The sequence below is a fragment of the Etheostoma cragini genome, chromosome 2, assembly GCF_013103735.1.
Source record: "Etheostoma cragini isolate CJK2018 chromosome 2, CSU_Ecrag_1.0, whole genome shotgun sequence".
Classification (NCBI taxonomy): Eukaryota; Metazoa; Chordata; class Actinopteri; order Perciformes; family Percidae; genus Etheostoma; species Etheostoma cragini.
In genome coordinates, this window is record NC_048408.1 from 13,141,140 (window position 1) to 13,208,589 (window position 67,450).

A 67,450-nucleotide genomic window follows, 5' to 3' on the forward strand; every position below is an offset into this window, starting at 1 on the left:
GTTTTTTCAATTGATGAACAACAGTGGGCACAACTGGAGTCCTGTGCAAAACTCTAACTACAGCTGACCAAACTCAAGTTTTGTTTTCATTCCTTGAACACAGTTTTCAAAACTCTACACATTTATGCCATGGCTTTAAAAACGAACTGCACAACACTGTGGTATTACAGCACTGGGTTCAAATGCTAACACACTACTGTAACAACTGGGAACCACACATTCAAAACAGAGTAGATTTCAGTTTGTTCCCTATTAAACACTGCTGATTGCAATTTTAGCTGAAAGTCTAATCAAGTGTCTTGTTTTTGACCAGTTAGTGAACATACCGGTTTACAGTATTTCTAAACAGAAAGCTCAGAAAGCCTTTTTTTGTATACAAACACCAAATAAAAATGAAACAATATGTTTGAGAGAAACAAGTAACAAGTGTACCTTTAGTTTTTTTCTAGTAATTCCATAAACAACTAGAGACAAAATATCATATTGAAACAAACTGCTGATTTTCATTCCTTCTTGTTACCTAACTTACAAATTGTTATATTGTAAAATCTATACATTTTCTTTAAAGAAAGTAGTGTGAAGTCACTAAAATTGTTCAAACTGAAAAGTTAGTGAATTCTGTACTGGTGTTTGATGCTGGTGTTTTACTCTTCTGAGTGACAGTGTGTGTTAGCTCAGTGAGGATTGTTCATAGTGTTTCGCTGCACTGAGCCTGTTTTGAGACGTGCGTTAAGAGTTGTGTTGCTTGGAATGAGTTTTGCAGGAGATGTAAACTGTTTAGCTCCGTCGACTATTGGTAATGCAGACTGTAGTTAGAGTTTTGCACGTGGCTTCAGTTGTGCCCACTGTTGTTTAGCAATAAAAAAAACTGTAACGTAAGTTGCTTTGTATTGTAATGTCAAGTAATGTATAAACGTTTTCAAACCATTTCTTTTATTACTCCAGGTGTCTAGTTTTACCGTGTCCTGCCCTGTCTCCATTGGAAAGCTGGTCCTGATAGAGCTGGACAAACAGTGTCTCCCACTGTTCCCTGAAGACTCCTGGTACCCCACCCAGGTGGAAGTGAAATCTCCTGAGGGAGATACCTACAACTTTCCCATCTACCGCTGGGTCACAGGCAGCAAGGTGCACTACTTCCGAGAGGGAACAGGTTTGTGGAAATTAGCTTAACATCCTCTACGCTGTTCACTGAAAGAAAGACATTCTGCAAGCCGGTCTATAAAGAGGCTGGAGTAAATTCATGCCAACATAATATACTTTATATACAGTATAAACAAATTTAAACTGTGTTGTGATTCTTTTTCCAAGCTCTGAGAGTCTTTGAAGACAACCATCATCTTGGCAGGTACAGTCGGCAGAGGGAACTGAAGCAACGAGAGAAGGACTATCGGTGAGAGCTCAGAACAACACAATTTTGTTTTATGCACTCCAAAACTAACATGCCTCCAAACCTCCTCAACCTTTGGTTTATCTACATACATTCATTGCACGCAATGATAAATGAACCACGATAGGATGTTGTTACACCTGCCAGTTTTTAAAAAAATGCATTATGCTATAACACATGCTGCACAATTGCAGTATTACATAAATAAATACATGACAAGGACAGTACATTATTCTTAGATAAATGGCAGTTACACTGGAATGTCGTCCAAAGTTCCTTAACTCTCTGTTCTTCTATATTTATTCCAGCTGGCATGTGTATGTAGAGGGAATACCCCACTGCATGAAGGCAGAGAGCCCTCTTTCTTTGCCTTGTGAGATCCAATTCTCCTTTACTAAGAGTACGGAGTTTCTCTACACTGCCTCCACTGGGTGAGGTCCTCAAATTGTGTCAGAAATCTATCTGTGTTACTATGTACCTGGCTATTAAAGAGATTTAAGGCAGTATAATAAAGTTACTCTACTTTTATTTTCTAGGCTGACTGAACTGCAACTTAAGGGTCTGGCTGATCGCAAGGAGAAGTGGACAAATATTGATGATGTCAATCGGGTGTTCTGCTGCAAACGGACTGACATATCAGGTACTATCATGGACGTTTCATGACATACTTGATACTGTATTCACAGTAGTACAGCACACTGTATTTATTTAGATATTCGACTGCATTCTTACCGGAAAAAAGAGACAGGAGTAAGTGTGTCTAAACATGTCAGGGTTTTATGCTTTGTCCATGTGAAACACATTTTTTTCCCTTGTTTTACATGCAATGTACACCTAAACTGATAACAGTGGTAGAGTAAGATTTTATAGCCAACATTTTGAAACTCAGTCAAGTTTAACTCTGATCATTTTCCAGATTATGTCCAGAAACATTGGAAGGAAGATGCTTTTTTTGGCTACCAGTATCTAAATGGTACCAACCCCATGTTGATCCGACGTCTTTCAGCTCTGCCTGATAACTTTCCTGTCACTGACGACATGATCTTTGTCCGTGGATTTAGCTTGAGAAATGAAATGAAGGTTAACATCCTTATCTTGATTGACCTTATTATTCTAAACAATCTTGTTCTGCCCCATGACATGTTCAATTAGAGATTGTCTGTTATATCCACAGTGTATGCATGTGAGTCAAATAATGTCTTATCCTCACTAAACTTTCAAACAGAAAGGCAACCTATTCCTTTGTGACTACAAGCGTTTGGATGGAGTGAAAGCAAACACCATCAATGGGAAGAAGCAGTACCTGATGGCTCCACTCGTTCTGCTCCACAGAACACCTGATGATAAACTGATGCCAATTGCTATTCAGGTGGGATTACCACTCAAATGTAGTTTATAGTGAAGCTTTAGGTTAGGGAGTAATCCCTCCTCCAGGACTGACAGACATGCACTGCTATACTGTATATGTCATATACGGTATATATACAGGGTAGACGGAAATACCTTTAGTAAAATTACGCTAAGGGAGTGCAAATATACTGCATATGAAGAATGTGGTTTAGAGAAAGAAAAAATATATATATTTAAAGTATTTTCATTGCAATTGCCAGACAGCCTACCTCCTCTTTCCTTTTGTGAAAGACATAGGAAGTTAAACATTAAATCATTGATGCATTAGGATCAACTGATCCTGTGCTCTGAACTGGGATTCAATGAAGACATGATTTTTCCCTTAAGGGATCAGCAAACTTAAATACTATCTAACTGAATAAGAGATGATACCTATATTACTAAGGCAACAACGTAGAGCAATTACAGAACATTCTTTTAACATCCAATGAATTGAATAAACCACATCCCCCTTCCTTCTCCTGCAGCTGAAGCAGACTCCGGCAGAGGACAACCCTATCTTCCTTCCTACTGATTTTGAGTACGACTGGTTGATGGCCAAGATTTTTGTGAGAAGTGCAGATTTCAGTGAGCATCAACTCAATGTTCACCTGCTGCGCACTCACCTGCTGGCTGAAGTGTTTGCGGTGTCGCTGCTGCGTAATGTGCCAATGGTGCATCCACTGTACAAGGTAACTGAAGGGTGAACACTGAACTTACTGTAGTTGCAGTTTTATTAACTTGATTTGTTTATCTTCCAAAGTTGATGAATCATGTTTGTGCGTATTTATTTGCAAGCCTTTCTCAGTACTAAATGGTATAGAAGCATTAAGATTTCTGACTTTTTCAACATGTAATAGTGTTACTAACAGAGATCCCTCTTTCCCTTAGCTCCTTATTCCTCACACTCGCTACACTCTGCACATCAACCACTTAGCTCGGCTTGCTTTAATATCTAAGACTGGAGTTTTTACACAGGTATGTAAATACTAAGAAGCTAACTAAACAAAGTTTTTTTTTTCAATGTAATTTACAATATTTGTCTCTGACTACATTCCTTGCATATCTGACTGTTATCTAGTTTGCAGCTTCTGGTGGAGAGGGTATGATAACAATCCTGAAGAGATCACTGTCCTCAATGACCTACAGCTCCCTCTGCATACCAGACGACATTGCTGAGCGTGGCGTGGAGGCTGTGCCAAACTTCTACTACAGGGATGATGGACTCAAGCTTTGGGATATCATCCACAGGTAGTACAGGTGCCACCATATTAGAAAAAAAGAGGCCAAATCCTGCCCTCCTTAGTAGCTAGCTTTTGTTCTCTTAAGTAACACAGATAAATAAATAATGTTGAGTCAGCTATCATTTGTGTATGGCTTCTTGTCCAAAATGTAAAGTCTAAACTACTAATCTGCATCATTTGAGCTCCACTACCCCTATTTAATTCATTTTTCCAAATAACTTTAACATCAGGCTGAACACCTACAGTACTTGAGGATGTATTTATTTCATTAGGATAATGCACATTTATCAACATTTCTGTTAATGCGCCAGTGTTAGCCAGTCAGCTAATTTTCAACTGTAGTCCTAGTTACCTAACATGCATGTCTTTATGGTGGGAAGAAACCGGAGTACCCGGAGGAAACCCCCGCAAACACATGGAGAACATGCAAATTCCACACAGAAAGGCCCAGATTGACCTGGTGCAAACAACTAAGCCACTGTGCTGCTTTGATGAAGTTACCTGAAGTTACCTGACGTTACCACGCTGTGGGCACGCACTCTACCACGTGAGCTATCCAGGCGCACTATCTACTGCCTCTTGATTTGAGTAGAGTGGCAGTTGGTTGTAAAATGTTGTGTGGGGGCGTGACAACAACTAGGAATGTGTTTCATATTTTACCAATCTACATTTCTCAAAGGTTTGTGCATGGAGTGCTCAGCTTCTACTACAAGAATGACGCTGAGGTCGAGGAAGACTCCGAACTGCAGAAGTGGATTTCAGACATTTTTGAACATGGATTTCTTTCCCAAGAACACACAGGTTAGCTTTGATTAAGAGGTCATTATTGTGATTAATTGTGCTTTATGTGCGCATTTATGTGTTATATTATCATAATGAAAATCAAACTTAACCAGCTACCGGGATCACTTAGAGTCAGTTTATTCTTTCTAATTCTTAGGAATTCCACAGGGCTTTACCACCGTGGCTGAGTTGATCAAGTTTGTCACCATGGGGATCTTCACTTGCTCAGGACAGCACTCAGCTGTTAATTCTGGACAGGTGAAGCCTTTTACTTTTTCCGGATGATCAATTATAATGTTGCTATTTTTATGGAATGGATTTATGAGGTGTTGCAGTTTTATTCTGAACTGAAGAAAAATCAAAGACATTACCCAGACTCTACAGCCATGCTTACAGGTCTGTGAGGCTGCAATTAGTCACAGTGATCCTTTAAACTAAATGCAACACATGCTAAAATACTCACAAGGAAAATGCTAACATGCTGACTTTTAGTATTTATATTTACCAAGATCGCAAACTTAGTTCCCCATGTTAACATGCAAACATTTAGTAATAAGCACAAAACACAGAGAACAGCTGAGACGGATGGAAATGACAGTTTTGCAGGTATTTAGTCATAAAGATTGGACAAATATAATTTTGATGTGATGATTGAACTGGCTGCAAAGTCAGAGGATCACCAAAGTGAACTAGATTTAATGTCAATCTTGCAAATAAAGTGGTTAAGTTGAAAACCACAAATGTTAACCTCATGGTGGCGATATGTAAAAAGTAAGATCAGTAGATCACCAAAGTCATTAGGATCTATCCTCTGGCGACCATGAATCAGTGTGGAGCAAAGTTGTGAACCGACGGACCTATTGGCTGACGTGGCGTGACTTCAGTATTACGCACTAATTTTTCAATCAATAATTCATTGCAGTATGACTATGGTGGCTGGATGCCCAACAATCCCATCTCTCTGCAACTTCCTCCACCAACCACAAAGGGGAAAACAAGCGAGGCCACGATGCTACAGACATTCCCTGACGTCAACACAACAGTTCAGGGAATGGCCACCTTGTGGCTACTCAGCAAGCGGTCGTCTGACTTCGTAAGTGCCCGAGATTTTATGAAATATTATTATATAAATCACCTTTATGTTCAGGTTATAGAAAGTAGGTCAGTATGTCATTAGGGCAAGACACCGTCTTTGAGTCACAGAAAGAAAGCACGACAACTACAACTGTTCATTATATTGCCAATAGTTGAAGTTCAAACATTTCTAAACAGTTTTTTAAAATGTTTCATTTATCACATCAGGTCCCTCTTGGCCAATACCCAGAGGACCATTTCAGTGAGAAGATTCCCTGCGAGCTGATAAAGGATTTTCAAAGAGAGCTTGAAGTGTTGAGTGCGGTCATAAACACCAGAAACAAGAGGCTGGAGGTCCCATACACATACATGGATCCAACAGCGCTAGAAAACAGCGTGGCCATTTAAATATCAGAAGGTGTGACCTCCTCAGCTTTTTGCCAAATTCAGGTTCACATTAACAAAAGTGAGAAAGGAAAGAACTGCATGTTTCTGTTTTAAACCGATACTATAGTAAAAAAAAATGACTGCATGGGATTGTTCTGTGTTTATGTATACAGTCTGATTGTTGAAACTGTGGTGAAAAAAGGTGCTGTTTTTAATCAAACACATCCTAAATCTTCTTAGTTCATTAATGACTACACAGGGCATCTTATTAAATAAATTATAAATGTGAAATAAAAAATGTGAAGCTGCTGCATTGAGAAGCGTTCTTATGTCTCAGTGTATTGTTTGTTAAAGTATAATAAAAAATATTTGATCCCACATTTTACTGATGACAAAACTTCGAATCAAGCTTTTTTTAGTAAACTCTATGTTCTAGAGAAATAAAAACAAAAGTGTTGAATATAAAATGACGTGGCTGGTTTATCATGTAATAATCACAGCAAAGCCCTAATGGCAAAGTGCTATACAAATTAAATTTCTAGTTCATAATGATTTTAAATGTAACTTCTTAATAATTTGTCTATATTTTATACATTCTTTATGTTTTAGAAATTGCTCATGTTATATTGTCGTGGTAATTTGTGTGGGTGAATCTTTGCATTTGTTCTGTATTTTGCAACTGTATGGTTTTTCCTTACCAAAATAAAGTATTTCTAAACCTACATTATGATGAGTGGGAAATTCATTTTTATTCTCATCATTACCTAACTACATAATCTTTCATCTTTCATTGAAACCATCTTTCAAACTATTGTAATATAGATGTGAGACAGATAGGGAAATAAAATGGGAATGGTAACTGGGAAGATGTGAAAATAACAAACCAATACTATCTTCCACTGTCGTTATTGACTGTGCTCATACTGTATTACTGCACAATCTCTTTTTTTGTAGAAGTGTTTATTGCAGTTGCCAACCACTACAAAGACTTTTGTGGTTGATTTTTAATTTAATTGGTGGTGGTGGTGGAGGGAATAAGGGAGGAAGAGGGGTTAATCATTAGCTGTAATCGTATAACAGAACAAAAGATTTAAGAAAGGCAGACACATCAGAACATACTGAGATGAACTTTAACATATTTACTAATTGCACATCCTTCTGTATGAAACATGGACCATCCTTTGGTGGGAAATAGAGCCATTAGAATATTGCAGTAAATAAAGGTATGACCTCCTTTCCGACTCTGACTATGGATGACTATCATGCATATTAAGCATTTCTTTTACCCAGAGGGTTGGTATACTCATGAGGGAATCCTAATTGCAACAATGTCAAAAATGGCAGCTTGTGATATCCAGAACCTTTAGCATTTCCACTCCAACTTCATTCAACTAAGCACAATGCCAATGAGTTGCTTTCAGACGTCTTCAGCAATCTGCCTAAGAGAACCCTAAATCTTCCAGCACTGACTCCAGTCCACCTTCAAACTTGTTCCACAAAAAAACATTCACAATCTTTGAGAACATCCAACAATGGTCTGACCTGCCAAGGCTTCTCTGTTGAGTCAGCCATGCCAACCTAATCTGGACAACCTATTGTTCAGCATGAAAGACAACTGACCTTTATAATTTGACAATGCCTGACAAGGATCTTCATTAGATTGCAACACTCTGTTACATTAAATCTACCTGTAGCTATACATAAATACAGTGTGCAGATCTTTTTCTGACTTCAGCATTGTTGGGTGCAAAAATTGTTTTTTAAGACAATAGTGATGGATCAATCTATGAGATAATAGACAGATTGATCAGTTGTTTATTCGTTCACAGTCATCAGTGTATTTACTCATAGAAATCTAAACATTAATATAATAAAGGAAGCAGGGTAGGTAGCTGATCAGACTGCCCTTCAATAACTGAAGTAAAACACAGACAGAACGTCATCAAATGGGCACTGAGATAATATATAATAATAAAGTAATTTGTTGGATAGCGCCACTGGCTATCCAACAAATTAAGGTGTAAAGGTAAGTCCTTGTTTGTCCTGTTCTTATGCATGATGGAGGACATGACTACTGTTTAGGTCTTCTGATATCCCCCATATTTAACTTTATCATTTGTCTCCTTTTATCACATCCATTGATGTCCCATTAGCGCTGATAGATGTCTTGTTTCCATGCAACTTTTGCCTTCCTAAAGAAAGAGGCTTCACACTTTATTCAACATTAACTGAAAAAAGGTGTTTGATATTTCCATGTCTTCATGTGTGATCTGCCACTTTCTGTGTTTGTGAAAGAAAATAGAGAGGAAATGCCTTCAAGAGACAATTGAAAACTGCACACACAGGAAAACATACACAAACACAGATGCAGGCAAATACACATATTTGGATGAATGAATATATTGTCTCTTCCCTCTGGTTTTGGATATGGTGGTTCATCTTAAATGAAGGTATTGTTTGGTTGCCCTTTTGTCCTAAATAAGCTGACCCAAGGGAAAATGAAAAGTGTTTCATTACAGGTCAGTGACATAGACAGTGAACGAAATGGACACAACAACGCCACAGGCTTTGACGGAGCCAGTGAAGTCAATACTGCACAGCCTCACACTGAGCTTGACGACATAGATGTGACGTAGGCAAACTGTCCGAAATATTTATGTCATCTGGTAGCTGCGCCCAGAGAAATCTGTTCATGGACAAATGTTACTGCATATGAATTCACTTGCCACATATGAAATTATTTCCGATCTATCAAAACGTTGCTTCCACGTCCCCCCGATTGCCTGCGTGCTTCTCCTATTCGGAAATGTCTCTACTGTCCGACAGAGAGTTGTGTGGTTTTGAAACAATCATTAGCCTATTTTTACAAAAACGGCTGCTACGTGGCCATAACGTGAGATACAAGGTAATGGAGGCTTTTTGTTTCTTTAGAAGTTAACAATGGAAAAATAGTCTTCAAACGGATAAAGATGTACTGTATAGTTACTCAGTTTTCTCACGTCATAATACTACACGAGGAACCCTGGAAAAAGAAAATGGACAGATGAAGGAGAAGAACTTCAATGATTTTTGTATCAATTTTTCCATCATACTATACTATGACTTTTTTCACTTTTCCATCATGTTATACTGTGACTTTTATCACTTTTTTCTTCATGCAAACTGTTAATTTTTTCAAATAAGACCTTTTTCAGCAAACTATGCTTTGACTGTCACTTTTTTCAAGATTGCATGGGATGACTTTTTTGTCACTTTTTTAACATACTACACTAAGATTATTTCTGACTTTTTTCTGTGTGCTGTACTATGACTTTTTTCAACATACTATAACATTCATTTCTAACATTTTTTCCATTGACGTTTTTATAACTTTTTCATCTTTTTTTTCGACATGCCATTCTTAGACCTTTTTCAAAAAACTATGCCATGTTGTATCACTTTTTTAAAAACATTTTGTAGTATGATTTTCAATTAAAAAAAATCTACATGCTGTACTATGATTTTTTTCTACATGCTATACTTTGGCCTTTTTTTAACAAACTATGACTTTTTAATCACTTTTTTTCTACATCGTATATTACGTTTTTAACACTGTACGTCATACTATACTATGACTTTTTTTAGACATGCAATACTGTGACTTTTTTAACACTTTTCTACATGCTATAATGGGACTTTTCTTGACATACTATACTATGAACTTGGTTAACAAACTACACTCAAATTTTTCAACATTGTATACTACAACTTTTATCACTTTTTTGACATACTATACTATTTCTTTATAATCACTTTTTTCGTCACACTGTACTATTACTTTTTATCACTTTTTTCCTACATGCTATGACGATTTTCAACATACTATACTATTAGTGTTTTACAACTTTTTCGTCATACTATCCTATTACTTTGTACCACTTTTTTACATGCTATACTATGACTATTTTCAACATACTATACCATGACTTTACCATTTTTTTCTGACATACTATTCTATGTCTTTTTTCAATTTTCTATTCAGTGACTTTTTCACTTTTTTCTACAGGCTATACTATGTTTTTTCTTTGACGTACCTATGACCTTTTTTTTTAAAAACTACACCATGAATATCAATGACAAGCTATACTATGACTGGAAGTGGTTTGCACTGTCTTCTGTGTCTTCTGCAAACTGAACAATTTCATTCTCTGTTTAAGTTAGAAAACTTTGTGTGCCGCCATTTTTTTTTTATAATTAATTTCCCACAAAGTAATCTAATCAATTCAGATGACCTGATTTTTGCATCCCGTTTTTCATCATACTATACTAATGTAACACTACTATCATATTATACTGTGACTTTTATCACTTTTTTCTACATGCCAACTGTGAATTTTTTCAACTAAGACCTTTTTCAGCAAACTATGCTATGACTGTTATGTCACTTTTTTCAAGATTGTGTAGTATGACTTTTTATCACTTTTTTCAACATACTATACTATAACTATTTCTGACTTTTTTTCTATATGTTATCCTATGACTATTTCTGACTTTTTTTCTAAATGCTATACTATGACTAGTTTTGACTTTTTTCAACATACTATAACATGCATTTTGTTACACTTTTTCATTGTGCTATACATTGATGTTTTTGTAACTTTTTCATCTTTTTTTCGACATACTATTCTCAGAACTTTTTTAACAAACTATGCTATGTTGTGCCACTTTTTTCTACATTTTGTAGTAATTCTACATGCTATACTATGACTTTTTTCGACATCCAATACTTTGACTTTTTTAGACACCCTATGCAATTATTTTTTTTATCACTTTTCTACATTGTGTAGTATAACCTTTAACACTTTGTACGTCATACTATTACTTTTTTTAGACATGCTATACTGTAACTATCACTTTTTTTGTCACACTATGACTTTTTTGTCACTTTTTTGGACAAAAACTGTACTATAACAAACTATAATATATACATATATATACATATACATGTATATATGTACATACTATAAAAACTATAACAAACTATAATTGTTGTATAACGTTTTAACTTTATATAGTCTGACTTTTTATCACTTTTTTCAACATACTGTAAAATTACCATTTATTACTTTTTTTCAACACACTATGCTATGACTTTTTATCACTTTTTTTCAACATACTATATAATTACTTTTCTACCATTGTTTGTCATACTATAATTTGACTTTAGTCACTTTTTTTCTACATGGTATACAGTGACTTTTCTTGACATACCATGACCTTGGTCATGGTATACTCAAGTTTTTCAACATTGCATGGTATGACTTTTTTTATCATTTTTTTTCAACATACTATATAATTACTTTCTTTAATTTTTTTGTCATACTATACTTTGACTTTAGTCAAGTTTTTCCACATAGTACACTGTTACTGCTAAAAAATTCAAAGTATGTTGAAAAAAATACTTTGAATTTTTAGCACTTTTTCTACATACTACAATATGACTTTTTTGACATACTATACTATGACCTTTTTCAACAAACTATACTTTGACTGTCATGTCACTTTTTTCAATATGCTATACTATGACTTTTTTGACATACTATTCTCTGACCTTTTTCAACAAACTAAACTAAGTCCGTTCTAACACTTTTTTCAACATTGTATAGTAGGACATTTTGACTCTTTTCTACATGCTACACTTTGCCCTTTTTCAACAAACTATGACTTTTTAATCACTTTTTTTACCATTGTATTTTACGTTTTTTACACTATTGTTTGTTTGTGTATGTTCTTATCCCTCTGGTTCTGATATAAATTTTATATACTATGACTTTGTTAGACACACTATACTACGACCTTGGTTAACAAACTACACTCAAGTTTTTCAACATTGTATGGTACAACTTTTTATCACTATTTTCAACATACTATATTATTACTTTTTCATCCTTTTTTTTGTCACACAATAATATTACTTTTTATGACTTTTTTGACATGCTATGACCATTTTTCAACAAACTATACTTTGACTGTCATGTCACTTTTTTCAACATGCTATACAATGACTTTTTTATTACTTTTTTGACATACTACATGCTATACAATGTTTTTTCTTGATATACTATACTATGACCTTGGTTAACAAACTATACTCAAGTTTTTCAACATTATATAGTACGACTTTTTATCACTATTTTCAACAAACTGCACTATTTCTTTTTCATCCCTTTTTCTGTCACACAATACCATTACTTTTTATGAATTTTTTCTACACGCTATGACCATTTTCAACACACTATGACGTTTTTATCGCTTTTTCCTGTCATACTACACAAAAAAAGTTTTGACAGGTTATTCATTGACTTTTTATCACTTTTTTGTCATTGTACGGTACGACTTTTCATTCACTTTTATCTACATGCTATACTATGATTTGTTTTAGAGTGTGTGACTTTTTTTTTTTTACATTTTTCAACAAACTATACCATGACTTTTGAATAAATCTTTCAGCCTTTTAGTGTATGACTTTTTCATCACTTTTCACATGCTAAAGTATTAATGTTTAGGACTTTTTTTAACATACTATACTATGTATTTTTATCATTGTTTTCAACATACTATAACACAACATTTTAGACACGCTACACAATGACTTTTTTATCACTTTTTTCTACATTGTATAGTACACATTTTTAACCCTTTTTTCGTATACTTTGACTTTTATCACTTTTTCTGTCATACTATAACTTTTTTATCACTGTTTTCTTCATGCTGTACTATTACTTTTTTGACATGGTATACTATGACTTTTTTCAACAAACTATACTATGACTATCATGTCACTTTTTTCAACATTGTATAGTGTGACTTTGTATCACTTTTTTCGACATACTATACTATTACTATTTATGACTTTTTCTATATGCTACACTGACTTTTCATCACATTTTTACATGCTATACTATGACAATTTTCAATATACCATACTATGACTTTTTTAGACACGCTAAACAATGACTTCTTCATCACTTTTTTTGTAATACCATACAATTACATTTTTTCATCACACTATACTGTGACTTTTTTATCACTTTTTCCGTCATACTGTACAATGACTTTTTTTTATCACTTTTTCCGTCATACATTACAATGACTTTTTCATCACTGTTTTCTTCATGCTGTACTCAGACTTTTTTTTGACAGAGTAAACTGCGACCTATTTTCAACAAACTACACTATGACTGTTTCATCCCTTTTGTCAACTTACTATACAATTACTTTTTATCGCATTTTTCAACATACTATACTATTGGTTTTTTTAAACTTTTTCTTCATGCTATACCATTACTTTTTACCACTTTTTGAGTACACAGTATGTTGACTATTTTTAACATACTATACTATACTATGTTTATCACTCTTTTCTGACATACTATTCTATGTCTTTTTTCAATATGCTATACACATATATATATAATTTCACTTTTTTCTACAGGCTATACTATGATTTTGTTTCAACATACCTATGACCTTTTTTTAAAAAACTACACTATGAATATCAATGACAGTTTGTTACACTTTTTTTATTATGACTTTTTTTAACCTGGTTCACTGGTTTTTTTATGACTTTTTTCCAACATACTACATTTTGACATTTTGATGTGCTATAAGATACCTGTTGCCGTCAAACACATACACTCCATGACAATGGTTCAGAGAAAGAGAACTTGTCTACTAAATGTCTGTGAGGAATATGAAATATGAAATCAATGCATGTGTCCTTCTGCTTTGTACGTGTCTGCAGACTAGAAGAGGTTTGCACTGTCTTCTGTGTCTTCTGCACACTGAATAGTTTAATTCTCTATTTAAGTTAGAAAACTTCACGTGTTCGCCTTTTTTTTTTTAAATCAATTTCCCACAAAGTTTTCTAATTAATATAGATGACCTGATTGTTTAATTGTTTATTTTACATAAAATTTAGCTAGGCCTTCTGTTATGCATGCACTGACTTGATTAAAGATTTCGTTTAAAGGATTTTTCAATCTCTAATGAAGAAAGAAAATCATTCTTCTTTCATGAAAGAAATTCTACATCCCAAAGTTGATGAATATTATAATGTAAAATTGTCTCGCCTTGAAAGAGTATAGAAACTTATCAGAGTTGGAAGTTGTTGAAACTCCCTTGATTGGATACAGCAGTAATTGTTTTTTTTTTTTGGTACTGGTATCACACATATAAAGTCATTCCACTCAGATAAACAAGAGAAATATTGCAATTTGGTACTTTGATGAAATAACCAAGGCCGGGCATACAAAAAGTAGTTTGAGGTTCTGGGCCATCATTGTACCAAAGATATTATTTTTGTGTTAAATCTGCAGAAACACCGTTTTGTTTGAGCTTCACCAAATACATTCAGTGCATCTCAAGGGTTTAATGATGTGTTTAAGATGATGAATGTATTTACTAAGGTTCTGTTTAACATGTTACTGTAACATCAAATGCCTGCCTTCTTCTTCTCCTCCTCTTTAATAAGAGGAATGTCTCTTACAATATCCCTATGTCTTTTCTCGTACAGTACAACACAAACAATTTGAGGACATACTTATTAAAACATAGATCGACAGTGCCCCTAGTCAAAAGCTCAAAAATATATAAAAATACATTTTACTTCTCATTTAAATAAGAAAGAAAGTCACGCTTTCTTTCAGAATATATCAGTCAAATGTATTTTATTTACACACTGGTCTGGATTAATCTGAATTTGGTGAATGCACCCATGCATACAGAAAACCTTAAAATTCCAGCCGATGCCCTTCATTATCACGGCAGACGATATGCAACTGTGTGCTTTGCAAGTTACAGACAGAGCATTATACCATAACACATGGAAATACATATTGTGTGCATGTTAAACACAGCATTGTACTACACAAAGTTTCCATCTGTACATGTACATGTTCTGTATACTGCATACTATATATATCTGTATATATGTAGATGTTTAATTAAAAGTTGAAATACCAACTATTTTGAAATCCAATTATTATCCATACATGAATTTACACAACGTAAAAACCACACAACAAATGGGATTGTAGATCTTTAGAGTATGTACACACAGCTACATTTACAATACAATTTGTGAAAGCCTAAAAAATTGTTGGTATCATCTTTGTAACAAACTGCACTTAATATAACAAAGCACATACTGTTTAATAGAAAGTAAGTGTTGATTTAAGTGTCAAAAATCATTCACTGATTCTGTGTGACACATCTCAAGTATCAGAAAAACAATAAAAATGAAGTGTTCAAACCACTACCTTTTTTTAAGATCAGGGTAGAAAAGGTGTAGAATCTTTAAACACTCTTCTACCTACCAAACAGATCTTTGAAATACCGTAACAACAAAACAAAGGTGCATTGTTTCATTCCAAACTGTGCTATAGAACGCCAGAAGGCAATGCCAGAAACTCAGATTAGACCAACAAAAGCAGGGCAAAACTGACTTACTAGAGAGTTTTATAGTTTGGGTCTGTGTCAGATTTGGAGTCATCTGAATTGGAAAGAATATTATGACAAATACAATTTGGCTTTTCTACAATCTTTTTTAAACTAACCCTTTAAAGAAATGTATTCCATTTCTGATATTTTGCTGATCAAAACAGTCACAAAATGCAACCCTGGCCACATCTGTTAACATCAAACAAACAAAAAGCAATGGCTTGTGGTTAAAGGATCAAAGCAAAGCAATAGCAGTGAGGGAACAGTCCTCTCTCCAGGAAGAAATGAAGTAAACGTGGGCCTCTCAGCAGTGTGGCTGGAAGGCTGCCAGGGCTGTGTTAGGTGTAGGACATTTCTATGGAAAGTAGGTACATGCGGGTATAATAGTAACAAGATGACAGAGTGAGAGGGAGGCTGAAAAGACGAAGGGTGTGCTGCTGGGATCCGGTTCTGACATTTCGATTCAGTCTTTTTATTTATGGTCAGTCAAGAAAGAGAACTGCACTGTTCTTCAGATAGTTTTTCCGATATCGTTCACAGAATAGCTGGGAAGGGCAGTGGGGAGGGCCAGGGGGTGGGGAGGGCAGGGGGGGGCAGGCAGATTGAGGGGATGTCCCAACAGAGTCAGTTCTCTTTGAGATGATTTCCCCTCTTGTTTTCTTTCTGCCTATTTCTGTTCTGTCAGTTAGAGTCTCCTCAGATTGTGCTCCTCTGTGCAGGAGCCTTTCCTCAGGGTGATGTCGTCCACAGCCATCTCGCCGCTCCTGCCTCTCCCACGCTCCCCCTTCAGGATCACCTGTTGAAGAGCAGCAATGTGCACAATGAGGTACTACCACTGAGGAACAATCATGACATGCATTTCTACCGAAAGCGGAAGTCAATTTTACATTTTACAAATACATTTTGAAATTCAGAATGCTGCCCTGAGTTATTTTCTATAAAAGGGAATGCAAACATTTAAAATACTGTCAATAATGTCAGTAGAAATAATCATTTGAATGCTCACTGAGTGAATTTTGAAATATGGACTGCATACTTACACTTTCTAGGCCTGTACCCCATAATGTGATTTGGGTGTGCCTCCAGCCATTTCCACCTGTCCGGCCCCAGACTGCTGGACTGTACTGCTTTCCCTTCTTTACAAACACTTGCAGCATGCCCACATGGTGGCCTGCCAGCTTGTGCCGGAACGACAGGCACAGATTGCCGTCGTTCCAGGGGGGCGTGAGTGGTAGGACCAGCCGTGCCCCTCGCCCAGTCCTCTTGTTGCCTACCTCGGGAATGGTGAGGTACCGTCCACCTGGGGAGACAAATGACGGATATTACAGTCAATTAATGAAAATACACACAACATACATTTTTTGTCAAATGGAGATGCAATCAATCTGGTGAATCAATAACACTGGACTGTCACTTTGAAAACATCCTCTGCCATTAGAATGCTGCACCTTTGCCAGTTGCACCTGACATGTTTTATTTATACTTACCAGTCTATACACAATGCACATGCTTTTTTTATATTATATGCTTCATGGACTGTGTAACTTCACAAACTGGTTTAAATTGACTTACTCTGAATTAAAAATTGACCTTGACTGATTTAAAACCAAATGCGTTGAAGTAGACCAGATTAAACAGAACTTGTACTATTTCTAATTAATTGTAGCACTAAAAAATAGCATGGCTTTCCAGAAACATTATCCTGGTTTACTGACTGTCCCCACGCAAACTGTTGACAGATGATCGTTGTCTGTGGATTGTCCTGAGTCAGTGGAACATTGTTTCTGGTAAAACAAGTTGCTGGTGAGTTTTTCCAAACCCTTTGCAAACTTTTAGTTGTTACTAATACTTTAAACAATGGAAATTCAATCATCCATTCACTTCATTTTATTTGGGTGCCAGCACAATCAAAAGCCAAACTAAAACCAGCAGAATAGACTTTTATGACTATAGTTATAATCAGTGGTGAAAGACGTTTTCATTCAGATTAATGTAGCATTTCCTAAGACACAAGTAAAATGCAAGTACTTTACATTTTTTCTTCAAGTACAGTGCTTTAGTAAATGTACTTAGTTACATTGCACCACTGGGTATAATTATGAAAATGTGTTTTTTTATACTTTAGGGGAATTTACCCTGTCTGTCTGTATGTCTGTCTGTCCCAGCAGATATAATTATCAACTTCTTGTGTAGATGTAGAAACTTTGAAGAATTTGACAATTGAAAAACACTTGAACCACTTATCGTCTCCGTAAAGTATAGCCAGTGGCAAATTGATTGTGTTTCTTAATGAATGCATTAGTTAGTAATTATAGAGCTCTATAGTTTTATATCTGTAAAAGTGAAGGTGCTTCTGGGTAATAGTTAATTAATGCTAATAGATTTAGCTTATCTAGCAGATCTGTGTAGGGCTGGTGTTAACCACAGGAGGTGCAATGCGTATCTGTGGGCCACAGAGGATTTCTGCATATGTTATAAGCCCCCCTCCAAATCTGTGCCTGTCTTTAACAGCCATGAGTGTTTGCCAGTGGCGGTCTATCAAAATTTACTCAGAGTGATAATCAGTAAATAGTTACATGCTTCACAACACACTGCAGATGTAGTTAAAGCCATTTACAGGTGTACACACATAAGAAAATAAGAATCTATTCAAATGTTCTGATTGAATATATTCACTATATGCTACTGAATACTGATATGTTGCCTTTTAAATGGAATTACTCTAAGTAGGGGCTTAGATCATGATTTACTGTAAATTATTTTCGAGGGAACTCAAAGGGCAAAAGAAATCTTTATTTTCTCTAATGAGTGAGCACAAACTTGGCTGATGAGGCCTCAGTTTGAGCGTCTGGAAACACACTAGTAACTGCAAGCCTTAGCCAGCTGGCGGAGGAAGCCAGATCTAGTTAGTGTTGCTTAAACAGTGCCAGTACGCTGCACTGTTTAGTCTTAACACTCCTTCTACGAGTACTCTCAACATAAATGATCACGTTTTCGCCTTGTCTGAACCCCAAGAAAAACAGTGTTGTGTTCCCATTTAATGTGAGCCACAGGTATCGCTGACAGGTCGCGTAATCCACCCCTCATTTGCATTGCTTTGTAGAGAAAAGCACTAATCCCCAGAAAAGACAAATTACTTCCCTCAAGTAATTTTCATCTTGACCTGTAATTGAGTAGAACAAAATTGAGCTGCTTAGATTGTCTGACTCTGTGTGTGTGTGCTTGCATATGTACTGTATGCGTGTCTGTAAAGGAATGCAGCTATTCTCATTTCCATTTACTGACTATAAAATAAACAATTTTCTTTATTAGAGGGTTGGAGAGCGAATAGCCCTTCAATTACCTGATGGATCAGGTGTCGTCTCCCAGTGAAGGTCTCCGTCTTTGTCCCTGATCCAACCACAAAGACCATCATCAAAGGAGCAGCTCAGATACCCCGACTCTGAAGAAAATGAAGCACACCTCTTTAGAGAAGTGGAGGAGGCACACATGCAAAGAGGCTTCATCAAATTCTCTGTAATGCTTAACGAGAGCCCTGCTGTGAGACTCAAACATTACCAGGAGCAAGAGGACTGTTGAAGGTCCTTCTGAAGAGCATAATAAAGTGTAAACATTTGATGTTATGTTGTAATAATTGAAGACAGATAAAGTGGCAGAGGAACTGCATAAATCACAAGTAGAAATGCATTCATCTAAAGAAATCGTGTGTGTGTGTGTGTGTGTGTGTGTGTGTGTGTGTGTGTGTGTGTGCACGCACGTGTGTGCCTACTACCACATGCTGAGTGCTGTACACCGAAGGGAGGGAAATAACGTTGTGATGGAGCGATAGTAGTAGTGGGATAGTACAACGGGGTCACTGTGTGTGTGTGCGTGTGTGTGTGTGTGTGTGTGTGTGTGTAAGAGAGTGTGTGTGTGTGTGAGAGAGAGTGATACACATAAAGCTTATTTTATGTACACCCTACACCATAATAGAATACACTAAAACAGAGAGTTGTAATATTCAAAGACTGATGATTTATCTCTCAGCAATGAGGCCTAGTAAATAACACTAAGGGAATGCAGGCAAACAGTTACAGTATCATCCATGCATTGCTGTACAAATTGGATTGAAGATAAGAATAACATCCATCATTTTGTCCCTGAAATAGGGTTACCGCGAAATACTTCTCAGTTTATTTTCTGCACCAATGAAAATGCCTTCCTACTTGACTATGCATAGCAAATGATGCACCGTGAACCAAAATAAACCATTAGGAAATTTAATCTGCATACCATTGACATGAACAATCACATCGAGCAAATATGACAGATAAACGGCTGTCTCTTCACAAAAGCTATAGTCTTTATTGTTGCTGTAGGAACTCTACACTGAGTACTATTGAGATTAGGAGCAGAGCACTGATATACTTAAAATGATCAATTAATCATTTAATTAGTCAAGCAAGCATAATGTGAAAAGTGGAAAAGTCTGGCAGTACATTCTGGGATGGGAGCCATTATTTAAACAGAAACGGCCAGATGTCATGTGTCACCTCCTGGCGAAAGGCCCATCAAAACACATCTGGTCACTATAATATCTTCGCCTCGGCAGCAACCACTGCAGGAGTTGATTGTCAGTTTAGTTTTGCCCGTTGCAAATGTGGCTCGTCCGTCATTATTTGAGGTCTGCAGTCTGCTATGAGCAGGGCTGATGCTGATTGTCTCTGTCAATTGTGTTTACCTGGGTCATCCTTGGCTTCATCTGCCGTGTTGCCGAGCTCAATGTCAAAGTCGACGCCAAGGACAGTGTTTTGGCCGTGGTTCCGTGGGACTGAGAAGAGAGGTGAGAATGGTTTAGATAAAGGATTAACAAAGGTAGTATATTTACTCAATGGACTCTGCATGGACGAATCAATGTCATGGTTTAGTGTCTGCATATCAAGAGCTAACCACATTTAATCACACAGCACCAGAAAAGAATGCCTGAGCAAACCTGCAGGAACGCCTGAAGTCAAATGTGAATCATAACGAGGAAAAGGTTGATGGTATATCTGATGCAACGTCTGGGCAAATGTTGGTGCCAGAGCAACGGGACGCGCGCACGCACAGACACACACACACACACACACACACACACACACACACACACACACACACACACACACGTCCTGAAAGTCCTGAAATAGCCACGTTCCTTCTCCAATGGGGTCACACTGACCAAAATACTATAAGCCGAACTGTCATATTAAAGGTCAACTGACAAGTGAAGCATAGAAAGTTGTTTCATTACTTCTACAGTTGCGGCAAAAGATGCTTTGGCACTTTTACTCTATTATAATAAAAATCTATTGTTTTTGAAAGCCTTCATGATGAGAAAAATTGTCAAAAAAGTAAAATCTTATCATCGTAGTATGCATTGCATTCGCAGATGAGATAAGTCACTGGAATTTAATAAGACAGTCTATCAATATAACTATCTCCAGCATCCCAGGCCGACTCTTGCTTCTATGCCGTCAATGTGGTGTAACCTGCACTTGAACTGTCATTCCCCCAGACTCCCCGACATGTGCCCTTTCCAGTGAGCCTGAGTAAAGGGTCCGTCTACCCTCATGATGGGTCACAACCAACTGGCAGACTGCAATGTAGTCTGACAGTCGGAGGAATCTGACTGCGGGGAGGTCACACTCACACCAGGTTCTCCAGCAATCCCAGGCATCCAGGTCTGTGTGTGTGTGTGTGTGTGTGTGTGTGTGTGTGTGTGTGTGTGTGTGTGTGTGTGTGTGTGATTATGTGCGTCTTTGCTTCTAACCCCCCCCCATCTCAGATACAGTACATAAAGATTAAATACGACAATAAACCAATTAAGGACGCAGTAATTTGAACGGTGACTCTGTGACTACAAGTATAAAATAGCTGTGCTTTACCCCTCCTAGTATATTGGCAGGATAGACTGTAATAACTGGGTAGATACCACCAGAGGTAGGTTTGTAATTTAGGAGAAGTGACCCGGTAAAAAAAGGTATTGGTTGAACAACTATGTGAAACACCTCATACTAAATGCTGCTCCTTGTGCCACCCTTGTTTTTTTACCTCATGGCCTTTTGTGGTTCATGTCATCCAAATGTTTTGGAGGTAAATAAAAGCTGCTCACTGGGATTTGCCTTGTTCTGCCAAAATGTTCAGCAATAACCAATCCTTTACTTTTTAGTTTTGGAGACAAGCACAGCCTACTTTATCATTTTCATATTTTTCAGATGCAGTGTGACTTACCTTTCTTTTGTTGACATGATGTTGAATCATTATATTCTTATTGCTGCTTGTGAGTGAAAAACTTGAATCTTTACTATTTGTCTAATTTAATTTATAAAATTTTTTATGGAGCTTAGGAAAAAAAAAAAGCAGTGTTGTATTAAACTTAATGTAAATGTATTTTTAACGCAATAAAGATTTTTATTACCCTCAGATGTTTGAGGCTTTTCTTATTCTACAGATTAGCATGTTCTTCTTTAAAGATAAATATATTAACATTTTGGAAAATTGTCCTTATTTGCTGAGAGTTAGATGAAAGATGGATACCACTCCCATGTATTAGATTGGTATCAATCTATTTTTCTAGCAGAAAATTGAATTTGTATATTTTCTAAAATATAGAACTATTCCTTTAACTACTTCCAAACTTAAAATAAGAAAATGTTGGAGGTTTAAGGTCTGGATACAGACTGCTCGGTTACATTGTAACCTTGGTTCGCTGAGTGAAGAGGCCATCTCTCCAGCTGTTATTCCACACCTGCACAAGTGCTTTATAGGAAATAGTTTAGGGCGTGGCTGGGCAAGCCGATGTGTCTTGAAGAAGTATCCACGTACCTGACCTCAGGGGGATAATCCCCTAACATATGGGATATTTAACGATGGAGAGATAGTCTCAATACAGTACAATAGAGAAACTAATGTTGAGTGTACAGCCTAAAGCAAACGTGCTTGTACTTTAGCACACACCTTGCGGCACAGCTGAGGTGTTCTTCATGCAATGAGGTTCTTATTCAGATGATTCTTATTTCCGTCTAATTATATAAGTAATCGCTCATCTTATTCAAACCATCTTCAAGAAGCTGTGACTTTTAGAACTGCTCTGCCGTGATGCAAACCATTAGATTGATGTCTGCCTCGAGCAGTGCAGACAGGTGTTAATGTAATCTTCTCTTCTCTTTTCTTTTTCTAATTATGTGATGCCATCTGGCAAGGTGAGTCAGAAACACAGTATCTCATCTTGTGTACTTTGCTGTTGCATCTCACCAAATATTTCTATGTTAAAGAATCTTAAAAGTTTCGATTTTGGTAAACATCAACTTTTGCTGTGCCTACAAAGATGACAGCAAAAATGAGGTGACACTACTATTTATGTTCAATTACAATTTGAAGTGCAGTTTATAATGTTTGTGCATCTGGAGTAAACATTCCAATAAGTCTCACCTTCTGTTGCTTTTTGTGCAAATGTACTTTGATTAGTTCATGGTTAAATAAAAATAGATAAATTGTAGGTAATGTAAGCAACTGATAGGCTAAATCTGTTATTATTCTGTAGTTTTGTTATTGCTAACAAATCCCAAAATCAACAATGTGCGTTGGTCCATCTCTTAATACCAATTTCCCTATCCTGTCTGTGGCACTCAGTGGCATGATCCTGGGTTTTATTTAGTTTCTTGTTTTATTTTGTAGGTTCTTCTATTTTCCTGACTAGTGTGCTTTCCCACCTTTGTGATTGTCAGGGTGGGGCCCTGATGTGTTTTAGTTGTCCCATGTCAGCCTTCTTGTCCCCAGTCCCTTGTTACCACCCTCCTGTGTCTCTTGTTTCAATGTCTAATTGTCTGCTGTTGTTCCATTCCTAGTGTTTACTTCTCCCGTGATTGTTTGTTAAAGCTTGTGTTTTGTTTCATCAACCTGCATCTCCTCTATTTGGGTCCTCCTTTAAAATAATCAATAATTTCCCAAAGCAGCTGGGGAGTCTCGTTCAATTTACTGTTGCGAAAAGGTGTTCGCATTTACCACTGTGAGAAGAAAGCAGATGATTGCAGTGATTTAATACTTTGTTCAAGCTAAAAGAAGCAATCTCAACCACCTTTCATTGTCTTTTCAATAATTTCAAATCTATAATTTGGTTTTGATCGAGAATGTCAAACACAAACAAAGACTAATGATGCATTTTGAATGTAATTGGTGTCACAGATACATGCTTGGCGGGAAGCGTGGTGTGACATGTGGATTCACAGTCTGGCTAGAACCAGTTTGGTTTGGTAACTAAAGCCAAAAAACTAATTACCTTGATGGCAACATAATTTTTCCTTTAACAATGACTTCTGCAATTATTGGAAGTAACATATAATCTTGTAAAAAATTGCATTATATTTTCATTAACCTGTGTATCGTACTGTGATATTTTGGTTTTGGTCCTACAGCTCACAACGTTCTTGTTTTGGTTAACTCTCACTGCTCTCAGTGTCATTCCCGGACATTGCAGCTGTTTTCATTGAAAAAACTCTAAACACTAAACCACTGTATACTACCTGCCCAGTACGAAACAGCAGTAGAAGCTTGTGAACATCGTGGGAAATTTAACAGAAACCACTATGTCCCCTAGGAGTTGGTAGTCCCCAAATACAGAGCTAAAAGGAGAGTGAATATGCAACTTATTTTTGTCAGGTGGCCAGAGACTCCAAAAGAAATTATAATAATGCTCCATATCTACTGCATGTGGAAATAGGCAACTGTTTGCTAACAGGTTCAACATAACAACAACTATGTGGTGATAATATGTCAATATTGCATTTATAGATGTGTGTACTCCCCCAAATCGCAAAGAATGAAATGAACACAGATTTAAGGGTTTGCTTCCATTATTCACATTCAAGAACCCTATACTTTCACCTGTGATCGTTAAAAAAAAAGACGCAAAATGCTGATTTCCCATCTATGACTCCATGGTAAACCTTTCAATTGTGTGAATCACCAAGATCAAGATCTTGCATGCGTATTTTAAAAGGGGTAATGAATGTCATCCCTGTAAAACTAAAACAGAATACAATAAAAAGCTTGTTCTTACTGTGAACATCCCCTCTCTGTTTGGTGACCTCCTTCTCAATGGTGTTGTCTACAGGTGTGACTGGTGGGGGTGTGGGGGAGGGCTGTTTGGTGGGAGCCACTGGCCTTGGTGTGATGTATGGCTTTCGTGTAGGTGCTGGTGGCTTCCTGGTTGGGATAAAGGGCTTCCTGGTGGGAACTGCTGGCTTGCGTGGAGGTGGGGTGACCCTGGTTGGAGGCAGAGGTGCTTTGATCGTTGTTGTGGTTCTCATAGTCGTGGTGGGGGCAGTTGTTGATTTGGTAATAATGGGGAAGATTCTCTTTTGAGTCACTGGTGGGCGCATGGTGGTGGTGGTCCTCCTGTGATCGATGTCGGGGATGTGGTTGTGATGATTTGGAGGCAGTTTGCCTGGTCTCGGGGGGTCAATAACCACCTTCGGAATGGCTGAAATGATACAAGAATGCACTGAAATATGAGCACTTAAGAGTTAATGAGGCATAGAATTGCAGACTAACTGCAATGATTAGTCTGACTTTTGCAGAGGAGGGCTTTTCTTTCATCTACTGAGATATTTATTAACTAAATGTTAGCATTTTGTGTCTCAAATCTCACTGAAGAAAAAGCTCACAAGAGAGCCCAGACAATTCTGGACATATTTTCCTTAAAGAGATAAAGAGGAATTAACTGGGTCCCTTCACAAAGAAGACACCCCAGATTCAGTGAATGTCTGCTTTTGTAAAATCAATCAGACTGCCCATGTGCTCGTCCTGATTATCAATTCTTTAGGTGTTCATAGCCAGAGGCCTCGCAGCAGCAGACCTATGCTGCTCTGTGTGTGGAATGATCTCTGCGCTCAAACAGGCTGTTGTACCCCTGAGATCACCCTCGCTCTGCTGATGTCATCAAAGTTACACCTCCTTTTCCTTTGTTCCTCCACACATTCTTCACGTCAGGAGCCAAGACATGTGGGGGCTTCTTTAGGGTATCATGAGTGAGGAATGAGAGTGGACAAAGGCAAGAGGTTTGACCTCAGTTATTGCCGTCTCAGGTTGCAGGCAACTTTGATATGTGATACACAAAAAGGATATTGCAACTCAACTTCCAAAGCACTTGTGGCTCACACCCCCTTGGGGCACTACGCCAGGAGGCATTCTCTCTGTTCTACAGACTGTTACACCAGTTGTGTATTTTAGATGATTAAATAACTCTGGAGAATGAAATTACTTCTTGTCCACTGAGCTGCTGTAAAAAAAACTCCAGACGCACAGACTAATGAAGCAAGCAAACTGATACAGAGAAAATAAATATTTCACATTTGATGATGATTCCTCTTTTTGTTTGATTAAAGTGGCCAGATGTAATATACTGTATTACATCTGGCCATGATTTCTCTCTCTCATGGGTGTACCAAATACTCTGGGCGGGCAAAGCAGAGAATCTGAGCTTTCATTTTCTTAAAAGGTAGTGCAGGATACCCAGGGCTCGGTTTACACATATCACCATTTCTAGCAACTTGGGGACCATAGGCAGACTGGGGAAACTTATATGAATGTTAAAATATCTCATAAAGTGGCATTTTCATGCCACGGGACCTTTAAGTAATTTTTGACAGCAATTACAAAGAAAGGAATATCTGTCCTTCCTCTGTGCTTGCCTGTTCTGTGTTCTTTCTTGCTTTCCTGGCGTTTTAAAAAACATGGGCAAAAAATGTGAGGCCCCATTCCTCTTTGCAAAAGGGAGCATTGTAGCCAGGGGTATTGTTCTCAAATCTTACGTTTGCAGTCGTGGCCCATCCCCCTGTAGCCGTCTTTGCATTTGCACTTGTATGAGCCTGGCGTGTTGTAGCAGGTGGAAAAGCTGCTGCAATGGCTCTGACCTAAAGAGCATTCATCCACATCTGAAAGATAGTGGAAACATGACAAGATTCAGCTACTGGGTGCAAATGTAAAAAACAAAACGTCAGACATAACAGCAGAATATCAAATAATAATTGCTTCACATCCACTCAGAGTTTATGTAATACATACTGTTAGTGAAAGCATGTAAGTGAATGGCACTGATCCCTCTAAAAGTCAGAGCAAAAATCCTCAGAGTTGTTTTCTTTTCTAAGACCAAGCTGCAAGGTCTTTGTCGCATTTTAGGAGGAACTGCTTTTTTCCAGATGCCGCTAAGATTCAAGGTGACTATGTGGTTTTGTACAGAAGATTAAAAGACTCAAGTCTGTCAAAATTGTAAGTACAGTAATTGAGTGAATATACTTTGTTACTGGTTGGTAGTGGGTAGCTTCTGAAGTTACAGGAGGAATAATTATAGCAAGCAAAAACTGTTTCAGTGTACTGTACATAATGTTTCAGCACTGGACTAATTGCTTAATGGGCATATTTTGCATGTATTGCAAATCTCAGCACATCTATGACCTTTGTAAGTTTTATCTGTAAAAGCCTAACTGCAGAGACCTTGTGACAGTACCTATGCATTGGTATTTCCCGTTGATGTATTGCAGGTCAAAGCCTTCATGGCACTTGCAGATGTAGCTACCAAAAGTGTTTATGCATTTCCTGAACCTGGGACACACTGCTATCCCTGTGGCACACTCATCCACATCTGCAAGAGGAGCAACAAATACACAGGTTACTAAACAGAAGGACATTTTCAAATTAAAACATGATGTATTTATAATTTTTCAATAAAAATAATTTGAGTTGCATAAAGTGTATAATGTTTTCAAAATAACACATTGAAGTGAAAAACTTTTAAAAAGGATATGTAATCCCAAACTAAATAAATATCTCTAGTCATAGTACCAGAAGACTTTTTCAGCGTCCTAGTATTTATTAATGAACAACCCCATTATATATTCTGTTCAGTGAGCAGAATACAATGCAAAATACCTTGTTTCATTATTTAAAGACCTATTCTAAGTGTCTCTGTTGATCACCTTTGCAGGCATGTGGACATTAATATTTAGACACAGAGAGCCTCAGCACATTTGCCTTAAAGTCATTGATTTATTTTCTGCATAATGCAGCTGAGGCACTGCTGTGCCACAGGGACTGTTGTTTAAAAGAATCCTAAAAACACAGAGAGACCTGGACCAGCTGGGGAAACAAGCAAGTTAAGTAAGTGGGCCGAGCACTCTTATCCCTTAACAGCTAATGCTGCAATTCTCATCAGCAAGGTGCTTAATCCCAAACGGCTCCAGTAGAGCTGCTTAATGGCCAACAGTTGAATAATTTAGCTACTGACAGAACAGCGGTGAATTATCATGTTTTACATAAAACATATATATACACATAAATACAGTCACTGTGTCAAATATGTATAATTTATATAATATATAATTATGATTGTTACATATGGCTTTGAAGACATTTCCAATTTTTTTTTCAAAGCAGCAAACCTTTAAGCATCAGATTTAAAGTTGTATTCATCGTAACTGTCGATCAGCACATATTAAGCTCTGCAAATATGTTTCACTTGACAACTCCGCTCTGATACATTAAGCAATTTCTATGAAATATGAAACCGTCATTAATCAGACGCTTTTCTGTCACAGCTCAAAACAAGTTAATACTTATTTGTTATGAATTGTCCGACATCCTTCTTAAGCAATTTCTGACCTAATCTATTTTTAGTACACAAAATCATTTTAAAACATTCACCTATTATAAAAATACAAGATCAATGTTAATTTCCCATGTCATTGGCACTGGAGCTATTTCACGAAAATAAAACAATATTTGTTGAAAACAAATAAATTCATGTGTGTTTCGCTGAAAAATATGTATCTGAATAACTTGTAAGGGTTAAAAAAAGAAGGAAAAAAAAGAATGAACAACGGGGCAGATATAAGGTTAATCCTTGCCTCTGGCTGTTCCTGAAGACTGCAGCAAAAAAAGCAAAAGCACACTTGTATTATGCGTGGGATGGAAATGCAAACTTTCTCATCTAAAGCGGTGGTAACGAGAAGGAATCACCTCCATCAATATGATTAGAAACTCTAAATAAAAAAATTGAAACTCTCTATAAATCATTGGCTTCTAGAGGGATCCGGAAACATTTCACTAAACTGTCCTAACATCTGTGGCAGGCAACATGTTTCCTTCCCCCCTCCATTATTTTCATGATAGATGCCTGTCCGGTTTTAGAAAGACGCCCCCTTCAGCCAGCCCGCAGTCAAGTGGGACTATAGGGCATTGCAACAGGAACAGTTAAATCTTGAACAGACTGTTGTTAAACCTCACACAGGTTAACTGCCTCAACTGCCCCTTCACCTGTTAGTTACCCATCTGAGAAGCGGTTCCACATAATGAATGGATGGTATGGGGTGGGCTTCCCCTGATCACATATCTGCTGAAAAAGTCACCATTTGCTTAATAAGGCCAGTTAAATTACTGGGTTCCTTGATCAAATCATAAAAGTGCTAAGTACTTTTGGATTAACTTCAGCTTTGCTTGCAAAGAGGTTTTGTTTGAGTTCCAAAATTGCACTTTCCCTCCCAAGTTTTCTTCCATGCTCTGCCAAAAGCGTTGCATTTGATTATCACTCAACTAATTTAAGCTGGGAAGAACATAAAAAATTGAATAAAAAAATAAAACATTGTTGTTTGAGAAGCTTTACATGAATTGTTCATGCAAGGGAGTGGTAACATGAGGCTCAGTTTTTAGCTTTGTGGATATATATAAAGACTGGGACATACCCACACAGGTTCTTCCATCCGGGGCCAGCTGTAGCCCCGGTGACGGACACTGACATCGGACCTCTCCTTTCAGCACCTCGCAGCCATACTGGCAGTTGGCCATGCCACAAGTGCGAGCATCTGATGGACACAAGGGGAAAACAATACATATTAACGCATGCAGGTGCCACGAGGGAGAGAAAAGGATTGTGGGGTGGAGGAGTTTGTAATGCACACACTCTCACTTTCTTTCCTTCTCACACTAAATTCTTATCCTCCAGCTGGTGTGTGAGAGCCAGACCCCTGCCTGCCTTTTTTGATATTAGCTGAGTTGACCCTGAGGTGCAGACAACAGAACAGCACACACTGCCATGATTAGATTCCTGGGCTGTGCAGTTGCTCTGCGCTTACACCTATGCCCGTGCAATCCTCCCTTACCCACTTTTAATCTTTACTACACCTTAATAATCATAAATCCATCTCCACCTTATTGAAGCATGTACTGTATTTTGTATTTGTACTTTTGTTGAGCCTTGCAGGGCAGATCAAGATCCTCCAAAATAATAATAATGGGACAGATTTTTGTTTGCCTCTCTGCAACAACTTTGGACTTTAAAAGGGATATTAAAAATGAGGCCGATGCTGCCGGTGCTACTTCAGCTGCCGCAGCCACTCTGGAGTGCAGTTTGATGACTGATGCAGGCCATGCTGATTACATGCTACAGCAATCTATTGATCAAAGCAGTAGCAGGGGAGAAAAGAAGAGCGGCAGGGTGTTTAACACTATCATGCTATCATCACACAACAACACCTGGAATAGTTTGAGATTGCCTCAAGTGGTGAGCAATTCAGATTTTAAAAGCGGGAAAATGTATTATCTTTTGATAAAAAAGAACTCATTAAAATGAGGCACCAGGAGTCACGCCATGCTCAAGTGGAAACGTGAGGAGAAAATAGTTATCAGGTGGGAAACCAAATTTACAGGGAGACATGTACAGGCATTAACTCTGACTTTGGGAAAGACCTCAGGGCAACCAATAAGAACTGCACATTCACTCGAGTTTCTAAAGATTGTGTTTCTTTCATATTTTCCATTTAAGGCCTCTTAGGGTTCTTCAGAAGGGTCCTTCAGAATGAGGAGCTGCTATAATTAAGCAGATCAATGTGAGGCTTTAATCAAAACAGTCTATCAAAGAATTGTAAGGCTACAGTCAGAGGGAGCATATGTCATCAGCATTGCTTTGCGCCGGCATTCAGACAAATAGATTTGTAGTGAAGTGAAGAAAAGCTTGATAGTAGTACATCCAGGCAACAAAGCAAAAGAGAGATTATGAAGAAAACATCAGGAATGAAAATGTCCCCATTTCAGACAATACTAACATTGTGTGTGTGTGTGTGTGTGTGTGTGTGTGTGTGTGTGTGTGTGTGTGTGTGTGTGTGTGAAGGACAGACTCACTTCCACAGGTCCCGTCAGGCATCAGCATGTAGCCGTTGAGGCAGTAGCACTTGTAACTCCCATATGTATTCATGCACCTGTGTTTACAGGGCCTCGGCTTCAGACCACACTCATTCAGGTCTGCAGACACAGAGAGACGGTATAAGTGGACTGGAGGACAGAGAGAGACACTTCTACACCGAGGTGAAATTAGTCAGAGGTCAAAGGTGAAGAGGTCAGCAATGTTAAACCTCACCCATCCATTTATGAGTGGGTTTGTCTGTCTGTGCGTGTGTTAATGTGTGTGCTTTGGAAGGGATGGGGGTGTCTTCAAGGAAGTGCCATGTTCTGACAAGCCTTTAGCTTCCCTCTTTGAGGATTTAACAGGAAGCCAGTGTTAACTGTCAACCTGCCCATTACCGGCAAGTGATAAAAGATGATATTATACCCTCTGACTCACCACGACTTCATGTGGTTGTAGCTGCAACACCCAGCAGTCTTTGATATAATTCCAGTGTTTTTTTATGCAGACATAAAAAGTAGAGAAATCTTACCCACAACAGCCCATGAAAATCGTATTAGAAAATTATGCTGTCTGACTTCGGAGCAGGGAGGGCTCCTGGGAGAAAGGAATATGCCCTGAGCTCAACACCTGTCAAATGCTTATGCAAATTCAAGTCATTATACACTTCTCACAGCCCAACATTTATATATTTCAGTCGCAAGTCCCTGGTGTTGTGAATGTTGCCTCACTGAAATGACTTACTGACACTCCTAAATGGAACAGAGACACCATTAATGTTATTAGTTACACACGGGTGTGCATCCTGCAATGACAAGTCGACGTGTCCTCCATGTGAAGGGTTTATGGTAGCTGTAGCCAACCAACCAAACAAGCGCAAGATAGCTCTATAGTCCTTTTCGATGCCAGACATTTTGACATGTCATAGCAGTAAAACGCACAGGTGTAACTAATAACATTATTGATGTCCTGTTTCCACTTTGGTATTTTAGTTCCAGGGCAGTTGAGTATGTTGCTTCCCTACAAAGACTTACTGACACTCCTAAATGGAACAGAGACACCATTAATGTTATTAGCTACACCTTGGTGCATTCTGCAATGACAAGTTAAAGTGTTTGTTGTTAAAACTGCTGAAAGTGGCTGAGTAAGTAAACATGTTTATTTCTTACTGTACAGTAGACTCCACTGAACACTTACTAGAATGCGGATAAAGTAAACTGACAACCAAACAATGAGAGCTTGATGGCTCCATATGGCAGGAAATACAGTACCATAGTATTAAACTAATATATCTAATAACATTGATGATGTCGCAATCCATTCTGGTGATTCAGGTACAGGGCCTTGGTATTGTGGGCCTTGTGCATGCTGGCTCACTAACTGAAGGGAATGAAGCCATCATTATTTAGTGACACCCGTTAGAGAGGTCCATTTGGCCTAAATTACAAAAATGCGCTTTAATTTAATCTTTATATATTCTTTTATAAAAAAGAAAACTGTAATAAAACAACCCAAAGAGTTAGATAGCTCTCTTTTCTTTTTGCAATGCAGCATACAGTTTTACACACAGGTGTAATTAATAACCTTAGTTAATTAATGTTTTATGTGGGAGGCAATATGGGACATCTAAATAAAATGGAGCCATCGTTATTAAAGCATTGCGGTAGATAGGGGCAGAGGATGTTTATTGCATGTTCACGACCACCTCGTTCATTGACGTGGTCCATAGAGTCTGGCTGGTGCTCGTTTGATTCTGCTCACACCAACGAATGGTTAAAACTTCAGTGTCCTGACAAAAATTATACTATTTAAACCTAGCACAAGTCAAAATGTCTGCTGTGAAAAAGGCCAAATGCATTCTAGATGCTCATCGTTCTTAATAGAATATTGATCATACTGCCATTAGCTGTGGTGGAAAGTAACTAATTACTCTCATTACTGTAATTGAGAATCGCTGTTCTGTATTTGTTCTAGCTGAGTACACTCAATAATCCATTTGCATTTTTGAATCTCTCTGCACTCAAACTTTGAGAAAGAGGAGAAGCCTGGGGTAATGCTGGTCTGACACAGAGAGAAAGATTTGTCATGTCTTTATCCTCCTAAAGCAAGTTTTAAGATTAAGATTTCTTAGAAAGAAAATAGTGTCACTACTCTTGCAGAGCATCACTGAATTAAAGAGGGCAGGTTTAAACAATTATTTTTACTTCTCGTTACTTTTACTAATATCTAGGAAAATTAACAGGACTTCTACTTTGGAGGATATTCTAGCAAACTTTCTTGTTGCGGTTTTAGATAATGGATATGGAATCACAACGAGGGTCTGTAAGGGTAAAACGTTACTTTTGCAACCTTGTGTGTGTTGGTGTGTTCACACCAAGTGTAAAGCGAGCTTTTAGCGGTCATGATTACATACAAAGTCAATGCAAAGATGCAAATTTGCATTAAGTGAAATTACTTTATATTTCAACTCGAGCGAGAAATTGCTTTGCTGTGTCGCTAAAGCCTATCAGCGTTGAGATTTTCTGCATAGTCCTAATTAATTAGAACTCTCATTTAAGGCCACGCTTGGCTCTTGTCCCTGAGTAATTTCTAATGACAGTGTGGGTGGGGTTTAAAGAATTTAAAGACGGAAACAAGGGGTATTGATGGAATTAAGTATTTTACATATTTCTTCCTTTTATCTCTAAACACTTTTTTATGGGGTCCGTTGGGACAACCAGGCACAAAATTGGAATATCCAACTTGATACTTCACAGTTATCCATCACACTGGAATGATAACACATGGTCCAAAAAAATATAAATAACTTAAACTAAGAATATAACCCCTGTCTGGGATACAGTACAACAATCACAAATAGATTTGGTCTCACTGTACAGCACATGACGGGTCATTTTCATCTTGGCCGGCCGGATTGTAAATGGCTCTGTGTTTAGCTCCATGGACGTATGCAGGGTGCATTCTTTGAGTGCTGCATACCTTTTACATTTGACAGATACCATAGTTTAATTTAGATGAATGAAAGAGCAGATGCCTAGTTTGTATATCCACAGACCACATCTTCTATTAATAGCAGCTTCTGGTCTACTAAAGCCACCTTGGCTGATTCAATAGCTGACCCAGGAATTTGGACTAACTGTCTGCTTGTTGAATCCTACCAAGTGCCACCAGGCTTTGAGTCATGTTCCATGACAATAAATTCTTCTCAGTATATAGAGGTCAGTTTGGAGATGCGGTTGTTACATGAGGGCCAGTATAGTGAAACATTTATAGGGTAACTTTCACTGAACAAAAGGGTAACAAAGAGCTGATATATAGGACTGTCGCAATTTTCCTACTAAACTAAACTTGTGACTTAAGATCTGTGTGTAACACGAAAAGAGGGAAATAACACAGGTGCATTGTCACACCAAATTTAATACTGGTATTGCATTGCACACACACAACAGGTCTTGTTGCCCAACATAAGTTGCAATGCAACTGTGTTTGCGCTGCTGGTGTGCACAACATGAAAATACTAGAGGCCAGTGTGTTTTTTAAAGCTTTTTTGAAAGCCTGTTGAAAATATCACTTTCTTTCTGGACTGATAAGTAATATTGACATTAATCCCAAAATTATGTGTCCTGTTGTTGTCAGACATGACTTAGCTCAGTTCATTTTTACAGTAGAAATTCTCTTACAAGATAATGTCCACAACTCCTCCACACCTGCGCACACACTCTCTCTCTCTTTTTAATTAGCGGTGTCAACCCTGTTTTCCTCCCTGGTTTTCACAGTAAACAACTGGCATTCTCATTACTGCGATTACCGAAAACCATAGCAACACTGTCCAATGTCAGGGTGGCAGAGAAACAGGTCTCCACTTGCCTGTTGCACTGAAAAACAGCTTCAAAATGTAAATGAGGGATTATTGAAATGGTCACATTCTCAGACAGAGGCAGCTCCATGAGCATCAGCACATGCCAGACACAAGACACAGCCAGGGCCACCTCCATGAAGAAAGAAACGGACAAGATGAAGAGAGGACAGAAAGTACAAGACGGTGAGAGACAGGACACAGGAGAGATGGAAAAACAGAGATAACAGACAGACATGATCACCAATTAACAGTTTGATGCGGCCCCAGGACTGCAGAAACCTGTTCGATAGCAGAGGTTGAGTGCCCCTCTGGGGTGATCATTGTACGGTAAATGAACTGCTGAGACACATCTGAAGTATTGCAAAGTGGAGTGATTTATTGGGTCAGCTCCACTGAGGTATGCTATGGTAAATTCCCAACACGCCTCTATCACTGACAGGGAGATTAGCAGAAGGCTTTGTCTTGGGGATATGCTTGACTCCAAAGAAGATAAAACTGGTTAGAACTTCAGGCAGTTTTCTAGCAGCGATGGAGGAGCCATGAGTGCTGTGTCCATGTCAATGAAGGTTTTAAAGTTAAGGTGGAGCTCTTCGTTCCAGGTGCTCAAAAAACTAAAGAGGAAAATGAGAAAGGAGAAGGGGGCACGGAAAAAGCATTGCTATTTGGTTCTGAGAAACAGTTTCTGAGGAAAGAGTGAAAAAAAAGAGGCAGAAGTAGATTGGTGAAGACTGTGACATGCTTGGCATTCATGCTGGCATTTTCTCTTAAATATCTACTCTTGGGTGGTGTCTTTTCTGCCAAGGGAGGACAGGAAAACGTAAGACAATAGTTGAGAGTGACATGTACTCCTCCGCAGTCTGCACAGTGCAGCCTCATGCATGTTGCTCAGATGGTGGAGAAGAGGAAATCAACGATCGAAGAATCTCACCCTCCATCACTACTCTTGCTGGCTGATGGTCCACAGGAAGAAAGACAGGAAGGTGACTGGCCCACACTGGTGGGGTTAAATAGTCCAGCTCTTCTTCTTTAGACATAAGAAATGGGTTAGAGTGGATGGGGAGAGTGGTTGGAAAGGGGTTTTGATTGAAGATAAAGTAGTAAAGGTCAGAGAAAAAGTAAAGAGGACACAAGGAGAGAGACAGAGAGAGATGTAGTGAGAATGTAAAGCACCAACCACTGGATTAGAACACCTCTGACCACACCACATTCCTGAAAAGCAAAGAGGAACATTATGCAGCAAAGAGGATTACACTTGTGGGAATTGGACATGAACTGAGTATTAGAAGAAAAAAAATCTAGGGCATATGGGAGAAACCGTGAAAGTGTTTTTGCGTCCCTTCTCGTTCTGACCTCCTCTTTCCTCTGCATTCCTTTTTTTTATTGTGAGGGTAAATAGTATCTACAGAATTTACGGGCTCTCACGGATTCAGAAGATTGCTTCCTAATTTGTTGGGAGTTCAAAGGTAGACGGGACTTACCATTTGAAGAGGCAAATCGCTTCAACACTTCAGCCTCAAGAATTTCAGCCCCTTCCCCCTCTATCTATCCATCTATGCATCCAGCAACCTTTCCTCCGGCAGTCAGCTAACAACACCTATTGTTAAGCGACAGGACGATGATACAGCTATCACAGACTGTTTTGCACCCTTCAAATCACTGAAGCATTTTCCTATTGAGGGATGCAGTAACTTGAGCTGAAGCGTTATGAAAGCATTCCTGCCAACCCTACCCAGAACAGTCACATGCATTATCTGCAAATAGGCACCATGGATGGGTATTGGTATAAGACGTTTTAGTAGCTAAGAACAAGAATAATTCACTAAGAGAACCAGTGTAACCAGTGCAGCTGCAGTCTTGAGTGTTCTTCTTCTTGTAGGCAGGCAGCTAAACAAAAAGCAAATGAAGACCATTTTGGCTAAATAAACTTTACTTGATGTTTTAGTTTCCAAAGACATTTAGGTAAACCTGTCAAATCTAAGGAAAGGAGTTTTTGCTCCATGTTAAAAACAAAATAACCTAAACAAATTGGCAGGGGGTTTGAATCTGATGTCAACAATCACTTGTCACAATCAAGCCAGGTGCTGAGATCTTCATGCTGCTTTAAAACCTCCCTTTCCCCTCTGTATCCATGCGACAACTTCCTGCCATTCTCTATGCCTTTTCCATGACTCAGTAATAGAGGACAGTTCTGCAAGACAGCACCTGGCATGAGGAGATGCTGCCATAGTGTTTAATATTGTTAACATATTGCCTTTCATATACATTTGTTTAACTGACCTTCATAATCATCTTTCAAGTAAAAATGGGATTTTATTTTTTGCCTCGTTACAATTACAACTCGGGGCGAAGTACACCCTGAACCAACTGACTATCACAGGGCTGACTATACACTATAGACAGACAGCTATTTATACTGCAGCCCTGTCTCCAAAAAATTGTATTCGCGTACAGTTAAACTCCATTTTAAAAGGTGCCCTAAGCAATGTTGGGTGACGTTGCTTCTTGTTGATGTAGACCCTGGGCCGTCTACAGAGACCATGTTTTTCACAGTGTGTTCTGGGGACAGGCAGCCTGCAGATTGTGAGATTTTTGCTGTATGTACAAATGTTCTAGCCTAAAACACGCGTGCCATCGCTTAGAGCACCTTTGAGGGAAATTACATTTGTTTTTGACTAATCACAAATATGTTTCTAATTAAAGTCTGCATAGGGAGGAGGTCAGGGTAGATGGCTGGGTCAAAGAAACACAGGACATTCACCCAGGTGATCGCTATCCGTGTCCCGTCTGAAACCAAAAGTCAACGCTGACCTATTTTTAATCCAAACCCCTGATCATTTCCTGAACTAATATGTAGTTTGGTTGCCTCAACCTCATCAAGTAGTTTTGTTGAAATTCACAACATAAACTGCATGTTTAAAATCACGACCATTTCACAGCATAAGCCTGTCACTGGTAGAAGTTAAAACAAACGGTATCTTGGAGAGAATAGGATTCTCTGGAAACAGAATTGAGAATGCAGTTTAGTTGTATGGAAATGTAATTTTTAGGGGACAAAGTTGCACCTTTGCACCAATTTAGAATAAACAATTAACCTGCATGGCTTTTTGAATGTGGGTGGAAGCTGGAGAATCCCAAAAAAAGAAAATGCTGACATAGGAAAAACATGCTCAAGAGGTCAGTTAAGGTTAAATATTACTTCACTCACCCTTAATGACCTTGTTAGAAAACGTAGATTAAAAACAAATACAATTTGACATATTTCATGCATATCATCATAGTGTGTATTTTCCCTCAGTTATTATCTAACTGAGGGAAAATACACAGTATAATGGCATGTATGCAATACTTTAAATACTTGTAGCTGTGTGACTGTTGGCAGACAGCCAGAAAGACAAAGAGTGACAGAGAGGGGTCTGTCTCTATACCTACAACCATAAAGGGCCTAGACTGCAAAAGATTATTAAAAGTAATCATACATGTTTTCAAGACAGCAATGTGGCTTTGCCAAGACAAAGCAGTAAAAAGTGCAGATGTTATTCTAAGAACAGATATAGGGACAAATTAGATACTTACTTAAACCCCAGCTGGATTCTATTATACTTAAAGTGGTATTAATTGTACAGATGGCTGACGAAAAAGGGAGAAAAATAAGAAAGCAGCATCTGGAGGCACTGCAGCTGTATTGCTTCTTCCTGTGGTGTCATTCCTCAAACAAAATCTTTTTATAGTGTCTTAACAGCAGGTCAACTACACCTAACTAAATCCACCTGCATGAAATAATCATCTTATTAAAATGATTGGATCAGCAGAGAGAGTGTGCTGCCAAATTGTTAAACAGATTATCCCTATAATGAGTTTATTTATGCAGCGAGAGTGTATTCATCTATCCTCACAATGCTGTATGGCACATCCAATTCTCATCAGCACCAAAGGTGAAGCACCTTCTAAAAATGATAGGGATTCTCGAAGTAGTGCTTATTATTCTTGACAGTTGAGTGCCTGTTAATTTAATGATGAACATAATCAGATTCAACAAATAATTCCCCATTCAGGTGTTCAGATTTTCTGTATAGGAAAAGCAATGAAAGTGAAACAAACCCTATTGTGAAATGGTTTGACAGGTGAAAAGAGCTGGCACTAAAAACAGACATGTATTCCCTGAAGTATAAATCTCTCATAACAGTGCCAGCCCATAAACGTTTGACAGAGGAAAATACGGCTTTGATTCTGAGAGTGATGAAATCAATACAGTATCTGCCATGCTTTGTGTTTGGTGTAAGCACTCATGTTTCCTCTGTGGTTTGTTTTCGCTCCACACAACTACTGTTCCTAAGGTGTTTAACACTCTTGTCAATCAGATCGCCTCCGGAGTCACACATCTGTCCACGCCTTCCACTTAGAGCAAAGGAATGTGTGTCCAATATAGCTCTCTGCACATGCAGGTTTATAAACTGTACGGAAGTCTGCATCACAACTAAAAATTGGAGTTGACTGAATTAAACTTAAGTGGTTTAAAGGGGGAAGGGGACTGAATTGGATACCAACCTTCATCTTGGTTCAATTTTTTTATATTTTATAGGAATAAACAATCATTCCTTTAAGTGCCCGTATTATGAAAAAACAAAAAACACAATTTTCATTAAGAAAAACATTTCAAGTTCAATTAACTTAAAGTGAATAAAACTCAAAAAGTTACAATCTCAAAAATCTGTTTTGTTTTCTTCAGCAATAATTGCAGGTGTGTTTTTGGTTCTCACCTCCCAAAAATCTGAATACTGTTGTTGCCTGTGTGATTTTTAGTCGTAAAGCCGGCAGAGATAAAAAAAAAAATGGTACACCACTTCACACACAAGCGAATTGAAGAGCGAGTCTTTTGTTTTGTTTTTGTTCTTTTTGTTAGCTCTGCCTATCCTCTCTTTTGGACCAACAACTGCTGTGATAGAAAACATGAAGTGTGCTGCTTGGGATTTTTTCTGGGAATATCGCCACAGACACCCAGTTCGTAATACTGCAAATGCAAGGCATTTAATATGTGGGCTATAGGATCAATCACCTTTGATTGCCTCAATCTGTGACAGATGAATCACAGACGGATGACGGATGAATTGAGTGAATTGACAGATAATCATTCTAATGAAAAGCTTCGGCTTTTTGGTAAAGTAATTACTAAAATATAAATTAGTTCCACTAAATTGCTGTATTATGTTTTACTGTGTATCAATGTGACTACTTGACCTTTTGCAGCATCGAGGCCAGGGAACCTGCTGAGCTCTGGGCAACTTATTTCACTCCTCCAGTTGACTCCATAAGAGAAATGTAGCTCTCCAGAGGGGCAGGATGTTAGAAGGCTTTGAAACATTGGCCACTCAGCACATCAATAGTAAACCTCAAGTCAATGTTTAATGGAGGCTGCTGCATTTAAATGAGAAAATCTAATCTATGGTTTGATAATAATTAAATTGGTTTCCATGGCATGTGCCAGCTTTAAGCAGAATCCAAGGTTATCTCCACCTAAATAGGCTGAAAGGGCAAGTCTGCCACTCAAAGCTTAAGTAAAAGGGAAAGCTCTGTGAAACATCAAGCGCTTATTGGACAAATGGGGCTTCGATGGACACTTGAAAGTACAGTTTCATCTTGAAAGGTCTTGAAATCACATTTGTCAGATAAGTCTGTCCGAATGGTTGGCAGCAAAATCTTTGTAGTTTGATATGTGACACTGATCCTTTTTTCTCTTCCCTTGTTGCAGATTAAGACAAAGTACAGCCGTCTGGCCGGGCAGACAGGAGCCACCTATGTAGCCTCCAATCCAAGTTGAGTCATTTAGAACATTCCGGAAAGGATTTCAACACCTCCACCCCACCCACCCTCCCCCTCCACTACCTCAACCCTTGTTTTTAATTACACACTATCCTATTCCTGTCTTGGGGCGTGAATTCCACGCAATTCCATACAATTCCAAGTATTTTCAAGCTCTTTGGATGCACAGCAACTTACTAACTAATTGGGATGCTTTAATGCTTTTCTACATGCTCAGTCTGTCAGCGATAGAAGTGCATAAAAACTCAAGCACACACACACACACACACACACACACACTTTCAACCGCATTGGTTGCACTCAGCCGAGCCAACTTATCTCAGGTCAGTAATTGAGATGTTATCTTCACAAGAGAGGGTGCATCCCGGGAATCACTCAACATGGCCTCACGACTTATTTCCATTTGAGCTGAATCAGCTCTCTCCTCCTCCCCTTGTGATTAAAGTATCTCTCCTGTCAGCTTGTGGCAAACCAACTTCCGCTAGATGAGTGGCAACTTTAATAGGCAGGTGTTGTGCAATGGAGATCTGGCCACAATAAACAAGCATGATTTCTGCAATGGCTCAAGGCATGGGTTCTTCAGTTAAAACAAAATGCATGTCAGCAGGTCTGTGTGTTGCTTTTGGTGGGGGCTTTTGAGTCATAATATATGTTGTGGAGTACGTTTCAACATCAGTGTACGTGTTTCAACGTCAGTGCCCTAAGACAATGGGAAAGTCACATGCAACTGCACAGTAACTGTGTTTTCTTACTGTCTACAAGTTCCAGGCAAGAGCTTACCTTGGTTGCAGGTCTTGCCAGTAAAGCCAGGGTGGCACTTGCACTTATTGGGTCCCACGCAGTCTCCGTGCTTACAGCCAGGCTGGCACACAGCTGTTCAGGGGGGATTCAAAGAGGAACAGACAGATCAGTGCAGCGCCATGGCTGACTACTCGTTACAGATCAGAATGACAAAGCACTTAATCCCACTGCTCCTTCACTATACATTATCTAGTTTTGTATAGTTTTCTTCCCATTACAGCAATAAGACAGCATGATGCTTCATTCATAAAGAAAATGTGTTGGTTTCTTTCTTTCTCCTTGTGTGACTTCCTTGTGTCTTATTATCATTGACAAATGGTAATAGAGAAGCCATTCTCAACAAACCACATCATTTTCACATTAAACAGAGCTGGAAAAGTGTAATTGTCCTTACTGATACTAAATCTTTTCACACTGTGTGAGATAAATGAAAGGTCTGACCTTTTAACACCAAGCAAAGTTTTGATTTGGCTGGTTTTGAAATACAGCACTAATATGTATGCCGGTGCCCAGCCAACTATAATTACATAGATGAATAATATTTTCCCCTTAGCCTGAAGATGAAACAATTTCAACACCAAAATAGTAGGTTATAATTAGTGCCTCAATAAAGAGCTGCCCTGATCGTACATAGTGCGTGAATGGTGATATTTTGAGTGTGTACAGAGACGTGGTATTTGCGGGAGCCGCACAGCTTCAATGGCTCTGTGTTCTTTCTTAGTGAGCTGTAGGCTTACCCTGCTTATCTGACTGTGCTTACTGCAGCTTGCTGCTAAGCATGTCTGATGTACGGGGCCTCAGCCAAGTGTTACTAATTTTCATTAAAAGCTTCATTAATTCTGTCATAATACAGCGCAATCAGAGGACCTAATTATCACTGTGGTGGAAGAGGCATTACATATGTGTGTGTAGAGAGAGATTCAGGATGAGAGTGCTTATCACACCAGCCAGTGTTAATGTTAATTTGGAAAGATGTGATGGTGTAGTGTTATGTGTGGCAATGCAGATGTAGGGTTTAATATGTTGTTGTGTCAGCAGGGCTGAAGTTTTGCCGGATCCTGCCGGTACATGATCATGGACCATGGTACCAGCATCTATTTGATTTTTTAGTGGCACCTACTTTCGTCATTATCAAAATCTATGAACATATGTTGTGTAATATTTAGTGTTATATGTCCTGGCATTCTTTTATTACCCACTGAAATTACAAATTGCTTTGCTGTTGTGGATCAAAGAGACGTTAATCACTTACACACACTTTGCACAGTGAAGCCTGGAGCATTTGAGTTTTGTGCATGTGTGGCAACAGTTCTTGGAATTTAATGGGTTTAGACAGACACAGAAAGGTAGCACACATTGCTTTTTTTAATCACTATTCTCTGCTGTGTGGTGTTGATGATTGATTAGGAGGGTGATGATAAATATGGGGAGATTGATAATTGATGCATCAAGACAATGCATGAGGGAATGCAACATATGTGAGCCCTAGAGCTAGGCTAGTGGATATTTGAGTTGAGCGGTGAAATGACTATGGTCTATTATAATTCCCCCTGTTGTGCGCTGCACAAAGCTTTGTTTATTATGTCATTCTTGTTAAGTTTGAGCCCAGTACGATCTACGTGTTGTTTGTTACCATGCAGTGTGGTTTTGATTTTGAAACGCTTGATGCGTTTTGGGACTTTTTTTCTTCCCCTGACCTGCCGGATCCGTCGCCTGTCTGTGTGCCGCTACTCCTGATTTAAAAATTCAGCATTGTGATGCCAAGCATATTACACCCAAACAACCTCCACGAAGATAACTTGGCTTTTGGTTTGTCAGTATAACTATTAAAAGGATAGCTTAGAAAATGTAAGGTGTGTTGATGATGTTTCAGATACCAGGGAGAAGATGAAAAATGATCCAAGAAGTCCAGTTTGGGTAATGAATACATGATTTGTTTAGACTCATTAGAGGGCCAAAACACTTTTTAATGAATGCTATAAGATAGTTTCTGGAAACTTATCCTTAGTCTTTAAGGTAAGTTCAACTGTTTTGCAGGATGTTCCTGCATTTATTTGCTGTCCCTCTGAACATGATCATAGTTTGTGGTGTGGCTAGCACAATGTCCTTGATGATATTTTGTTGCTGTTGGATATGTTTTCATTGACTTGTGCAGCCTTGGTGGAGATATTCAGTCTCTAAGTGCTTACTGCATTCAATAATTTTTTTTAAATGGTAGAAATAAGGTGAAAGCTGTTTTAAGAGACCTAAAAACATGAAAAGAAAGGGCTGAATTACATTCTCTACTTATGAAATGCATACTTTCAGAATCAAATTACAATGTCAGAATTTTCCATTCATACAGATTCAGGGAGAAAATCTTCAGCTCCTTAGATTTCAGTCTGTAACGTTGTACAAACTGAATTCAAAGGCACAAAGGTATGTGATGAATCCGTTAACTCGGGTCGATAACATCTCCAGACTCTATATCTTTAGACTCTTTAGACTTTTATCTGGCTATGTAATCAAATATAAAGAAAGCTTTGTTAGACCACTTGGAGGGCCCTGTGATATGACCCGGTATGTTAACACACAGAGCAGTCGAAGTTCACAATTACCATCAAAAAATTGACCAATTTGACGGAGGAAAAGGAACAAAAATGTACTTTTATTTGGAAGTAGTTTATTAGGCCTGGTCTGGTCAGGGCAGATGAAATTGTTGTTAGTTAGAGGGATGTCAAGTGGATTGCTTTTTGTTATTCTCCTACATGGGGGAAGATTTGATTAGCAGGATCAGAGGCAGCCATCAACAGGCTTTGCCTCTGAGGTTATTTTTAAGCCTCTGGCTGGCAGAGAGATCAGGGAAATGGTCAGTGTTCATTAACCACAGCAGAGGACACGGAGGACTAAAAATGGTCGTACCAGCTGGAAGGCCAAACATAGCATGTATGACCATCGTTCCATGAACACCATCAAAAGATGCCGAGTGATGACACACTTTCACTCTGTTTTACATCAGCCAGTCCTCAGGATAGTATACTGCTGCTATGCTGATGCAGATTCTTTTAAATTTTTTGACTGTTGGTGCCGGGATGCCTGATGGTAAACACAAGGGAATGTATTATTTTCTTAATTAACACAGATATTGCGTATCAATGTTGATAATAGTTCAATGCATGACTTCATCAAAGTGAGATAGGGAAATCGTTAATTAATCATGTTGCATCATCTTGCAATCAACTAAGTAATTACTTAAGGCTGCTCGTTGTGATTATTTCATTATCGGTTAATTTTGCTGATTGTCTTGTTTGTTTATAAATCAATTAATTGTTTCAAAAGTTCTCACAGACCAAGGTGACATATTAATATAGCTTATTATTATAGCACTAGTTCCTTGGGTTTAATTTGATCTCGTTTGTACTCAGTGAAAGTCATAGATCAACTGGGTAATGCCATGGTGATTATTTCATTTACACAAGTGATGAAGTATGATAGCATTGGCACTTTCAACCTGACTGATTGCTATGTAGTTACACATGCCGTGCATCTCCAATCACAGAAAAACGCTCTGTTTTTACTCTGCACCATACAGACTGATTCACTACTGATATATTAATTACAAAAACATTATGGATTTCAGTTTAGGGGTGTCGTTAGTATTCTAAAGGGTTGACCAGAAGGGTAGTGGAATTTTAATGAAGATAAAGGACTTCAGCATAATTCATGTTGAGAAACGGCTTCAGGTAAATTCCGGTCTGTGGTGTGTGTAAGCTGTTAAACAGTGGCTGTGAGGGCCGGAGAGAGGAACATGGCCGCTACCAAGGGGTGGGAGGAGTTGGTGGGAGGGGTTTGGCTCTATAAATAAGTGTGTGAGTCCAGGATTCAGAGGATGTGCCCCAAGCAATACACGTCGAGCAAAATTACTTCAAGAAACATGTGGAGCATCTAACCTTGGGGCTGGCACCTTATCCCGGCTACTCTGGGAGTTAAGGCGAAGAGAGCTGCAAAACAGATAGCCAAACAAACAAACAAAGGTTGCGGGCAATGTTTAGTCTTTGAAAGCACAAATTAATAAATAAATATGATGTTAGAGGGCATAGCCTGGTCAATTTGACAAGCAAACATTCATGGAAGAAAAGAAGAAGAAAAACACACACACACACAGTCTGATGTTCTGGAGTCACACATATTTCCAAGTTGCCTTAAAGTAGACTCAACATTTGAAATGCATTTACAATGGAGTTTTAAAAATTAAAATGAGGTCAGAATAAAACCACCGTCTCCGGGGATGTTCTCTTATTTCTGAACTACATGTTCCTCCTTATCACTCACATCTAAGTGGAAGTGAATTAAGCAGTTCTCTCTCACACACTTTGAAACAGTACATTTATAATTCCCTCATAAAATCACACCACTGTGCTCAAAGATGAAAACACCTCTGAAACTTTCAAGAAAATCATGGCGCTCTGGTTTCTTCAATATACAAATATGTGCTGCAGCTACCTAACTGTGAACAGACATTAGGTTTTTAGGTCATTAACTGTTTCAAAGGGCCTTTAAAGCCAAAATTGTATTGAATAATTCTGAAAATGTGTCTTTTATTCCCCTATTTATTCACCCTAGTTATTACAAGGAACTTTGTTTTCACCTTATTACCTCAAGCAGATGAAAAAGGCCCACTTATAGACGGGTCTTTACAGCCCAGTGATCATGAAAGAAAGTGGAGCAGACAATCATGATGAAGTGAATTAGTCAAACTGAGATATCACTTTTCTGCTTTCATCGCTCACTGGTTAGCTCAAATTACCAATTCAAAAGTCTTGCCTTAATCCTGTCCACACTATTTGTCGAAACAAAGGCCACACTCAAACTAAACACCAGTCTCATGGATTTATAGAATCCACCAGGACCGCTGAGGAAATTATAATGTGTGATCTATTTATAAGGAGGTGATATTCAACCTAGCTCCTTTGCAATGCAGGGAATATAAATGTATGTCTTTCTACAAGAGCTTTGAGCTTTTTTTTTAAAACATCACATCCTTTGAGACATCAAAGCTGTGTGTCTATTCAAGGCCTGCTTGTATATGTTTTGTGGCTTGTATATGTGTAATCAATGTGTATCTGTTCCTGCAGCCTTGTACCTGGTCAAAGCTGATTTAAACGCTACCTCAACTGTTAACTTGACTATTTTCAAATCCAAATCTCAAGCCAAGTCATGTCTGTGGGGAGCCAACTCTGAAGTAAGCAAGTCTCACAACAGTCAAGTCCAAGTCCACTTACAAGTCCTCATTTTTTTTGGCAACAGTATTGGTCTAAATATAATCCAACCAAAGAATTTTGATATTAGACAATTCTGCAAAAGCCAAGATTACATTCTTGGATTGTTGGATCTGGAACTCTGTCCTGCAGGATATTCAGCCTTCTCTCTCTCTCTCTCTCTCTCTCTCTCTCTCTCTCTCTCTCTCTCTCTCTCTCTCTCTCTCTCTCTCTCTCTCTCTGGGTGAGTGCGTCAGTCTTGCTAAATGTTGACATAATTGCAAAGCGAGATGCGGAATTGTGCAAGGTGAACTTTATTCAGATTTATGCTGGACTGTATAATTACGAGCTCTTTAGGTCAGTTCCTTCTTAACTTTCGTGGTAAAAGCCCAGATAATTCTGTTTTTTAGAACATTTAATTTGAATGATATTTGTTTTAAATTTGCAACCTTACAGCAGGTCCTGTATCATGTGGCATCAAATGTATCAAATGACTGAAGCTCCTGCTGCTATTTGGATGCAAACACTAGTGGGATCAACTTGTTGATTAGACAGTTCTCCATCTTCATAAAAAGTGGAAGAGATGAAAAGTATTTTTAGTATGATTACTCTTAACTGTAATACACTTAAAATGCAAATGTTCAAATGCTCAAAGTGGCAATAAAATGTTCATGCAGCTGGTTAGAATAAGTAGCTTCAAGTGTGACTCTGCCTGCCGGATGGCCTGTCAGAACATTATAAGTGGAGCTTCGGTTTACTATAAATCTAAAGCTTCTCTCTCTCTCTCTCTTTCTCCATCTGCCTGGTTTCCTCTCTTATTTCCCTCTCCTGACATCCCCCCCCTCCACTCCAGCAGCAATCATCTCAAACTCCTTACCTCTGAACCATTTCCCTCACAGCTCAGGATTTTTTACTTTCTTCAACTTCAGTCCTTTCTGTCCTCTCTGCCTCATTCTTTCTGAGCATTAAATGTCGATCCATTAAGTTTCTCATTCTTTGCGGAAAGTCTTACAAACCCATTGCTGAGAAAGCCACAATCCTATAACGTCAATCTAATCTCTGCTATCACCACAATTTTGTTTTTTTTACCAAGACCTGAAATCTGTACTGACTGCATTCTCTCACACAAATGCACACACCAACACCCTTTCTTTCCCAAACCTTCCACCTGCCTCCTCCAAGGTTTAAATCACCACATTACTGACTTGGAGGACTACTGATTGCAGTCAAAATAGATGTGTTGTGCACATAGGGAGGAGCATTTAGGCAAGCATTCACAGAGTGATTTTATCCACAGAGCAGATTTGGTTTTGTTGAAATAAAAAAGTGGTACTCCATATGGTGACTAAGCTCAAACTTAGCTCATACTTTTGACTCAACATGGAACATGTGGGACTCCAGAATAACAAAGAAAACAAGTTCACACACTGCTGTTTGGCTGGTCGAGTAACTGATGCAAACATGTCTTTTTTAATGTGAATGTGCTTGATTTATTATAAAATGTGGAACCGTACCTACATTACGGCCAGTGTTGTGGCCATTACTGTTTGGGTTTTAAGTGCGTAAAAAAATATGAGTACTGTACATGAATCATGTCTTGAACCCTAATCTAGGCTTCTATCATAACAAAGTCATTCCTTGTCTTCTTTGGCCTTGTCTGGGAAGCTGTAAAGGCAGGGAGCCCAGTATGGATGCACTGGGAGGTATTGGGAATCGAGATTGCAGACTTGTGCCAGGATTACTGCTGAGTCCTGGCCCCATGGTTAAACAAACACTATCAAATGATACAATTGAGCTGTCTGAGTGACACGATGCGGGTTTTGCCTAAATAATTCCAGCACAGATTGTGTAGTTCAAGTGTCAAGGCCTTGGGAAAAGGTAGGAGGTTTTTGAAAACAATTTGACCATGAAACAGCCCTCTTGCAACTACAAGTCTAGCTCTGTCACATAAACCATTAGCATACATTTGTTTTGTTTTTACTCCAAGTGTTTATGTAAGAATAAAATTATCATATTTTGTTTATAATACAGATGAAGCGTGAAGTGGATAAAAAGCAGATTTGTCTTGCAGAGACCTGAGGTTAATCTGGCAGAGCTAAAAGGAATACAAAACAGTAAATTCTCCAGAACAAAATGAGAAATCTTGTGCACTCCAGCATCAAGAGAAAAGATGGCACTCTGCCACTTTTACATGAAATTATAGTGAACTGCTAAACCCAGCAAAAACGGAAATATTTTAGCTGCAGCAGCCCAGACCTTTGGGCCTAACAAGCAGTGTGTGAAATATTTTCCACAAAACACATTCAAAATACAATAAATAAACAAAAGGTCAGCTAGCATGGCATGATGAGCTACAATACACAAGAACATAATTAAAATATGGTCATTTCAGCAATGAAAAACACAAAATGAGTGGATTAAAAAAACAATATTTTAAGAAGCTATAAATTAAGCAGCCAGAACCGACATGCAGTGTTTTGAACCTTTTTCCCCAGCAGGAACTTAACAACCCATGACATGAAGCTTCCAATAAACTCATATTTAAAAACTGAAAAGGCTTTGGTGGTAGGTTCTACTTTTTGTTTCCACTGTATTTTTACTAATCTAAGCATTTTAGATACAGTATGCTTTGCTGAAAAGACAACAACAACTTTGGATATGCTGATTAAAAAGGAGACAGATGTCATTGTAATGTATGGTTTGGTGGGCGAGTGCAGTTTTGGGACAGACAACAATAGAAGAAGGCACTAATCCTGACATTGATTTTCTTTCACTTTTATGTTAGTTGTGAAATGGTATCCTAAACGAAGACAAAAACTATTCCAAAAAAGGATTGAAAACATTACACAGTGGAGAGAAGTTAAAGGATAAACGTGTGAAAGCTACAATACAAACTTTGCCTGGTTTGTCCAACAAGTGGTAATGTTACAACTGTATTCTTGTGTTTGTTGACGCCTTGGCTTGACTAATGACAATTGACAACTCTGGCCGCACCCCCTGACAGTATCTGGAACTTGGACCTGAGCAGAGCTGAATTTTAGTTTTTGGAACGCAGAGAACAGTGGAAACGATGAACCAGAAGCTGCAACAATGTCAACACTTTAAAGCAATAGTTTTACAAGAAATACACTTAATCCCTTGTTTTGCCGAGTTAAATGAAAAGAGTGAATCCACTGACCGTAATCAGCGGGGAAACAGCTAGCCTGGCTCTGTCCAAAGCACCTCTCAGTGCCTATTTAGATTTTTACCTTTTGGACAGAGCTACCCAACTGTTTTCCCCAGGTTACAGTCATCATGTTAAGCTAATCGACCGATGGCTGTATCTTCATATTTATCAGACAGATATGAGTAAGGAATTGATTTCCTCATCTATCATTTGGTGTGTGTCTAACTATTCCTTCAAGCTTCTTGTTGCTAAGTTCCTGCTTTGTTCACCCCTATTTCTGTGTTAACACTTTCTTGATTAAACCCCCACCTCAAAAGTAGCAGCTATACCAGCACAGGTACCAAGACATGCAGAGGATTTGGTGGCCATATATGAAACCCGTGTTAGTATATTCACACCTTCCTGGGTAGCATTACAAGAGAGCAGAGGATCACAATGTAAATATGTTGAAAATGTGACGTGTAAATATTTAATACAGTTTATGGCGATTGGTCATGACAGGACACATCCTCGGAATCCTCTAAGAGAGGTTGCTGAATATAAAGATGAGTTGAGGTCTGTACGCCTGACAACACCATGGATTGTGTCCACACCGCTTTTTCTGGCAGCATGAGCTGGCTTGTTTATGCACGTAATCTATAATCAATCTTCCATCTACCCTTGAATGTGTGCACCTGCAGCTACAGTCTCTCCCTCATTATGGCCACCCACAGTGTGAATATAAATGTCAGCCTTTCCTTTGGACCCACCAGCCATTACAATCAATCTTTACTCAAAGATTGTCCCAGGTGAGATGCACCATTAGCTAGATGTGTTTCTGTTGCGACAACGGAATGTGTGTGTGCTTCCCTGAGCCTCCGGTTACTATAGTAGTAGAGCTGCAGCATCTCCTGTGTCTAATAGCATCTTTGACCCCAGCTTGAAACCTCACAACCTTGTTAGCCCTTTTTGCCCTCAGCAGCAGCAGCAGGCATGGTGGCACTCACGCTGGCAGTGACCCCAGGAACGGCGTGTCCATCCCCAGCAGCAGTCCACCCTGGCCCCGTATCGACAAAGGCCGTTGGACGAGGCCATCTGCCGCGGCCACCTGTAATGGGATGACATAATTAGTTCACAGCCTATTAAAATGTCTTAATGAAAAGCAGGGGTCTTTTCAATGTTGTTTGGAAGGAGGCTTCAAAGAGTTCACATGATTTATTTAATTTTCCTGCTGTGGAGAGAACAGACTAGAATAAGGTGTGTGTGTGTGTGTGTGTGTGTGTGTGTGTGTGTGTGTGTGTGTGTGTGTGTGTGTGCTGAAGGGCCAAAATTTGGCCACGTACTATATTGAAGTATGTCAGAAAATAGTCAAATGCCTATTAAATTTTCCCAGAACCCAAGGGGACGTCTTTCGATACAATATTTTAATCTGACTAACGTTCCAAAATGGAAAGACATCCAGTTTACTATCATGTAAGACAAAGAACAGCAGCATTTATTCACATTAGAGAAGCTGGGACCAGGAAATGTCCCATTAGGACATTTTTGCATGAACTTGAATGTAGTATATAAAACTCACTCTACATTTTCTCAGGGTGTTAAAGGCAAACTTTTCATTACTTCCCTATAACATATTATCTCTGTGTCATAAAAATAAAACGCATAGCACATCAGCCTTTGCATAAACCAATGTGATCTGATGTGCTATCACACATCTCCAGTTTGACTCAAATCGGAGACCTGTGTTGAAAGCCTGCCAGACCCAATTTCACTGTAGCCTTCAGTGTGCATCAGTGCACCACTGACACTTGCATATGAGCAGACCACATTAATGTTGTGTTAATTATAAAGCTTGTGAATCAGATAAGAAGCTCTATGTACTGCCTGGTGTCCTTGAAAATACAATACGTTTCCTATCTCCATCTATTACATTAACACATGTATAGAGCATGTGTCACTGTACCGTGTGTTTAAAGAATGTATCAGGAAATGTCATGACAGTGGAAGATAATATCAGTTTTGCTGCATGGAGAACGTGCAGGTATTACTGTGTATAGAGATATAGGTTATTTCCAAAGCACTGCAATTTGTCTAAGATAAATTACAGCTGTATGTTTTTGTTACACGATGTTCTATTCTGCTCAGAGCGAGAAATAGCTTCTTGGCAGTCAGTGCCATTTGGATTACCTTTTTATCTGTACCAAGGCTCACCACATATTTATGGAGAGAATAGAGCAAAGAGATGAGTCCATTTAAGGATACTGATGAAAATCCAAGCTGCATACTTTGGGTGCCTGGCTCTGAGATATTACCCAAATTCTAGCAAAGAATATAAAATCAAAACTCAAAACTTTGTGACAGACTCAAGGTACAGATAAAAGACATTACATAAAATAAATAGAAATATATCTCCTTCAGCACTGAGACTGGCCTTTCACTAGCATTACTGTAAAGAAGTCTTGAGCACATGAGTTTTGCATCACCTGGACTAATTATGCAGGTTATTAGTTGTACAGAACAAACACTGTAATCCAGCTACAAAAGAGAAGAGGGAATTCTCTAAATATCTTCCTTTACACAACTGATGCTTTCTTTTTGCGGAGAGTGAGGCTGTTGCTCAATATTCAAGGCACATCCTTTGCCACATCCCTGCCTGTTAGTGTCTTTGTGCCAAGATGTGGAAATGTTAATGCCTGCCCCTGCTGCCAATCACCTCACTGGAGAAAAAACCCAGATGGATGCTAAGTGAGACTGGCAGATCCAGGGAAAATGTTTGTCTGCTGCCTGAAAAGCAGGGAGGCAGTCAGGCAAGTGAACACAAAGTAGGAGAGAGAAGAGGAGAGGAGAGGAGAGGAAAACAAAAGAAAGTAAATGGAAAAAGGAAATTAAAGAGACTAAAGGAAACAAAATGAAAAGGAAAGGGAAGGGAAGGAGGAAATTAAAGGAAAGAGAACCCAAACCAGGGTCTGGACAGCAGCCAGGTTTAGGTGTCACTATTTCTGCAAGTGGCATGCACCCACACATACACATGTCCAAATATGGCACCTGCTGTCCCTCCATATTGTAAACAAGACCATCTCTGCAAAATTGGCAGCTTTATAAATAAACCTGACAAGCTCCAATGACATTTTAGTGGTATTTAAATCTGGTGTTTTCACCCTGATGTTTTTGTAGACATGCGTTCTTTGATTTATTCATAGCATCCGGTAATTATCATCTTAGAATATAGAGGCGTCATGTGGGAAGAGTGTAGGCTGATATGTGTGCATCTGCTCTTGTTTAACCTAATGGTATCATAGACCTTTGCAGTTATGTGAAATTACTAAGTAATCATTGCACTTGATGACTCCCAGCCGAATGTTGCGCATACACCATCATATTCAACAGTTCAAAATGTTCTGTGGGTTAAACTGGTATTTTGAATTCCAGAGCTCCAATAAAATGTGCACTCAACAGTCAAGGTTTTATCTTCATTACACATCACGTCATTGTGCTTAACCTAAACGTTATTTTCAAACACCAGAAAATCTGCCATAGACCCAATCTTGTTCCTTAATCTCTCAATCTTTTTTTTTTTCTTTTTAATTTTGCACCATCAAAACAAATCAGCAAATGTATGACTGATGCTTGTTATTCTGCCGGTATCTTTTTCCACATGTTGCTTTGAAAACCACATCTCACAGTATGTTGATTGTCTGATGTCCAGAGAACTGATACAAAGTATCCAGCTGATAAGCTTTAGCGTCACTGGCCAATGTAGTTTTCTTGTGTGGCTTTGGTACTTGAAAGTTCTGTGATGGAAATTTCCTCATTTGGCATTTCCATTATTTTGTCCATCAGGTAAGAACCAAAAATTCCCTGGTTCCTACTCTACAAATGTGATATCCAGGTGCCTATATTATGGTGAATTGAAGATATATATACACATATATATATATATATATATATATATATATATATATATATATATATATATATATATATATATATATATATATATATATATATATATATATATATATATATATATATATATATATATATATGTGTGTGTATATATATATTGCCATAAAACAAGCAATTTGTGAACGTCAACGTGCGTTCAGGGGTTATAATGGAAAAATTGAGATAAGGCCATAAAATCCAGATGGAACCAATGAAAAGTCAATGGTCTACCATGACAATTGAATCTAAGATTTGTTGTTTTTCCAGTATGATAATTTGGTAGAGCTGATATTTAGTTTGCTTGTTTGTTTCTGAGCATATGACGTTAATAAGACTATGAACAAAGGAACAGAGTTTGAACTCCAACGGGCTCCCAGTGGACGGTGTGCGAGAGGTGTCTGGGAGGGCTGTTTGGTGATGTGAACCTCATGAGACACAACCGGTCCTGGACTATTGAATCCCTATCCCTATTGAAACTATAAGATTTCCCTCTTGTCCTTTCTCCTACATACTCATAAATAAATAAAACACACACACGCACACACACACACTCCAGAGGCAGTTGTGCACCGTAATACGCTCTGAACTTAAAACTGAGGGTTTAATAAAATTCACCAGCTCACCTACTCATCACGACCATTCTTCAGTAATGTCAAACACACATTTTCTTAGAACATATATTATGGCTTGACAATTAAACTGAATCTCTATCAAGAGTGAGAGTTACAGTGACACTGCACTGCATTATTTTAGATGCATCTTGTCTCCAGTGAAATTCTACTTAACACAGAGCTGGCATATCAAATGGACTTGATTTGTCTTACCCTGGGGCTCTGAATAATGATGCTAAATAACAGTAAGCCTTGAAGGAACCTGAGCAGATAATTATTACCCTTCACGCATGCCATGTGACACCTTTCCTCTCAAGCACACACTATCAGACAAGGTTGTTCCGGGAGAACCTGAGAGGTTGATATTCACTATGGGGACGCCATCCTTCTTCCATTGTTTTACTAATGGATACAGAGCTGGCCGATCTCCCCAGTCTGACAGTGAAGACTAGTCAATCCATCGCTCAGAGGAGCAATGTTGGGTGCGGCGTGGTAATCGGGACCGTGAAGGTATATAATTTAATCTATCTATCATCCATCCATACTGAAGCATGCAAAGCGTGACTGGTTTCTCTCACAAACCCATAGATGTTGATTTCTGCATTTGTAGCACCTTGGTGTGAAAGACTTGTTAAGACCTGCAGGTTCAGCTGAAGGCATGAGCTTGTGGAGTCATAAGGTGTCTAAAACCCCCTCGGCCACACGCGCTGCCGGATCTGCATGCAGCCTTCCAAATCACATTACCGCACAGCCCCATGTGGGATATTGACAAATTCCTGAGGTAAATCAGCTGGCTTATTTAAAAAAAGAATGCTTTGCTATACAAAGAAGAAAGTGGAAGGTATTTACTGAGTGACCAGAAGAATAATAAGCACCTGTATGATGCAACACAATAATACTGCAATAAACATTACTACTAAAATGTCTTTGTTGACACTTCTGATGTAGGAATTTGTGTTGACTCAGTTTTGTGGCACTTTTCAGGCAGCGCATTGACACACTTCAACAGAGCAACCGTATTGAAATATGGCGGATGTTGGAAACACCTTACAATTTACCGCAATGGAGAAAGTTATGTTGCATTGCTTTGGCAGAACTTTTCGTCCTAACATACATAGGATAAGTGCATTTAGCCTCCGTAGGTTTAGGTTGTCAACTATTGTTGAGTGCACTCTTTCCAAACCAACATTTAAAAGCATGTTCAGTGCTGCAATTCAAGTGCTTAGAAGATTCTTTTTAAGGCAATGAATGATTTGAAAGTACTAACATTGCAAGTCTAGATTTCAGCCTAAAAAGGCTTTCTGCAGTGAAAGAAAGGCAGTGACTGTGCGGTCCTCTGTGGGTTCAATTCATGACTGTGGGATTTAACCCCAAAGACTACAGCCTCACAAATGTCTCACTCTTTCTTTCATTGTATAAAGGACTGAGCAACACGTCTATGCTGGTTACAAATTCACATGTGACTGAAGACTTTGTTAGACTGTTATGGTGACCACTGGTAGTAATAGGTATCATTGTCCATGTAGCACTTACACTTGCTCAGTGAAAATGACGCAACAAAAAAAAGCAGAAAGAGACGTTATGTTATTCATAAACTGGAGTGTGGGATGCTGAATTTTTAGTTTTAGTTTGTTCAGTGAGATTTAGCACTTGAATGCATGCTATTCAATAAAAGACAACAACAGAGAATCAGTGGAGTCTTATTGTTTACTCTCAGAAAACATATAGCAAGGTTACGTGTTAAGGTGCCGTGGGTAAGACTTATAAAACTAACTTTCCGTCGTATTTGCTGAAACTGACCCTATGTTTGAGTAGAACTACATAAAGAAGGTCATTTAAAAAAATAAAAATAAAATCTGGCCCCTTTGGCACCACCTACAGCCTGTAGTGCAATTTGTTAAAATACACAGCTCCCTATTCAGAGGCACCAATCAGGGCCAGGAGGGTGTCTAACTGTGTGTCAACCACTACTCATGCACACGTTCATTCTCCCTTGTGGGGGGAGGAGCTTAGGAGACCGTTTTGGGCTTTTGCAGAAGGGGGGGAAAAAGAAGTTGTCGATGTAAAAAAAATTCTTTGCATCCTACCTACAGCACCTTTACTACATTGACATGCGCTGGATGTTAAACACAGAAAAAACTAGAAATCTATTCTTTGTTTTTATTTCATACTGCTTGTATGAGAGGACACTCAGGCTCAGACAGGCTTCTCAGCGGTTAATGAACATGCTTTATTACGTCTCAAAGGTACAAAAATAACTTATGTAATAAAATAAAAATATGTAACAACCTGTAACAAAATAATATCTCTCTTCAAATAAATAAATAAATAAATATGAAATATTATTCTAAATATGACCTTTTCTGTGTCAGCTTCAAAATCCAGCTTCAACTAAATTTCTCTAAACACATTTTCTATTTAATAAGATAAGGTTTTTTGCAGTTCAACTGTGAAGCTGCCCTAACGTTTTGGCTCCGCTGTCTGATCGGCTCCCTGTATTTGCGTGTCGCAGAGGAAGCCTCTCGGAAATTACGTCACAAAACAAAGTACCGTAGTATTGTGTGCAGAGCGCCAGTCAATTTAAGTGCATGCTTAATGGTCCCATGAAAAACAATGAAAAGCGGACATTTTCATTAATTAAGGACAGTACATAAAAAGGGGACATGTCTGGGCAAAAAGGGACATTTGGTCACCCTAGGCTACCCATAAAATTCTCATTGCCAAACTCTGAAAGCCCAAATGTGCGTCTGAAATTACAACGCCAACATAACCTGGCACTAGTCCACTGGTTTGGATTATTACTGGAGGTCTGGTATGTGCTGCTTGGCTGCATTGGACTTTAGTAATTTGGAATTTAGTGACATCACTAGGGAAGAATATCCTCTACTGTATGTGTGTATGTCTTTAGGCTGCTATGTAACATGACATGAAACGGGCTGTCCTAGCGTCCTTGGTTGGAATGAAGAGTGACAACAACAATTGCAACCGCACAATGTTTTTAGCGACAGATTTGTAGGTAAGCATATTATGTGCAGCTATGGGAGAACAAAATAATCTTGCCAATTTTGCCCGTGAAGGACCCTTTAGGACTAGATGAATAAGCCTGTTAGAATAGCTCTCTAGAAGGCAATAAGTAACAGAGAGCAGGTAATAAATGGCTTTTTTGCTGGTGCTCGGTCTCAAGGGATATTCTCTCAATTAATTAATATTGAGATAGAGACTCAGGCCCGGGCAAGTTTATACCCATAAAAATTGGCAAATTATGGCCATGGTGACAGGCCACTCCATCAGCAGGGATGTTAATAATGTACAATATGCTGCTGCTAGGTTAAAGTAAATGATTACACAAAGGCAATGCGTGAAATGAAAGTTAAAGCCCAACACATCTCATCAGGCCATGACCTGTCACACAGACATCAGCCATGGTGATTAAGAAAAAAAGAAGTCTTAAATAAAAATAATATTGTATGTGCTTGCAAGTGCTCAACTCAAATGTCCGGTCACATTTTTTGCCCTCTCCTTCATTCTCACACACACACACACACACACACACAACACACACGCACACACACACACACACACTCACACGTTTACTTCTTGCTAAAAACTAATATCCAAAACGTAATTGCAAGAGACACCGGGGTGGGGTGTGGGGGTGTCTAAATCTAACCCAAATCAAAATCTATCAACAAGCAGGTGGAATGGCAGCCAGGCTCAAAGGGCTTTTTGAAATGTGTGCACACTAATTCAATAACAATTACCTCCAATAATCTTCAAAAGTGTTTTCATTCATTTGTGAAACATGAGAGAGGATCTTTGTGGCTGAGCCTGTCTTACAGAGATACACGAGTGAAAATAAAGTACAATACTTGGCTGCATTCACTGTTGGAGATGTAGCAGATTTGGCAATAGGACTCTGTTTGTGTAACTCTTTCATTGTTTGGATGGTCTTCAGTTCAATTTTATTCTAAACTTTAGAAATCCATCACAATATACACACAATATGACATGGAAAACAGACTCTTCAAACTGTAAAAACACTATTTATATAGTCCTACAAATTAGCCTTCTGTCAATGAACAGGAATGGTGAAATTACTTTTTCCACAAACAATTTAAAAATGTGTTTTTATGAACTTGTTCCGGTGTTGCTAAATTACAACTTTGTTTTATGATGCTTGGTTGTAAAAATCACTATGAAAAAAATGAAGCATCCATTATGTTTATAACTCAGATGCACCTATAGGCAGATGGAAATCTCGGACCCATGCATTCTTTGGGTTCTGGCACGTCTCCACACCTCTGTCTTCACATACTTCATCAGACTCGTGTTTGAACATGAAGCACCGGGTAACGTGTCACATCACTTTATAATCAGCCTGATATCTGCACGAGACAAGAACCGCTTGGTGCGATGTCTGCACATGGAAAAAAATGCGTCCGTCTGCTATAACAGAATGTGCGTACTCCGAGGCGCAAAGCCACTTGGCTTATTACTGTTTGCATCAGAATAAAAGTTGGGTTGATATGCAGTGCATTTTAGCGCATGCCATTTTACAGGAGCAACATGCTTTCACTCACTTTTTGATTTGATTTTCGCAGTTTCTTAAAATAATGCTTCCGTTTGCAGCCTCTCCAGTAAGCTTTCTTCAACCAGAGGCGCAGTTTTGTTTTTTTTGCATTAACAGCCTATAAATGGATTGAACTGTGATACAGGCTCTAATCAAAATCACTGTTATTTCAACCATGTTACCTTACCTGCCATCAAAGTCAGCACTTGCTCCAAAGCAACAGCTGCACAACAACGCCAACTTTAGCCATAAATCCATTATTTGGGGAGTTACGCGTCCACGCTGCTTGTTATTCTCCGTAATCCAAAATCCCGTGGAGGAAACGGCGGAGGAAACAATTAGACGAGTTTCTGTGACGCACGCTGAAGGTGGTTAAACACAGGTAGTTAACGTCTGCTGGCGTCCGTCAGACTGCTCTTGTGCGATACACTGGACATGCAGGAGTGGAAATCAGTCCGCTAACTGGAAGTAGAGTGACCCCGATGTGTGCGTGTAGAGCGGGACGCACTCTGCCTGGAAGAAAGCACACAGCGCTCTCTCTCTCTCTCTCTCTCTCTCTCTCTCTCTCTCTCTCTTTCTCTCTGTGTTCAGTCAGCGGGCTCTCCAACCAACATCCCCCACTGCAGTCAGACCTCGCCTCCAGTCTTTTAAATAACCAGCGGTCAAAACATTGCGGATAGACAGCCAGCCGCACGTGTGGGACTTCACATGTAACGTCATGACCTGCACAGCCAAGACGAAGAGCCTCCAGCCGCAGCCCCGTGCCGCGCATGCTTCAGAAATGCCTTCATTAATTGCATAGCCTGCTGAGACACGCAGGTGCTTCGGCCACCCAGGTAGATGTTGCTCACACGGTAAAGACAATGCAGTGGAAATTACTGAAGGTACATTTGGAGAGGCCAAGATAAACAGCACAAACAAAAAAATGAGTGGTTTGACGTAGGCTACTTAAATAAATAGAAAGGCTTTTGTTGGACCTGTAATTATTGTCAATAAAGGCACTTCGTCATATGGCTTTTGATTGAAATATTTGTTGGTAAATGGATACTAGATACTAGATCTGTGTCTGCTTTGTATCACATATTCTTCTTGATTGCGTTATTGTAAGAAGAGGAGCAATCAGCTGCTTTTTGCATTTTGAATGCAATTTCCACCATCATACTTTGCACATCTTGACAATTTGATGCACCCTATATGAAATTACTGGGTCTTCATGACTTCCATTCTTCAACAATTATCTCCTGCCTGACTCAAAGGCAGCACTTCATATTAAACAAATCTGGTAAATTGCACTTCCTATCTGGGGGCAAATTTATAAAGGCCTGCCTTATTGCCACACTTCTGCCTCGAGAATCAAGGAATTCAGTCAATAAAATAATCCTAAAACTGAACGCCATCATTTCCAGTAGCCTAATAGAGCTGGCCATGGATGAGATGAAGCTTTGATATGATTACTGCTGGTTGTTCAGTCACCGATTTGATAATAAATCTAGTATATTCGCCGGTGGCAAAGAGACGTTTGACATCTCGGAATAATGTATAATTAAACTATTAATCACATTGTTTCAATGACTGGACTGTGAGAATGTTATTCCATGATCATTTTTTAAATTTAAAAACGAATTATGGGTTATGCCGATCCTCTAAATTATACTACATTAGCTACCATGTTGTGGAGAACTAAGACTGAGCATATGAAAGATGTGTCAGATCACCCAAACACAACTTTGTCTCACTATATTCTAAGAGGTATTTAACTCAAATCAAGTTAAATTTTAACAGATTATCTTATGTTTTATTGTATCAGATTTATTTAGCACATCCATTTAGCTCATGCTGTACTGAAACTCGTTATTAGAAATTAATTTGAACAAAGTTGTTGGAATGAGCTCCTGAACACTAAATCCACAGTAATTTACCTATATTTAGTGCCAGTTCCAGGAAACGTCCATGGAATTGATATATAAATTAAGAACCATTGTGGTGCTTGAAGAATTAAGAACAATACAAAATAATAATAAACATGTCTTTTCTAGAAATGTCTAGATTACTCTGAATAATCCAGAAAACATGCTGTCAACCGTCAGGGGTAAATGAAAAAATAAACATTTATTTTTGTGATGTGGGTGAACTCCCCATTTAATAAACCCCATGGGGAAAGGTAAGTCATAGTGACATGCTTAACAGACTGCTACAGCAGACTAAAGTAAAAAATAAACACAAAAATAGAATTCATGCAGGGAAATACTAAACTGGGGATATATAAGGTGACAACAGAGAATCTCTAATCAGGGAATGGATCACAACATTAGGGTGTGCAAAACAACAGCAGCTGGGACCTGCTGTAGCAGCCAAAGATGAAATGTGTGCAAAATAATTTATTATTATTCCCAACTTCTATAATTACGCTCAATTTTGTTCATTAGAAAAAATATGCAAGTGACACAAAAATGTCATGGTAATGCATGTTAAACAGTAGATATAAAAGCATGTGAGATAATTAAAAAGGGTAGCAGACGCCCGTTGTATCTATTCCTCTATTCCATTAGGGTTTGTATTTTCTATGAGTGCCTGTTTTAGTAACTGAATAAACAAGCTTACTGTTTGTCAAAATGGACCAATTCATACCAATAGGGAGGGACAGCGAATATGGAGCAACAAACTGTTGCCGACAAACGGCCATACAACTGCCAGTGTAATAACGTTGAAAACCTAGAGCAGATGAGTTATAATAACTGAAGTTAATTAAACAATGAAAGCACCTTATTTCCTAGCAGTTTTCTGTTGCAACAAAATGTTCAGATCAGTTATGTTTAATCACAGGTTCCTATTTCACCAAACTCAAAAATAAATATATAATTTCCGTGTCCATCTCACATCTTGTCAAAAATAACAATAACCTAGAGAATATCTTATGATAGTACCACTCCATCCACAACGCCACATCGGGCCAGATGTGCAGAGTGGGGGAGCCATTCCCTACTTCTCACGTCACTACTTCCGGGTCCTCTGCAAGTTCGAAAATAGGTGTGGTCCGACCACACCTATTTTGAAACTCAACCTTCTTTTTATTCTCTTAGTTTAGGGTGTTTTGTAGTTTTTTTCCCCTGCTGCTACCACAGTGCGAATTTCCCCGATGTGGAATTTTGGATTTTGAATCTACAATCTACACACCTGTAAAGTTTTCTGAGTGTATTTTGCATGATTTTATCACAGTGTAAATAACAAATAAACACCTGGTAAAGTAGTCAAAACCGCCTGCGTGGCAGTTACCACTGAACTGCAACATTTTGCCATGATGAAACAATGCCACTAATGCTGTTGCGGCTGGTAAAAGTGCATCCAGCTCAGTGTATCACTGACTCTTATCTGTACTCATAGAAAGGCTTCAAAAGCCTGACCATTAGTAAAAGGACCACTGTGTATTTACATAGAAAAAAGCTCAGGTATCTCACCTGTTTTCTCTAAACCAAGAATCTTGTTTAGTCCCCTCATTCCAAAGGGTTTGGGTTAAATCAACCTACTTCACGCCTCAATATTCTCCTATCTCTCATGCAAGCTTTAAGTAGTGTCGCCTACTCTCTCTCTCCTTTTCTATGCCTATGAATTTCTGCAATGTGCAATTGTGAAGAGCCACAAACATGAAAAGGGAGTCAGACTTCTCCTGTTGAAATAATTCCGGTCCTTGGAAGGAGCTATGTCTGGCCATTCACCTCGGGATAGATTGACTCTGCTGACTGAATTCAGATGAGACTGGCGCTGGAAAAGCCTGCACCTCTCTTGTCTATCCCTTTAGTGTGAGCAAGAAAACTGGCTCTCCGGCTACCTACCCTGATTTCTCAAGCAGCCGCGATACACTGTCAAAGGTAACACAGGATTTTTCAGAGAAACTGATGACCACTTTAACCTGGAAGAATGGAAGCCTAAAGGGGCTAGAGTGTGCCTAAAGTATTCAGGGTTGGAAATATGGAGCGTATTGTGTGATTTTCAGCTACTAGGCAATTGACTGTGCATCTAATCAAGCACAGTGTCCGTTTGGCCAGCATCATAAAATATGCATAGGTCGCGGTAGAACATATTACTGTATGCATACCATATTCACATTCATTCTTTATGAGGAATAATCACTTTCTCTGTAGAACAATGGCAAATGCTATATTTTATCTCTTTCTATATCCCTCACTCTGTCATCACAAAAGCATGCACGCACTCACGCTATACAGCCTATTTGTAAAAACAGCATGTGAAAGTATGGTGTTCTTAATTCGCAATGTGGGTGTGTAATTCCTTCTGCTTCTGTTTACGCTGACAGCTTGATCACACAATTTAGGCAAAGACACAATCGCAACAAAGCACTTGGAGAGAGGCCGGAGCTTTTACTACAACTGAGTGTCTAATTACTGAGAACATTAAACTAGGGACCGCATCAAAAATCACAACACACCTTAAACATGTCTGAAAGAGATTTTAGACTTTTGGTAATCCAGAAATAATAACAAAATGTATATTTTATTTTCCAAGGCTGTTTCTTAATAAAAGGCTTTTAGGGTTTTTTCTCAGGCACCATGATGACGCAGAAAGGAACCACAGAGGGCAGGTACTTTGTCAAATCCTGACCGCAATGAAGATGATCTGCTCTGCACCGGTGCTTGAAGTCCTAATTATGCACCATTGTTTCCAGTTGGCTAGCACCGACATCCAGTCCACTCTTGTGAGGCGGCCTTCCCACCAGCATGTTGTTTTTTGGTGAACAGCTTTCAGGCTCCATAGTCATCACCCGTACTGAGTACCCATGAGTCTCTGCTGCCCACAAGCGATCCAGGTCTACGAGGCCCATACATTGTTTTCCTGCAGTGGTACAAAAAGAAAAATGATTTCATCCTCCAAAAACTAAATTATCCAGTTTTAAGCATTCACTAAAGAAACGGACATTCCCTTACAATTCTCGTGCTGATAGCTACAGGTAAGAATGAAATAATGTCTAAACATAAAAACGCCTTTTATTTTACAATGTAAGACTATTCAAAATGATAGCACTACAAAGCCCAGTCTCTAAAGTTAACAATGTTTACAAATATCTTATAAACAAAGCCTAACTGATATTGTGTATTTAAAGCTATAATGCGTAGTTTCTGTTTCCCCCATGAGGAATTCTAAGTTATGACAACAACACTCCCCGTCCACATGATACAGCCTATCGCAAATGCGCCCCCACCCCTCTTCCGCACAGTTGCTAGTAGCCAAGGAGACGCGAAGGATTAAAAAAACACGATGGACTCTTCAGAAGAGGTAATTATCTTCACTCGAGCTTTTGCATGGAAAAGTCATCAGAGGACACAATCTTCTGAACACAGCCATTCTGAGAAATACAGAGAGTGTAGTGTGGAGCTGATAGTCTTCATTAGCTTTGTAGCAACTCATTTGGCAATGGCTTAAATGTAACGTTTATTAATATCAATACATTACGCATTAAAGCTTTTAGCTAATACGATACTGATATATCATAATAATAAAAACAGATTTCAATATCCAGATCATATGTATTCAGACATATATTTCTTTTTAACATTATTACATGAAATAGAAGAGAGAAACATGTTTGGCAAGGATTCATCTAATTACATTTTTACTGTATTTTGCAAGATTTTTTTATAGTTTAACTGTATAGGTAATTGTAACAGAACATTTACCTTTGGTCAAATTGAAATATTGTATAGAATAGAGAAAAATAATAGAATAAAAATCAAACAACTTATATGAAACAATTGTCACATACATAAAAAAAATGCAACCTAGGAAACCCTAATGTACTGTTAACATTTCCACCAATCATTTATTCAGGTGATCAGATCCTACACATGTACAGCATGACGTGACACAACTCGTGCTCTGTGACAGTTTTTTAAAAAGGCAGAGCGGGCCAACTTGACTTGGGATAACGATCAGAGGAAAAGATTTAAGTTGCTTTGTCTTTTGAGTCGATATTTCCATACTGACGTGTCGTCTCTCTCATGATGACAATATCCCTGTCCACAGTGGGGTCACACAATGTATTGGTAATAATGAAAATGAAGTGAATCATAAGATATCTGTGCGTTCTTGGGCATCAGGGATAAAAATTTCCCGGTGAAAACGTCATTCACTTCACTTAATGAGGGAATCAGAGGTGGGGAACTTGGGCTAGATTTTGCTAACAGAGTTTCCCAGTTGGTGACGCGTTGTTGACAACTGACGTTTGATGTGGACAACTTTGGTTCACTGAAAATATTTCAAGGATAATAAACTATTTACTATGGACAAATGCCTCTACCAAGAAACATACACAGACATAATATGTTTCAAATTATATTAAATATTGTCCTGCAGATAACACAAATATGTGCTGTTTGTATGCTCGCATAAGAAAAAAGCAGCAAATCTTTGTTATTGAGGCCTCCATGTTTTCACACACCTGATGCTCTAGGCTACGCCCAACAGTTGGTACCAGTCCTGCAACAAGTTGTTATGCCAAACACCAATATAACAGAAGAACAACATGCATCATGTGAACACTGGCAGTTGGAAAAACAAGGTAATCACGGAGATGGTCCCTGATATTCCCAGGTGGCATGAACGCACCAAAAGTCCTTCACCTCAGATCATAACAATATCTAATTAGTCTAATTAGACAGCATTCATGATAGCGCTACTGTATTAGTTGGTGTAATGTAGGCACTCTTTTGTCCATTCCCTGTGTGTGTGTGTGTATCAATACCGTACAGAAGCCACTTATTCATCAACAACTACACACTGATTATTAGGCTTTTTTCTTAGGATTTCCTTTCAATTGACTTCAAAGGTATTAGGCAGTTAGGTAGCAGGTAGCACACAGTTAATGTGAGCTTTGTTCTGCCATGCTGTCTAGGTGGTCAGAGTCGCAGTGATAGGCTCTGGAGAGATGGGATCAAACATGATTAGAAAATGTTAGCAGGAGAGGTTGAGCCCTGTTAACTGATAGCGAGCAGAAACTCTGTGACAGGTGGTGTCAGGTACATATGAAAGGGCTTCAGAATGACAAGGCATTGGGGAGCCTCCTCAGATTCAGAGGAAAGCTTTGATAAGCTGACTAACTTTCAGGGGGAAGAGAGTTCTCAACATTAATGAAACACTGTACAGTGCAATTTTGGCACAGGCCTCAAGGTTTCAGCCTGACAAACCCGTTCCCTCTGAATTCAACAGCGCCAATCTGGCAGCTGTTCACTGCAGCTGTTTTGTCACTCTAAAGAAACCCCCGCATTAACATTTTTGCACACTTAAACAGTCTGGACTGTTTGAAAAAGGTAAAGTTGTGGAGTTAGGTCACAGTGTGCAAAAATCTCAGGAAACACAACATCAGCATGCACTAAGATAAGGGCACATGGGGAAGGAAAAAAAATGATGGGTGAAAAGAAAACTGCTTTTGCGGTTTCCTGAGAAACCTTTTCAGGTTGGGAAAAACAAAGTTAGTGTACTTTCGGGTCAGTTTGGCAACATGAAAACAACTGCTGTTGTCCGTCAAACAGAAACCCCAGAGCCGGGAGTTACAGCGAGGCGGCCGGCAGCAGTAATCTTGGACCGCCCTGTATCCCTGCCTGATCAGCACACTTTTCTGTTGCTGCCAGTACACAGGTTAGACCCAATGAATGAATAATTGATTGAATTTAAACAACCCAATTAAAATAAAAAATGTACATAAAAAAAACATGGTTTAAATAGTAGCCAAAGAACAATAAAATATCAAGACAGTATCCATTTCTATTCTCATACATAAACTGTAAATCAAATCCAATTAATTGGCCGCATTTACAGTACAACGTGTAGCGAAATAACTGTGTGCCTAGCTCCAAAACGCATCTAATAAATAGAAAACAATAGAATTGATTGAATGTTCCGTTAAAAGGAGATTGTAAACAGTACCTATGAGTCGCCTTTCAGGAGGGAGCTGGACAGCAGTTTGGTCTGCAAAGCGACAGAGGACCATGTGTTCCTGAAACAAGGTAAGACAACGAGTACAAGAACCGTTTATTGCAAATAATGATGTAGCAATTACCGGTGTAACGGTAAACCACGATACAAGGTTGACAATACCAATTACCGTTTTCTTTTAAAATATTATTACTATCACACAGATTACCATGGTGTGGAAACCATGTATGTTTGACCGTTCCCAGCTTCATCTGAGTCTCCGGAAGTTCAAGGTTCAAGGTTCAAGGTAACTTTATTATGCCCAAGGGGCAATTTGAATTACAGCCAGCAGTAACAATATTTTATCAACCCACAACAAAAAACACAACCACAGTACATAAATTAAATTAAATTTACAGAGTATTGTTAACCATGGTAATAACCGCCGGGATGAATGACCTTTTAAGTCTGTTAGTTCTGCATCGTGGCAGACTATACCTGCGCCCGGATGGCAGCAGCCTAAATTGACAACAAAGGATGACTAGGATCAGCCAGAATGGCTCTCGCCTTCTTCAATGATCTGGCCTTATACAGGTCGTGGAGGTCAT

At 38.7% G+C, this 67,450-nt stretch overlaps 3 protein-coding genes across 7 annotated transcripts in view; 1 reads left to right on the plus strand and 2 right to left on the minus strand.

Moving 5' to 3' along the window:
- LOC117954393 (arachidonate 15-lipoxygenase B-like) overlaps positions 1-6,550 on the plus strand; it is a 7,883-nt gene extending 1,333 nt beyond the window's left edge. Inside the window, exons 3-15 of one of the 2 annotated variants that reach the window (XM_034888161.1) lie at positions 946-1,150; positions 1,309-1,390; positions 1,696-1,818; positions 1,924-2,027; positions 2,304-2,467; positions 2,613-2,756; positions 3,265-3,468; positions 3,668-3,754; positions 3,858-4,021; positions 4,694-4,821; positions 4,961-5,061; positions 5,726-5,896; positions 6,106-6,550. In XM_034888161.1, coding sequence (XP_034744052.1) covers positions 946-1,150; positions 1,309-1,390; positions 1,696-1,818; positions 1,924-2,027; positions 2,304-2,467; positions 2,613-2,756; positions 3,265-3,468; positions 3,668-3,754; positions 3,858-4,021; positions 4,694-4,821; positions 4,961-5,061; positions 5,726-5,896; positions 6,106-6,285 — 1,857 coding nt within the window. In that variant the 3' untranslated portion in view covers positions 6,286-6,550. Of the gene's footprint in view, positions 1-945; positions 1,151-1,308; positions 1,391-1,695; positions 1,819-1,923; positions 2,028-2,303; positions 2,468-2,612; positions 2,757-3,264; positions 3,469-3,667; positions 3,755-3,857; positions 4,028-4,693; positions 4,822-4,960; positions 5,062-5,725; positions 5,897-6,105 lie in introns of both variants that reach the window. The other variant, XM_034888156.1, reaches the window with a different exon arrangement.
- Positions 6,551-15,225: 8,675 nt separating this feature from the next.
- Positions 15,226-59,633, minus strand: npnta (nephronectin a). Of its 4 annotated transcripts, XM_034888174.1 has the most exons (14): positions 59,107-59,633; positions 50,801-50,901; positions 45,341-45,391; positions 41,391-41,483; positions 35,722-35,817; positions 30,934-31,053; positions 29,499-29,618; positions 27,269-27,403; positions 26,574-26,696; positions 24,821-25,243; positions 20,465-20,554; positions 19,088-19,186; positions 16,785-17,044; positions 15,226-16,540 (listed from the first exon to the last, which is right to left on the minus strand). In XM_034888174.1, the coding sequence occupies exons 1-14, from the start codon at positions 59,175-59,177 to the stop codon at positions 16,430-16,432; spliced, it is 1,893 nt and encodes a 630-aa protein (XP_034744065.1). In that variant the 5' UTR covers positions 59,178-59,633; the 3' UTR covers positions 15,226-16,429. The 4 variants fall into 4 exon arrangements, with proteins under 4 accessions (XP_034744065.1, XP_034744075.1, XP_034744084.1 ...); XM_034888184.1 differs by lacking the exon at positions 45,341-45,391 and having other exon boundaries at positions 59,107-59,631; XM_034888193.1 differs by lacking the exon at positions 35,722-35,817 and having other exon boundaries at positions 59,107-59,629.
- Positions 59,634-63,472: 3,839 nt separating this feature from the next.
- Positions 63,473-67,450, minus strand: part of gstcd (glutathione S-transferase, C-terminal domain containing) — a 45,852-nt gene continuing 41,874 nt past the window's right edge. Inside the window, exons 11-12 of the mRNA XM_034897878.1 lie at positions 66,855-66,924; positions 63,473-63,767 (exon numbers count right to left, since the gene is read on the minus strand). Of these exons, the coding sequence (XP_034753769.1) occupies positions 63,577-63,767; positions 66,855-66,924 (261 nt within the window). The 3' untranslated portion in view covers positions 63,473-63,576. The remainder of the gene's footprint in view (positions 63,768-66,854; positions 66,925-67,450) is intronic.

Coding starts and splice junctions, on each gene's coding strand:
- npnta (XM_034888174.1), bottom strand. CDS start 59,177: ATGGATTTATGGCTAAAGTTGGCGTTGTTGTGCAGCTGTTGCTTTGGA. Junction 41,484..45,340: donor GATAAGGTGCCAGCCCCAAG/GTTAGATGCTCC, acceptor CCCCCTGAACAG/CTGTGTGCCAGCCTGGCTGT. Junction 35,818..41,390: donor TGGCAAGACCTGCAACCAAG/GTAAGCTCTTGC, acceptor TTATGTCTAAAG/AAGAAGAGCTGGACTATTTA.